General features: G+C 50.1%; 1 protein-coding gene across 1 annotated transcript; it reads right to left on the bottom strand.

Moving 5' to 3' along the window:
• Positions 1–40172: 40172 nt before the first annotated feature.
• Positions 40173–47157, bottom strand: CD248 (CD248 molecule). The gene has a single exon (XM_073658428.1). It carries the CDS (start codon positions 46655–46657, stop codon positions 44555–44557), a length of 2103 nt encoding a protein of 700 aa, XP_073514529.1. The 5' UTR covers positions 46658–47157; the 3' UTR covers positions 40173–44554.
• Between the last annotated feature and the right edge of the window lie 24932 nt (positions 47158–72089).

Here is a 72089-nt window from a genome sequence, read left to right as displayed (position 1 = left end):
GACCTCTGTGAGTTCTAGTCTGGACTCACTCTACAGACTGTACGGAACTCTTTCTGCAGGAACTGCTAGGCTCTGGCTCGACTGCACTGACTCCTTCTGTGTCTGAGCAGGAACTCCCTAGCTGCTCTGTACTCTTGCAGGCTAGGAACTGAACTGCCTAACTCCACCCTCCCTATATATGTCCCTATCTGGGCTCCCTCTGGTGGTCTGAGGTGGTAGGGTGGAGGTGTGTGAATGCTGTGAGGGGCCTCTTGTGGAGAAATCCTTCTATGCACCCCTCTAGGATCTGTGTCACTCATGCACAGCAGGGGCGCCACACATGCAGTGAGTGCAATGCCTACCAAAAATTTTGAGGCACTCCAATGCCCCTTGGAAGTGACATGGAGGTCAGAGGGCCTTAACTAAACCATTTTTTTCCATTTATAGCAACTGGGTCTCCTGTGCACTGTTGGCCTAAGCAGTGAATGGAAGGCTTTCCAAAAATTATGAGGAACTGCAATGCCCCTTGAAACAGACGTGGATTACAGCATACTAAAAACCTTCTACCCATTATTGGGGAGTGGGTCTCCCTTAGTGTTCGCCTATGCATTGAAAAGCAAAAGCTGACTAAAATTAGGAGGAAATGCAATGCCCGTTGGAAGAATGGTGGAGGTCGCAGTGGAATAAAAAGACAATATCAATGCCCCTTGGAAAAGTGGTGGAGGTCGCAGTAGCTTAACAAGACGGTTTTAATGCCCCTTGGAAGAGACGTGGAGGTCGCAGTAGCTTAACAAGACGGTTTTAATGCCCCTTGGAAGAGTGGTGGAGGTCGCAGTGGAATAAAAAGACAATATCAATGCCCCTTGGAAAAGTGGTGGAGGTCGCAGTAGCTTAACAAGACGGTTTTAACGCCCCTTGGAAGAATGGTGGAGGTCGCAGTGGAATAAAAGACAATATCAATGCCCCTTGGAAAAGTGGTGGAGGTCGCAGTAGCTTAACAAGACGGTTTTAATGCCCCTTGGAAAAGTGGTGGAGGTCGCAGTAGCTTAACAAGATGGTTTTAATTCCCCTTGGAAAAGTGGTGGAGGTTGCAGTAGCTTAACAAGACAGTTTTAATGCCCCTTGGAAGAGATGTGGAGGTCTCAGTAGCTTAACAGGACTGTTTTAATGCCCCTTGGAAGAGACGTGGAGGTCGCAGTAGCTTAACAACACCGTTTTAATGCCCCTTGGAAGAATGGTGGAGGTCGCAGTGGAATAAAAAGACAATATCAATACCTCTTGGAAAAGTGGTAGAGGTCGCAGTAGCTTAACAAGACGATTTTCATGCCCCTTACAAGAGCCATGCAGTACAGCATATTACAAACATTATTCCCATTATTGGGGAGTGGGTCTCCCATAGTCTTTGCCTATGCCTTCCAAGCAAAAGCTGCCAAAAATTAGGACGGAGGAACTTGCAATGCTGGCAAAAAAGAGCCATGCAGTACAGCATATTAAAAACATTATTCCCATTATTGGGGAGTGGGTCTCCCATAGTCTTTGCCTATGCCTTCCAAGCAAAAGCAGCCAAAAATTAGGACGGAGGAACTTGCAATGCTGGCAACACGGACCACGGTCACCCTGGTGGTATAGTGGTGGTGGAGGCTGAGGATAAGGAGAAGAGCAAAATGCAGCCGAAATGAGGAAGCGTATACCCATGTGTGGGTGTGAAGCGGTGCATGGGAATACACCTCCCGAAATAACACAGTGGATTTGACTTTATGTTACTCTGCTGTCATTTGGTGGTGATGAGAAGTCTGGCCCAATCCAGCCCTTGTTCATTTTGATAAGGGTCAGCTTGTCAGCATTGTCAGTTGACAGGCGAGTGCGCTTATCAGTTATAATTCCCCCAGCGGCACTAAAAACACGCTCCGATAACACGCTAGCGGCAGGGCAGGCCAGGACCTCTAAGGCGTACAGAGCGAGTTCATTCCAAGTGTCCAGCTTGGATACCCAATAATTAAAAGGCACAGAGGAATCACGGAGGATGCTGGTACGGTCGGCAAGGTACTCCCTCACCATCTTTTGAAACTTTCCACTCCTTGTGAGAGTAAACCGCGCCTCTCAGCCTGTAAGCTGGGCGGGTCTCAGAAAACTGTCCCAGAATATTGACAGTGTTCCCCTGCCTCTGCTGGATTGGAGTTGCGTCTCTCTCACCTGTACGCCTTGGTTGGTCAACGAACTGTGACCTCTGCCGCTAGCGTGTTCAGATGGGAATTTTTTTAACAGTTCTGCAGCAAGGGCCTTCTGGTACTGCCACATTTTTGTAGACCTCTCCACCTCAGGAATAAGAGAGTGAAAGTTCTCCTTGTAGCGGGGGTCTAAAAGTGTCACCAACCAGTAATGACTGTCACCTAACATTTTGACAACGCGAGGGTCACGGTTAAGGCAGCGTAACATAAAGACAGCCATGCGTGCCAGACTGGTAACGGGCAAGACTTCCATGTCCTCACCAAGATGACGACTGACCATGCTCTCCTCCTCCTCCTCCCCCCTGTCCTCAGGCCACCCACGCTGAACCGACTGTATGACAGTTGTACAGGTACTACCGTCTACAGCGCATGATACCAGCTCCTGTTCTTCTTCCTCCTCCTCCTCCTCTCCCTCATTGTCCCCCAATGCACGTTGGGATGAGATGAGGCTGGGTTGTGTGTAATCGCCCATTACGGCTTCTTGATCCATCTCATCATACTCTGGCTGCAATGCCTCCTCTTTAATTCTCTGCAGAGAGCGTTGCAAAAGACAGACAAGTGGGATGCTGACGCTAATGATGACGTCATCGTCATTCACCATCTTGGTGGACTCCTCAAAGTTTGTCAGGATGGTACATATGTCAGACATCCAGGTCCACTCCTGAGGTCTTATGTGTGGAGTCTGACCTGAATATCGACTGCCTTGTTGCAGCTGGTACTCCACAACTGCTCTCTTCTGCTCACAAATCCTTTGCAACATGTGGAGGGTAGAGTTCCAACGTGTGGGGACATCACACACCAGTCGGTGTGCCGGAAGCTGCAAACGCTGCTGCAACACAGCAAGGGCGGCGGAAGCTGTAGCCGACTTTCGAAAATGAGCTGACAGGCGGCGTACTTTGATGAGCAGATCTGGCAACTCGGGGTACGATTTATGAAACCGCTGAACCACGAGGTTAAACACATGAGCCAGGCATGGTACGTGTGTGATCTCGCCTCAGAGCCGCCACCAGGATACGGCCATTGTCACACACGACCATGCCTGGATGTAGGTTCAGCGGTCTCAGCCACAGATCTGCCTGCTCTTTCACAGCTGTCCACAACTCACAAGCAGTGTGAGGTTTATCACCTAAGCTTATGAGTTTCAGCACAGCCTGTTGCCGCTTGGCTGAGGCAGTACTGCAGTGCTTCCAGCTTGTAACTGATGTGGTGATATCTGAGATGGAGGCTGAACATGAGGAGGAGGAGGAGGATGATGCGCTCGAGCTGTACACTGTGGGGGCAACTCTGACTGACATAGGGCCCGCAATCCTTGGTGTGGGGAGGATGTGTTCCGTTGCAAGGTCCGACTGGGTCCCGGCTTCCACTATGTTTACCCAGTGTGCCGTCAGGGAGATGTACCGTCCCTGGCCACAAGCACTTGTCCACGTGTCCGTTGTCAGGTGGACTCTCCCAGTAACTGCGTTGTTGAGGGCACGGCAGATGTTTTGGGACACGTGCTTGTGTAGTGCGGGGATGGCACACTGGGCAAAATAGTGTCGGCTGGGGACCGAGTACCGAGGGACGGCCACCGCGATAAGGTTGCGGAAGGATTCCGTCTCCACTAGCCTAAAAGGCATCATTTCCAATGCAAGCAGTCGTGAAATGTGCGAATTTAGGACTGTGGCCTGTGGGGTGTTGGCTGCGAATTTGCGCTTTCGTTCAAAGCTCTGGGATATGGACAATTGAACGCTGCGGTGGGACGTGGATGTGGACGTTGATGCTGTTTCTTGAGAAACTGCCATAACAAGTGAAGACTGAGAGGAGGGGGCATCTTTGCCTGCAGTATGGACAGGAGATTGCCTTGCACGCACAACAGGGGGTTCTATTACACGCACAACAGCGGAAGAAGCAGTGGTGACACCCGCTGACACTGGTCGTGGAGCCTGGGGTTCGCGCCACAAAGTCGGGTGCTTTGCTGCCATGTGCCTGATCATGCTGGTGGTGGTCAGGCTGGTAGTTTTGTCACCCCTGCTGATGCTGGCATGGCAGGTGGTACAAATGGCCTTTTTGGGGTTATCAGCAGAGTCTTTAAAAAAATTCTAGACTCTGGAAGACCTACCGGTTGTACTGGCAACGTCCCTCGTGTTGGTGTTACGGGGAACTGTTGCCCGCCTTCTGTGAGCGGCCACCACACTGCTTCTTCCTGCCTGTTGGGTACTTTGCCTCCCTCCCCCTGTGTGCTGCTGGCCTTGCTCTGCGTGTCCTCCTGCCACATTGGGTCAGTTACTAGATCATCCACCACCTCCTCCTCTTCCACTTGCGCACCACGATCCTCCTCCTCACTTCGTGGCAATTGTGTCTCGTCATCGTCCACCTCTTGTGACAAATTGCCAGCGTCGACTTCCTGTGGCCGTGGCTGTTCAAATATTTGGGCATCGCTACATGGGATCTCCTCTTCCACCACTTCAAGCGGAGCAGGCGAGGGGCACAAATATGGAAATGGACCAGTGAACAGCTCTTCAGAGTGTCCAAGTGTGGGATCAGTTGCTGTCTGACGACACTCGGCATGGTGGGAGGAAGGAGCATCAGGGTGAGGAGGAGTATGCGGTCGAGACTCACGGCTACTAAAACTTGACCGTGTGGAAGACAGACCGGAGGTGGTGGTGCCCAGGTAACTGGAAGTATTATCTGCTAACCAATTAATAACCTGTTCACACTGATCAGTTCGCAATACTGGTGTTGTAGTGTGTTTCCCTAGTAATTCGGTCAAGAAGTGGGAGTGAGAAGATGTGGCTGTTGGTTGTGGCACATTTTCACCTTGGCCACGGCCCCGTCCTCTACACGCACCATCACCCGAACGTCCAGTTCCACGTCCCTTGCCACGCGCCTTGCCCATTGTAAATGAAGTAAAATAGCTTACACTCGCACTATCAATGGAAAAAGGGTAATGAAAAGGAGATTAGAACCGTGGAAGAGGAAAACCACAGTTCTATTTCTCTGGCCTACACCAGACTCTTTTAAACAGATATATTGGTGTCTGACCAGTCAGGAAGACACTATTACAGTTTTTTTTACGGCAAAAAATGCCAAAAGCAGGATAATACAGAGATTTGACCCGTGGAACTGCAAAACCACAGTTCTATTTCTCTGGCCTACACCAGACTCTTTTAAACAGATATATTGGTGTCTGAACAGTCACAGACACACTCAGACACACGCAATTTGACCAACAGGAGCACACAGTACTGTAATGCAGCTATGCTGGTATAACCACTGCGTCTCCTATACAGCCTGCCTGCCTGCCTGATATCTGGGATGGATATTAGTCCTGAGAAGGACTGTTTGTTTGATTTGGCAGGCTTTAGAGACCCTACACTACCTATTTCGCACTATATATCTCTCCCTAACTCAGCAGCACTCTCCCTACACTGTCTGATCCCGGGCGACTGTGTCCAAGATGGCGGCGCCCGGTTTTAAATACTCGAGGTGACGCTGTGCGGCCAGCCAATCACTGTAATGCCCACAAACAACATGGCTGCAGCATTACAGTGACTGGCTGGCAATCCCTGCATGTTCATTGGCTCTGTAAAGAGCGCCAAACGTGCAGGGCGGAGACCCGAGCTCCCGCCCGAGTAACCCGGAAATGCTCGGTGCTCGCCGAACATCCCGAGTAGTGAGATGCTCGGGCGAGTACCGAGCAGTGTCGAGCATACTCGCTCAACACTAGTAACTATTTTATTAATTTAGCCCTAAACCTAATCCTAGTCCTAAGCCTAGCGCTAGTCCTGACCCTAACCCTACTTAGTGTGAAAAAAGTGTATAAAAACTTAAAGATTATTATATTGTTAGTGTTTATTATTGTGTTTTTTTTCAGGGAACACTTTATTAAATTTGGTACAGCTGCCCCTGCTGGTCTCTGTCTCTACTCTCACAAAAAGTCAGAGGAAAGTTAGGGAACTGTAGGATACTTTTGTGCTTTTTTCTTCTTTATTACCCTAGACATAATGTGACATGCAGACGTAGTGCTGTTGCAGAGTGTGACATGCAGAAGTTGTGTTGTTGCTGTAAAAGCATTCAGCAACTATTAGAAGTAACACAAGTACATGAGACAGGAAGTGTTGTGCTCCAGAAGCATCCAGCAATTAGAGGAGTTAACACAGTCACAGGAGAAGGGGAGTGTTTTAGCAGAGCCCCAGGGGGATTGTGTGGAAGTTGCTTACTGTCTGGCTGGAGCCAAAGAGAAAGGTGGTGTGTATGTTCTGTATCTCACAGAAGCGCCCCTGCAAATGAAAAGGATTCAAGTCGGGAGTGAAGCTAAGGACAGGTCAGGTAGAGTTCCTGAACTAGCAGTGCAGAGTATTGTCAGGCAGAAAGATAAGGATTGGAAGAAATGGTGTCACAGGGATCATCTCCCTCAGCAAATCCCCCCTCCTCCGTCTTACTGTGCTGTAAAGAATGCTGTGTTCATTAATGTGCCTTTGCATTAGAACTGTGCTGTCCTGTACTACTGGAAAGACTGTGAACTGCTGTGCTGCTAAAGAAACTGTACTGTTTGTCGCTGGAGCCTGTTGCTCATAAGACTTAACTTGCACTGGCTGTGCGGCTTCTTATTAAATGCTACTGTTCTACCGTTTATGAGGACTCTTGACAAGTGTGTCTGGTCAGCAAGTGAAACAATGAAACAACCTATGTGTCTGTGCCTGAGGGTCAATACCCCTGTGTGCCTGAGAGAAGCTGCAGCACATAGTCTATGGTCGCCCTGAGTAACGGTTCCCCCAGGATTCCAAAGAATTCATGTAACCTGTCTCGCCCCTATCTGAACCTAGCGGCATGCGTGTAACATTGGTGGCCCGTAGGGGGAATCCTGAGCGGGAATTAGCGCGTAGAGGGAGAAGAGGAAAAGTGTCTGGAAAAACACAGCAGCACAGCACCTCAACTCAACTCTGCTACACCAGTTAAAGGGGACCAGCCCTAAAGAAAAACTCACTAGCAGCAATGGATGTGGAAATACAAATGGACAGAATTAGTGAGCTGCTTCTTCAGTTAACCTGTGAAGAATTGAGAACAGTAGCAGAACATATAAAGATGTCAGTAGAACAGATTTTCAAAGCACACAACCGCAGGCAACTGTTAGTTGCCATTAATGCAAAAATGGATGAGCTGGGGGAGAAAGAAGCTGAAGACGTCATGGGGACATTCATCCAGGAACTTACACAGTTTCTAACCAGGTTGAAGTTGGGGGATGGAGGGACGGCACCAATTACCAAAAGCGGGAATCTCAGTCCACAGACTGAACTACAGGAATTGAAAGAACAATTCAAAGCCCTAACAACAGCCCTGCAGGAATCGACGAAAATCTCTGAACGGGTGATAGACTCAGACAGGACCTTTAACCTGCTCGGGTTAGATAAATCAGGGAGACAGTCCTTTCTAACACCACAAATCACCATAAGGAAAGAATTCAAGATCCTGGGACAGACTGGAGAGTGCAAACAGAAAGACAGACTGTCTTATAGGAACTTGTTGCACCAGATCAATGCAGGCTTACAGAAAGGCTACCAGCCAGATGAGATCGTTGAAGGGGTGGTGAAAGCGATCCAGGACTGAACCTCCGTAGTATGCTAGAAATGAAAGTCAATTGACCTTGCAACAGTTGAAGATGATTTTAAAAGGGCACTATAAAGAAGAGAGTACTTCAGAATTGTTCCACCGACTCATTAACCTCTCACAGAAAAATAATGAATCACCCCAAAATTTCTTGTTCAGAGCAATTGAACTGAGAGATAGACTGTTTGCATCCAGAGATGGAGAAGCGAAAGAGAAGTGTAGCGTCGGCGTCCCTGCCCTCTGCTAGGCAGGGACGCTGTTCCCCTCACCTCTCCGCTCCAAGCCCGGCGTCCTCCTCCCGCTCTGCTGGCACCGCGCGCTCCTTCCCGGCCACGGTCCTTAGGGCGCGCGCGCGCGCGCTCCCCCCCTCTTAAAGGGGCCGCGCGCGCCGTCCTAAGGAGTCCCCGGCCAATGGCCAGAGGACTTCACCATATATAAGGCACCTCCTCCAAAATGGAGGTGCCCGAGCAATGTTGTTGCACTGTTCACTACTCTGCTTCAGCCCTCAGGTCCCGTTTCCAGTTACCTGCCAGTTACCTGCCAGTTTCCTGCCAGATTGCTGTCTGATTCCTGCCTGTTATCCGCTTACCTGCTTGCTAGCCTGAGGTCCGACGGTCTGCCTTCCGACACCTGTCAGTCTGTCTATGGACCAGCTTGCCCGCTCACCTGGGAGCGCCCACCTGCTACCCGCCTGCTAGCCTACCTGGAGGTTCCGCCGTCACGTGCTGTGACCACCTGCCAGTCCAGAGACTCTTGCCCGCTCACCTGGGAGCGCTCATCTGCTACCTGTCTGCTAGCCCACCTGGAGGCTCCGCCGTCACGTGCTGTGACCACCTGCTTATCCAGAGACTCTTGCCTGCTCACCTGGGAGCACACATCTGCCATCTGCCTGCTAGCCTACCTGGAGGCTCAGCCGTCACAGGTCGTACCTACCCTTTACCCAGAGACTGTCCCGGTCACTTGCCGTGACCTCCTGCCCGTTCACCCAGAGACTGCCCCGGTCACTTGCTGTGACCTCCTGCCCGTTTACCCAGAGACTGTCCCGGTCACCTGCTGTGACTACCTGCCTGTCTTCCCTGGTCGCCACCCGCTTCCTTACAAGGACCGCCCCCTTGTATAAGTTGCTCAGAGGTTCCGCCTCCCAGACCCGTTACAGTTTGCTCGGGCCATGGAACCCGGTGGCACCCAAGCTCCCTCGCTCTCGGACCTTTGTCATGAACTGTCCCGTCAGAGGTCCCAACAGGAGTCCATCCTGAGTCACCTGCGGAATATCAATTCTCGCCTGGACACTCTGACTGCTCCACCAGCAACCACCGCTAGTGTCTTGACTCGCAACCCGGCAGCTCCGCTGCCCACCAATACCATGGTATCCTGCTCCGGACCCCGGCTTTCTGCACCTCCTCGCTTCGGAGGCGACTCTGCTCTGGCTCGGGGCTTCATAAACCAGTGCACCCTGCACTTTGAACTCCTGTCCCACCAGTTTAACTCCGACCGGGCCAAAGTAGCCTTCATCATGTCCCATCTCACGGGGGAGGCACTGGCTTGGCTAAATCCTCTATGGGAGAGAGGAGACCCCCTGGTGTCCGACTTGCCTGCCTTTCTCACGGCTTTCCGGAAAGTCTTCGACGAACCCGGACGGAAGACCTCATCCGCATCGTCTCTGCTACGCCTCCGTCAGGGAAGTCTCACCGTGGGCCAATATGCCATACGGTTCAGTACCCTTGCCTCGGAGCTGGCCTGGGATAACGACGCTCTGGTGTCTGTCTTCTGGGAGGGTCTGTCCGGCCGTATTAAAGATGAACTCGCCGGTCGGGACATTCCTACCACTCTCGATGACTTAATAACTCTTGCCACCCGGATTGACCTACGGTTCCAGGAGCGTGCCAAAGAGGTCACCCGTGAGAGGAGGTTTCCACGTCTAGCTCCTACCTTCCAGAAACCCGTCACTCCCTCCGTTTCTCCCCAGGTACACTCTCCTGAGCCTATGCAGGTCGACCAGACCAAGATGGTCAAAACCCGTCAGGACTTACGCCGTGCCGAGGGGAGCTGCTTCTACTGTGGCAGCAAGGAGCACCGGATCCGTACCTGCCCGGAGAGGTCGGGAAACGCCTGTGTCTAGGTTCGCTCAGAGAGGTCGACCTAGACAAGAATAAATCCTCTCCATCTCTGCTGCTGTCAGTCTCAATTATCTGCGGGGAGAACCGTTTTTTCGAACTAGCCCAACTTGACTCTGGAGCAGCCGGGAATCTTATTTCACAGTCCCTGGTAGAAAAACACCGCATTCCCACCAAACCTCTGTCTGTACCCTTATCTGTCGCTGCCGTGGATGGGGGTCTCTTACCACGTCCCATCCAACTCATCAACGAATCCTTTACTCTGCAGGTGGGAATGCTGCATTCTGAGAGCATCTCTTTTCATGTTCTGCCTGGACTCTCTCACGCCCTCTTACTAGGCCTACCTTGGCTCCAGAGACATGCACCCGTGCTTGACTGGAGGACCGGAGAAGTCCTTCGTTGGGGACAGGACTGCCATAAGACTTGTTTGGTTCCCGTTCATCCCGTCCGTCCTTCTCCTACCCCAACTAATCTACCTGGACTTCCGATTCCTTATTGGTCATTTGCTGATGTCTTTAATAAAAAGGAGGCAGAGACATTACCCCCTCATAGACCATACGACTGTCCTATCGACCTGTTACCCGGTACTACGCCTCCCCGTGGGCGTATTTACCCATTGTCCGCTGCTGAGACCCGGTCGATGTCTGAATATATTGAGGAGAATCTGGCCCGGGCATTCATCCGGAAATCTACCTCCCCGGCGGGAGCAGGCTTCTTTTTCGTTAAAAAGAAGGACGGCTCTCTCCGTCCCTGTATAGACTATAGAGGCCTTAACCAGATCACGGTGAAGAATAAGTACCCCCTTCCGCTCATTCCGGAGTTATTTGATCGTCTGAGGGGGGCTAGAATCTTCACCAAACTGGACCTCCGTGGGGCGTACAACCTGGTCCGTATCCGTCAGGGGTATGAATGGAAGACTGCATTCAACACCCGGGACGGCCACTATGAATATCTGGTAATGCCCTTTGGTCTCTGTAATGCTCCTGCCGTCTTTCAAGAGTTGGTCAATGACATCTTCCGGGACCTTCTCTACTCCTGCGTAGTGGTGTACCTGGACGACATCTTGGGCTTCTCTCCGGATCTCCAGACTCACCGGAGGGATGTTCGTCAGGTCCTGCTCAGGCTCAGGCAGAATCACCTCTTCACTAAATATGAGAAGTGCCTCTTTGAGCAGACCTCGCTTCCGTTTTTGGGCTACATTATTTCTCAGACCGGCCTCCGAATGGATCCAGAGAAACTGTCTGCCATCGAGAAATGGCCTCGACCGGAGGGGTTGAAGGCTATTCAGCGGTTCCTGGGCTTCGCCAACTACTACCGCCTCTTCATACCGCACTTCTCTTCCCGGACTGCCCCAATTTCCGCGCTCACCCGTAAGGGCACTAATCCCAGAGAGTGGCCGCCCGAAGCAGAGGAGGCCTTTCTTTCCTTAAAACAGGCCTTCTCTTCCGCCCCGGTGCTGCATCGCCCGGACGGCAACAAGCAGTTCTTCCTGGAAGTTGACGCCTCCTCCTCTGGAGCCGGAGCGGTACTTACCCAAAAATCGTCTTCCGGGAGAATGGTAACTTGTGGCTTCTTCTCCAAACTCTTCTCCTCTTCTGAGCGCAACTATTCCATAGGAGACTGAGAGTTATTGGCCATCAAGCTGGCATTGGAGGAGTGGCGTTACCTACTCGAGGGGGCTCTTCACCCGGTAATAATCTAAACTGACCACAAGAACTTGGCTTACCTCCAGCATGCCCAGAGACTTAACCCGCGCCAAGCCCGGTGGTCCTTGTTTTTTGCTCGCTTTGATTTTGTTCTTCATTTTCGCCCGGCTGACAAAAACATCAAAGCAGACGCCTTGTCCCGATCCTTTCTGGTGTCCGATCTCGAGGAAGAACCCAAACATATCATCGATCCCGCCAGAGTAATGCAAGTGGCTCCCGTGAGTCTAAATCGTCTCCCTCCCGGTAAGACGTTCGTTTCAGTACCTGATCGGGAGAAGATCCTACACTGGGGCCATTCGTCTAAACTAGCTGGCCACGCCGGTCAGAAAAAGACCCTCCAGTTTATTACCCGGCACTACTGGTGGCCTACCCTGCACAAGGACGTAATAGACTTTGTTTCTGCCTGTGTGTCCTGCGCCCGCAACAAAGTCCCGAGACACCTGCCAGCCGGTCGCCTCCTTCCGCTTCCTGTGCCTGCTGCCCCCTGGCAGCATATTGCTATGGACTTCATAACTGATCTCCCCATCTCTGCCGGTTGTACGGTCATTTGGGTGGTCGCTGATCGCTTTTCCAAGATGGCTCACTTTATTCCCCTGCCAGGCCTCCCGTCTGCACCCGAGCTGGCTAAAGACTTTATCCGCCACATCTTCCGTCTTCATGGCCTGCCCCTCCACATCGTGTCGGATCGTGGGGTACAGTTCACCTCACGTTTCTGGAGAGCCACTTGTAAATTGCTAGACGTCACCCTGGACTTCTCCTCCGCTTACCACCCACAGTCTAATGGTCAAGTGGAGCGGATCAATCAGATCCTGACCAGTTACCTCCGGCACTTCGTTAATGCCCACCATTCTGACTGGGTGGATCTCCTGCCATGGGCCGAATTCTCTTACAACAATCACGAGAGCGAATCTTCCTCCAAATCCCCGTTTTTTGTAGTCTTCGGTCAGCATCCTCGGATCCCATTTCCCGTCTCCACCTCGGTGGATAATCCGGCTGCGGAATCTCTTGTTAACAAATTTTCCTCCTTGTGGGAGAGTACCCGGTCCGCACTTCTTCAGTCGTCCGAGCGTATGAAAAGACATGCTGACAAAAAACGTCTGGATCCTCCTCAATTCCGTCCAGGGGATAAGGTCTGGCTCTCGTCCAAATATGTCCGGCTCAAGATTCCTTCCTATAAGTTAGGGCCTCGGTTCATCGGTCCTCTGGAGGTCATCAGTCAGATCAACCCGGTGGCCTATAAATTGAAACTCCCGGCCAACTTGCGGATCCCTAACTCCTTCCATGTATCTCTCCTCAAACCCGTGGTACTTAACTCTTTTTCCAAGTCTACAGGTACGCCTCCTGCTCCGGTTTCCGCTGAAAACGAGTTTGAGGTAGAGAACATTCTGGCCACAAAAAGGGTAAGAGGAAAGACCTTTTTTCTAGTAGATTGGAAGGGGTTTGGTCCTGAAGAGAGAACGTGGGAGCCCCGGGAGAACATCCATGCCCCTCTCATCCTTGCTAAATTTCTGTCTGGCCTAAAAAAGGGGGGGCCTAAAGGGGGGGGTACTGTAGCGTCGGCGTCCCTGCCCTCTGCTAGGCAGGGACGCTGTTCCCCTCACCTCTCCGCTCCGAGCCCGGCGTCCTCCTCCCGCTCTGCTGGCAGCGCGCGCTCTTTCCCGGCCACGGTGCTTAGGGCGCGCGCTCCCCCCCCTTTTAAAGGGGCCGCGCGCGCCGTCCTAAGGAGTCCCCGGCCAATGGCCGGAGGACTTCACCATATATAAGGCACCTCTTCCAAAATGGAGGTGCCCGAGCAATGTTGTTGCACTGTTCACTACTCTGCTTCAGCCCTCAGGTCCCATTTCCAGTTACCTGCCAGTTTCCTGCCAGATTGCTGTCTGATTCCTGCCTGTTATCCGCTTACCTGCTTGCTAGCCTGAGGTCCGACGGTCTGCCTTCCGACACCTGTCAGTCTGTCTATGGACCAGCTTGCCCGCTCATCTGGGAGCGCCCACCTGCTACCCGCCTGCTAGCCTACCTGGAGGTTCCGCCGTCACGTGCTGTGACCACCTGCCAGTCCAGAGACTCTTGCCCGCTCACCTGGGAGCGCTCATCTGCTACCTGTCTGCTAGCCTACCTGGAGGCTCCGCCGTCACGTGCTGTGACCACCTGCCATTCCAGAGACTCTTGCCCGCTCACCTGGGAGCGCTCATCTGCTACCTGTCTGCTAGCCTACCTGGAGGCTCCGCCGTCACGTGCTGTGACCACCTGCTTATCCAGAGACTCTCGCCTGCTCACCTGGGAGCACACATCTGCCATCTGCCTGCTAGCCTACCTGGAGGCTCAGCCGTCACAGGTCGTACCTACCCTTTACCCAGAGACTGTCCCGGTCACTTGCCGTGACCTCCTGCCCGTTCACCCAGAGACTGCCCCGGTCACTTGCTGTGACCTCCTGCCCGTTTACCCAGAGACTGTCCCGGTCACCTGCTATGACTACCTGCCTGTCTTCCCTGGTCGCCACCCGCTTCCTTACAAGGACCGCCCCCTTGTATAAGTTGCTCAGAGGTTCCGCCTCCCAGACCCGTTACAAGAAGTTTGATGCTGGACTAGTCCAGAAAAAGTTCTTGAGATCATTGGGAACGGGGTTAATCAACAACAACATCAAGTTGCAGCTGAAATAGTACCTAGAAGATCCTGGCATTCTGGACGAAGTCCTAATTGAAAAAATGAATGAGGCAGCTAGTTTGGAGTCAAAGAGCGAACAGAAGTTAAAGAAAGCTTCTGCTCCTAAAATCACCAAAATGAGTCAGCTGAAGTTGGAGACCCCCGGTGGCCAGTCCAAAGATCATCATAGAGACCCTCCAGTGCCACCTCCGAGAGGGAACCTTAAATCACCAACAAAAGACAGGACCACCAGCGCTGACTGGGAGGAAGTAATAGGAGAACTGCGAGCCGAGTTGATGGAGGTGAAAAAGTTGATTTGTTCCAGGCCAGAACCGGTATCCCTCAGACCCAGGAGTGGGTTCCAAAACAGAAGATACCCGGCTTGTGAAGCGAGCCGTTCATCAAATCAGAGTACGGTGTGTGTCCACTGTCTAGAATATGGTGAGGAAGGACATTATGCCAAGGAATTCCAATGGTCACAGTCGTTGGGTTAAAAGACAGGAGGTTACCAGCACAGGGCCACTGGTAACCACGACGCGGAGGAGGCCCCAGAAGTAAATACAAATCTCAACAAACACCAGAACAGCGCATGAGGTAAAACGGCTGAGTCATTACTATCCCCAAGTGTGTTCCCGTCTACAACAGCTGCAAGGGAGACAGGGGCATCAGTTACTTAATGCCCAGTGCGGAGGTCAAACGATGTACTCCTGGGAGGAGAATTTCTCGGTCAGTAAAGATAGTCTCATCAGCATAATCGGTGAAAGGTGCTTTATATAGTGCCAGCTAGATGGACTTCTAGTTAAAGCACTGTGGGACACAGGAGCCCAAGCGAGCCTTTTAAATGAAGAATGGAAAAGGCGCTACCTGCCACACACTTGCCTTCAGTCACTAAAAGAACTCTTGGCACCAGTGGAACTCCACAGCAAAGCCATCAACCAAACCAAAATCCCTTTCATAGGCTGGGTGGAAGTGACTTTCCCACTCAGTGCCACGAAGAACAGCAAAACCATCGAGCTAATGGTACCTTTTCTCGTGACCAGTGATCAGAACGTGGCAGAGGATCCTATCCTGGGTTATAATGTAATCAGTGAGGTCATCACGAAACACAAGACAGGGGCGCTGGTGGTGGATGCAATCTCCACATCGCTAGCCATACCCAACGCCATGGCGGAAAATGTGATTCATAGGGTAAGGAAAGCACAGAATACAATGGACCTAAAAGAAGTCAAGGTAGGCTTGTGCCCAACCATCATCCCTGTAAACCAAATGGTGGAGGTGAGGTGTGGAGTCCAGGTAGAACCGGGAAGAAAAGTCCAGAAAAGACTGTTCGTGCCAAAAGACTCCTCAGAACTTCCGGAAGCCCTAGTTCAAGGTGAGACTGTGCTTACGATTCCTACTGGTGGGTTTGCTCGAGTGACAGTACCGGTGATGAATACTACGAAACACGAATTAGACTGGATCCAAAGACTGTGTTAGGTCACATCGAAACCGTTAAAATGGTAAATCCAGCCAGTGTTAGACCAGCCCAGGGGTCTCCAGTGAATTCAGTCTCCCCACCAAGGAACAGGAGTTGCCCAGGGGAGGAAATTGCGCAACCCACCTCGGGGTCCTGGGATCCCCCAGTACCCCAGGAACACTTGTAGCGGTAGCAAAACAGATGCTGAGAGAAGAGTGTCATGCATTCTCCAAAGATGACTCTGATATAGGCTGTATCCCGTCGTTGCATTTGAAAATCAATTTGAAAGACACGACCCCAGTAACTAGAAGTTACATGTCTGTGCCAAAACCATTTCATCGTGAAATGAAATAATATTTACAAGATCTCACCAACAGAGGTTGGGTCCAAAAGTCGAAGTCGTCTTATTCCTCTCCTATTGTCTGGGTTATGAACAAGGACGGTACGTTGAGACTCTGTTGTGATTACCGGGAACTAAACCGAAAGTCAGTACCTGATCGACACCCGATACCAAATATCCAAGATATGCTGAATAGCCTATCAGGAAGCACATGGTTCTCTGTCCTCGATCAGGGTAAGGCATACCACCAAGGGTTTGTCGAAGAGTCCAGTAGACCCTTGACAGCATTCATCACACCATGGGGATTATATGAGTGGATCTGCATACCGTTTGGGCTCAGTTCAGCTCCAGCAGAATTCCAGAGGAGCATGGAGACATGTTTATAAGGATTGAGGGACAGCATCTGCCAGTCGTACTTGGATGACAATGTGGTATACAGCAAAACTTTCCGGGAACATGTTGAACATGTGAGGACCGTATTACAACGGTATCAACAACACAGAGTTAAGTTGACCCCAAAGAAGTGTGAACTGTTCAAAAGACAAGTCCGACTTCTAGGGAAAATTGTGTCCAGAGAAGGATATACCATGGACCCAGCAGAAATCGCTTCGGTACTCGCCTTAAAAGATAAGCGGCCCTCTACCGTCGGGAAGTTGAGGCAGATATTAGGATTCCTCTCCTACTATCGTACTTACGTTCGGAACTTCTCCAGGATTGCTGCCCCACTATACCTCCTCTTGGGGAGGGGGGGGGGACAGAGACAACAAAACCCACAGAGAAAAAGAAGAATGCAGGTAGGACTAGGCTTAAAAGAAACAACGCTGTTTCGTCCCAACAGCCCATTCTCTGGACAGCAGACCACCAGGAGGTATTGGAAGAACTAGTAGACTACCTGGTAAAACCACCCATCTTGGGATATCCTGATTTCAATTTACCATTTGTTCTTCATTGTGACGCTTCTCAAGTTGGACTGGGAGCTGCCCTGTATCAGCATCAAGATGGAAAATTGAGGATCATCGGTTATGGTTCTAGAACGTTGACAGACGCCGAGAAGAATTACCATCTACATTCAGGAAAATTGGAGTTCCTGGCATTGAAATGGGCTATCTGTGAACGATTTAGAGATTATCTCTACTACAGCAAAGAGTTTGAGGTGTACACTGACAACAACCCTTTGACCTATGTCCTTACTACAGCCAAACTGAATGCAATGGGTCAGAGATGGGTCGCTGAACTAGCTGACTTTAATTTCAGCATCAAGTACAGGCCAGGAAAATGCAATGCAGATGCTGACGGATTGTCAAGAATGCCACTAGAGCCTCAGGAGTTCATGCAAGAATGCTCAGTGGAAGTCAGTCTGCAAGCAATTGAGAGCACTACCCAAGCAGTACAAGCTTATCAGGAGGAAGTCACACTATTGTGGTGTCCGTTGACGGTGGAAACCACCATAAAAGCGAGAGAACAAGATCACCCCCAGTTTATTCAACAACTACCAAAAGGGAAAATCCGTAGAGCACAATGGGAAGATCAGATAATTAGTAGAATACTACTTTATGTGGACAAAATCGTTTCCAAGTAAACGAGAGAGAGACAATGAGTCACCAGCAGTATCTGTTTTAATTAAAGAATGGACGAAGCTCTACCTCAGTGAAGACAGTATCCTGTATCGTAAAGGAGGACAAAAACTGGCAGTTTGTACTACCCAGAGTATTCCATAGGTTGGTCTTCAAAGAACTCCATGAAAACATGGGACACCTGGGAGTGGGAAGGACAACCAACTTGATCCGTGAACATTTCTTCTGGCCATACATGCAGAGAGATATTGAGAGGTACGTGACCAGCGAGTGTGGGTGTCTGAAAGATAAACGTCCCAACACATCAACCTGGGCTCCTATGGGCAACATCCAAACTACGTATCCGTTTGAGATGGTCTCAATAGACTTTCTACATCTCGAGACGTGCAAGGGTGGTTATGAATACATCTTGGTGGTGATGGACCGTTTCACTCGATTTGCTCAAGCATATGCCACCACCAATAAATCAGGTCGAACAGCGGCAGAGAAGATCTTCAATGATTTTTCTTTGAGGTTTGGTTTTTTCCTATTGTATGGTCTGATACGGGTCCGGGTGGTGGAACCTCTGTGCTTCAGTGCAAGGAGGGACCAGATGGGCATGACTAAGTGCCTACTCGGCCTGACCCAGGTCACACGGCGGCTTAGTCGACTTCGTGAACCAGGGAGGGACCGGGCAGGTGAACCAGGTGCCACTCTGGGACCGACCTTGTGTGAGAGCAGGCGACTCCCACGGGTCAGGTGACAGGAGCTGACCGGTACAGCGGATGAGCACGGCAGGCAGGCTGGCGGGTGGTCCAGGTAGATAAGCAGGCAGGTACGGCTGATAGCCAGACAGGCGCTCCGGGTAGGCAAGTAGGCGTACACAACAGGTTACTTGGCAGGTGCTCCAGGTTGGCGGGCTGGCGGACACGGCAGGTAACTGGCAGGTGCTCCGGGTAGGCAGGCTGGTGGGCACGGCAGGTAACTGGCAGGTGCTCCAGGTAGGCAGGCTGGCGGGCACGGCAGGTAACTGGCAGACTGGCGGGCAGAACTATAGACAGACTGGCGGGCTGGACTGTAGACAGACTGGCGGGCTGGACAGTTAGACAGACTGGCGGGCAAGACTGACAGGCAGCGGGACCTGAGGGCTGAAGCAAGTGTTAGCACACGGAACAACAATCTTGCACAGGCACCTCCATTTTGGAGGAGGCACCTTATATAGGAGAAGTGCTCCGGCCATTGGCCGGGGACTTTTTAGGACGGCGTGCGCGGCCTCTTTAAGAGGGAGGGAGCGCGCACGCCCTAAGCACAGTGCCCGGGAAGCTGCGCGCGGTGCGCCACAGCAGCAGGGGAGCAGGAAGACGCCGGACCAGGACCGTGGCAGTGAGGGGAACGGCGTCTCTGCCCGGCAGTACCCCCCCTTTACGCCCTCTCTTCTTTAGGCCCGTGGGAAATTTTTTAAGAAGATGAGGGGCATGAATGTTCTCCCTGGGTTCCCTAGACCTCTCCTCCGGGCCAAACCCATTCTAATCCACAAGAAAGAAAGTCTTTCCTCTTACCCTCTTGGTGGCCAAAATGTTTTCTACCTCAAAGACGTCCTCAGGGGAGACCGGAGCTGGGGTTGTACCTGGATCGTCAGAGAAGGAATTAAGGACAACTGGTTTGAGGAGGGATACATGAAAGGAGTTGGGGATCCGTAAGGTGACCGGGAGTTTCAGCTTGTAAGCCACGGGATTGATTTGGTTCAGAACCTCTAACGGACTGATGAACCGCGGACCCAACTTATAAGAAGGTATCTTGAGACGGACATATTTGGAGTAAAGCCAGACCTTGTCTCCCGGACGGAATTGAGGCGGATCCAGACGTCTCTTATCAGCATGTCTCTTCATCGCTGACAAGAGACTCCGCGGCAGGATTGTCCACTAAAGAGGAGACGGGAAACGGAATCCAGGGGTGTCGACCGTAGACCACAAGAAACGGGGATTTAGAAGAAGACTCGATCTCATGGTTGTTATAGGAGAACTCGGCCCAGGGTAGGAGCTCAACCCAATCGTTATGGTGAGCGTTGACAAAGTGCCGAAGAAAGCTGGTAAGGATCTGGTTAATACGTTCCACTTGACCATTGAACTGAGGATGATAAGCAGAAGAGAAACCCAAAGAGACATCCAGCAGCTATCACGTAGCTCTCCAGAAGCGCGAAGTGAACTAAACCCCGCAATCAGACACAATGTGGAGGGGTAGGCAATGAAGACGGAAGATGTGATGGATGAAGTCCTTAGCCAGCACAGATGCAGATGGAAGACCAGGCAGAGGGATGAAGTGTGCCATTTTAGAAAAGCGGTCTGCGACCACCCAAATGACAGTACAACCGGCAGAAACAGGGAGATCCGTGAAGAAGTCCATTGCAATGTGTTGCCACGGAGCGGAAGGCACGGGAAGAGGAAGGAGACGGCCGGCTGGAAGGTGCCTGGGAACCTTGTTATGGGCACAAGAGGAACAAGCCGCGTCAAAGTCCGCAACATCCTTGCGCAGGGAAGGCCACCAGTAATGTCGGGCGATGAGCAGAAAGGTCTTCATCTAGCCAGCATGACCGGCTAGTTTGGATAAATGGCCCCAGAGTAGAACCTTCTTTCGATCCGGAACCACTACAAAGGTCTTACCAGGTGGAAGATGAGACAGGTCCAATGGAGCAACAGTCATCACTTTGGAGGGGTCAATGATATGTAGAGGCTCCTCCTCTTGGTCGGAAGACAGGAATGAGCGGGATAGAGCATCAGCTTTAATGTTCTTGTTCGCCGGGCGGTAATGCAGAATGAAGCAGAATCGGGCAAAGAACAGAGACCACCGGGCCTGACGTGGATTTAGTCTTTGGGCGTTCTGCAAATAAGCAAGGTTTTTGTGGTCAGTATAGATGACCGCCGGGTGCAGAGCCCCCTCTAGCAAGTAGCGCCATTCCTCCAGTGCTAATTTGATGGCCAGCAGCACACAATCTCCTATAGAGTAGTTGCGCTCGGACGAGGAGAAGAGCTTGGAGAAGAAGCCGCATGTTACCATTCTCCCGGACGAGGATTTCTGGGTGAGCACCGCTCCGGCTCCGGAGGAGGATGCATCAACCTCCAGGAAGAACGGCTTGTTGCAATCCGGACGGTGCAGCACAGGAGCGGAAGAGAAGGCTTGTTTAAGGGAAACAAAGGCCTTCTCCGCTTTTGAAGTCCATTCCCTGGGATTTGCTCCTATATGGGTGAGAGCAGAGATGGGAGCAGTCCGGGAGGAGAAATGAGGAATGAAGAGGCGGTAATAGTTTGCGAAGCCCAGGAATCGCTGAATCGCCTTCAACCCCTCCGGTCGGGGCCACTTTAAGACGGCAGACACCTTCTCGGGATCCATCCGCAGACCAGTCTCGGAGATAATATAGCCCAGGAATGGTAGGGAGGTCTGCTCCAAGTGGCATTTCTCGAATTTAGCGTAGAGGCGATTCTTCCGGAGTCTTAGCAGAACCTGACGAACATCCCTCCGGTGTGAGGGCAGATCCAGAGAGAGAACCAAGATATCGTTCAGGTATACCACCACGCAAGAATACAGGAATCACGGAAGATGTCGTTAACCAGCTCCTGGAAGACATCTGGAGCATTACAGAGACCAAAGGGCATCACGCGGTATTCGTAGTGACCGTCCCGGGTGTTGAATGCCGTCTTCCACTCGTCTCTTCTATGTACTCAGACATGGCCCGGGTCTCAGCCAGCGACAAGGGGTAGATTCGCCTGCGGGGAGGAGAAGCACCAGGTACCAGGTCGATGGGGCAATCATACGGCCTATGAGGTGGTAGTGTCTCCGCTTCCTTTTGTCAAAGATGTCCGCATAGGACCAGTAGGGTGCTGGCAGACCAGGTAGATTAGCCGGAGTAGGCGGAGGTCGAGCAGGACGAACCGGAACCAGACAATACTCATGGCATTCCTGACCCCAATGGAACACTTCACCAGATCTCCAATTCAGGACAGGCTCATGTCTTTGTAACCAGGGTAGACCAAGCAAGATGGGGTGAGAGAGACCGGACAGCACATGAAAGGAGAACTTCTCCGAGTGCAGCATTCCCACCTGAAGGGTTACAGGCTCTGTGACGAGCAAGATGATCTCCGGAAGAAGCCTCCCATCCATGGAGGCAACCGCCAATGGTTCAGCCAGACATACGGTGGGAATCTGGTACCGCTCCACAACAGCCTGTTGAATGAGATTCCCAGCGGCTCCGGAATCAAGATGGGAAGTCTCGAAGAAGCGGGTCTCACCACTGGAAATAGAAACAGACAGAGTCAAGGACGGAGAGGATTTACTCTTGCCTAGGACGACTTCTCCGAGCGGTCCTAGAAACTGGAGTTTCCCGGCCTCACCGGGCAGGAAAAAATTGGATGCTCTATACTGCCACAGTAGAAGCAACTCCCCTCGGCTCGGCGCGTCTCCAGGCGAGACTTGACCATCTTGGTTTGGTCAATTTGCATAGGCTCAGGTGAACACGCCCGGGGAATTGCTAGTTGTGAGGCTGGCATTTGGAATGTCGGAGCGAGACACGGAAATTTTCTCTCCCGGGTAGTCTCCTTAGCACGTTACAGAAAACGGATGTCAATCCGGGTAGCTAATGACACCAGGTCGTCCAGGGTGGAAGGGATGTCACGGCCGGCTAGCTCATCCTTGATCCGTCCGGAAAGACCCTCCCAAAAGGTGGACACTAGAGCCTCGCTGTTCCAGGCAAGTTCAGATGCGAGGGTTCGGAAACGTATGGCATACTGACCCACAGTGAGACTCCCTTGGCGGAGACGGAGAAGTGAGGAGGCAGTAGAAGATTATCGTCCGGGCTCATCGAAGACCTTCCAGAAGGCAGCGAGGAAAGCCAGAAGATCGGACACCAGGGGATCCCCTCTTTCCCACAGAGGGTTTAGCCATGCCAATGCCTCCCGGGTGAGGTGCGACATGATGAATGCCACCTTGGCCCGGTCGGAGGTGAGCTGGTGTGCCAGGAGTTCAAAGTGCAGCGTGCCCTGATTTATGAAGTCCCGACATAAGACGGGGTCACCACCAAAACGTGGAGGTGCAGAGAGCTGGGGTACAAAGCCGGGTGCCACAGCGCCACTGGGTTGAGATGCCGCCAGAGCGGGTGCCGCTCGGCTAGAGTTGGACACAGATGGGGTGGACAGCGTGTCCAGGTGGGAGTTGACAGTCCGCAGATAGGACAGGATAGTTTCCTGTTGGGATCTCTGACTTGAGACCTCCTGGTACAGGTCAGAGAGCGAAGGAGCCTGGGAGTTCCATGGCCTGTGCAAACTGTTACGGGTCCGGGTGGTGGAACCTCTGTGCTTCGGTGCAAGGAGGGCCAGAGGGGGTTGACTAAGTGCCTACTCGGCCTGACCCAGGTCACACGGCGGCTTAGTCGACTCCGTGAACCAGGGAGGGACTGGGCAGGTGAACCAGGTGCCACTCTGGGACCGACCTTGTGTGAGAGCAGGCGACAGGAGCTGACCGGTACAGCGGATGAGCAGGGCAGGCAGGCTGGTGGGTGGTCCAGGTAGATAAGCAGGTAGGTACGGCTGATTGCCAGACAGGCGCTCCGGGTAGGCAAGCAGGCAGGCACGACAGGTTACTTGGCAGGTGCTCCGGGTTGGTGGGCTGGCGGGCACGGCAGGTAACTGGCAGGTGCTCCGGGTAGGCAGGCTGGTGGGCACGGCAGGTAACTGGCAGGTGCTCCAGGTAAGCAGGCTTGCGGGCACGGCAGGTAACTGGCAGACTGGCGGGCAGAACTATAGACAGACTGGCGGGCTGGACTGTAGACAGACTGGTGGGCTGGACTGTTAGACAGACTGGCTGGCAGGACTGACAGGCAGCGGGACCTGAGGGCTGAAGCAAGTGTTAGCACATGGAACAACAACCTTGCACAGGTACCTCCATTTTGGAGGAGGTACCTTATATAGGAGAAGTCCTCCGGCCATTGGCCGGGGACTTTTTAGGAGAGCGCGCGGCCCCTTTAAAAGGGAGGCAGCGCGCGCACGCGCCCTAAGCACGGTGCCCGGGAAGCTGCGCGCGGTGCTCGCCACAGCAGCAGGGGAGCAGGAAGACGCCGAACCAGGACCACGGCGGTGAGGGGAACAGTGTCTCTGCCCGGCAGAAGGCAGAGATGCCGATGCTACATGAACGATCTCCAAGACCGCCAATCGACATCATGTTCGATACTCCGGTGTCAGAGACTTACAGAACGTATCCAGAGTACATTTTGAAATGGAAGGAATGGATGGCAGAGGCATACAACATAGCGTCCAAAGTGGTTACACAAGGGCAGAGCAAGAGTAAGGAGTACTATGATCGAAAATGTTATGGAGCAGAATTGGCACCGGGAAGCCGGGTGCTAGTCAATAATGTATGTGAGAAAGGTGGTCCAGGAAAACTTTGTTCATACTGGGAAGACAAGGTATATGTGGTCGTAAGGGGGAAAACTGATGACAGCCTAGTGTACGAAATCCGATTGAAAACGGGAGACAAGAAAACCAGAATAGTCCATCGGAATTTACTGCTACCCTGTGATTATCTCCCACCACAACAAGACTTCCCGGAAGTAGACCGACATCGTCCGAGATCGACTGAGGGACCACCATAGATTGAAGCTCCGGAGGTGGATAGTGACCTTGAAAGTTCCGATGGAGAAGAACACACCGTTGTATTTCTCGGACCGCAAGGAGAGGGATGTAGCATCTTTAGAAGAGTGAACTAAGTCTTGAGGCTCCAGAGTTCGTACCAAGGAGTACAAATGAAGTCCAATTCAGATCTGATGATCGAACACCGGCCCCTGAAGAGACCGATCGACACTCAGGAGGAGCGGAATTACCAGACCGTGCGGAAACAAGTGACGCGCCCCCTGGGCCGTGGGGTACCTGGAGCCGGGCCTGTAGATGCTGGAGGTTGTAGTCACCGTGGCGGTGACCCGGTCCGTGACCCAGGTGGCCAATCTAAGGGTAGTTTATGTATAGGTTTATAATGTCTGACTACGCCACCTGTGGAATGCGGTCAATAGGAACCGCCTCTGCGGAACAGTCCTCTGAAGCTGGTGGTATAGCAGCTAAGGTAGTGTAACTCCCCACAGGAAGAGTGTAGCTCCAGGGCAGCGTGTATAGATGATGGTGGTTATGGTGCAGGTAGTCAGTAATGACACGGAGTCAGATAGTGCAGTCCCAGGGTCTTTACTCACAGTTATTGCAGTTCAAGTTACAGACGTCCAAGCAACTTCCCACGTCGTGCTGCGCGTACTCAGTGAGGGGCTCAGTCCACCCTCAGGTATCTCTGGAGTATTTAGCAGGACCCCCTTCTGTGTGTCCTCTCTCTGGCCTGCTCCCTGCACCTCACACACAGTGGCACTTCTATCCGATACCCTCGGGCCTTGGCGGGCGACGTGTGTTCTGTCCCCTGGGTCCTATGTGGCTACCTTCTTAGTGGGACTGGTGTGGACTTCGGCTTACAGCACATGAAATACTGCAGCCTCCAATTTCTAGTTGAGCCTTAGTAATTTTCTCCACTAGTTGAGGGACCGGTTCCCCTTATCTGGCCTGACCCCTCTACCTCCTAGTAGCAGCAGGCGTACTGGTGGCTTGCTGCACGGCCCGTACCCCTAGGATCCTTTCACTCCTCATTCCTGGAGCCGTCCTGCTCCCTTCTCCTCTCAGACTTGGGCCTCACTGTCCAGGCCCGCCTCTGGAGCAGAGCTCATACAGAGCCTCTGCTCCTGTCACTTCTCCTCCTCTGACTGTCCTGACTGTCTCTCTGACTGAACTAAGATGGTGTCTAGTTTTTATATCTCCGTGTCATGTGCTCCCAGGATCTACGTCCTCCACCCCATCCACTACATGGTTCCCCCTCTCTAGGTGGTTCCCCCCACTCCAGCCAGGGATCAGGGACTGTGCTCTCCCGTAGGAGCAATCTCACCCTGTCCCCCGGAAATGTGGTGTAGTGAATGCAGGTGTTAGGGTCCCGAGCCATGCTCCTTCCTTACCTGAGAGTGAGATATCACACCTCTGGGTGAGATGCAGTACCTCTGTGGCGACTGAACCCTCAGGGGCGCCACACACCCCCCTGGTAAAACACAGCACGTCCGCGGGCTGGAACAGAGTAAAAGACGAAACATTTTAGAGGACATGCAAAATTTTTTTTTTGAATGCGTCCGCATAGACAATTATAAACACAACATATTTTTCCCTTTATGGAAGGCATTTTTCTTTTTAAACGTCACTGGCACATTTTCTTTTTCAGCAATATTATACGACTTTCTTCACATATATAAAACATTATAAAACTCTTTTCACTTTTATAAACACATTTCTCACATATAAAACATTTTTCTTTATAAACATTCTTCATATAACACTTTTGTTAACTGGTCACAGTGCACTTTGCAACCAGGTGTCCATCTTTCTATAAAGTGCAAACTGGTAAACACGAACATGAGGGACCCGTCCCAAACCCTCAATGACGGCCCTGGGGTGGCTGCAGAGCATAGACGATCCAGATGTTGGACCACGTCTTCGGCCACCTCCAACGGGTTTTTGTTCTGAGGTCACTCGTTGTAGTTCTTATAAAACCAATAGGGGGCACTTTAAGAAGTGCCAAACTATTTACAATATCAGTTCTCAGGAAGATCACTGTCCTCTTTCCTAATGTCCATTCACACCCTTTTTGGGTAACTAATACACACATGTAAAACTTTTGATTGTACCCTTCCGGGCAACTGGGTAAACATAAACTCGCAGTGTCTCTGCATACCCTGACGGGTAACTTTATTTACATTAGCAGCTCTGTTCCACTTACTATACTTCAGTAAGAGTACTCCCTCCGGGCAGGCTCTGGTCCACCGCAGGCTGACCCAGCCTGGTCTTCAGCACTGTAGGATGTTGTCTCCACCCGGTGGACATTGAGGGCATACCAGCCCCTTACTCCTCGGTGACGAGTGTAGGACACGGTGTCCCCGGGATACAGGTCCCGATCTGGGTGTCCCTCTGGCAGGCGGGACTCCACGTCTCTTCTGTTTACGAAGAGGTCCGTGTTTGACAGCGGGTCCCGGATGAACCCCCATCCTGTGTCCAGATTGAACTTTACTACGGTCCCGGTGGTTCGGGGACCGCTGGTGGTCTGCTTATTTCTGCGGGTCCGGGCCTTCTCCTCCATGTTCTTGGCCTCGAGCTGCTCCCACCGCATACGCCGTAAGCTGCGCTCCTTTTCAGACTGGACCAGCTGCTGGCAGCAGAACTTTTTGCGGCGGGCTGCGGCTGCCTTGGTCTCCTGGGAGAACCCCATCAGGTCCTCCCCAGAGTAATCTCACTCGAACTGGGCCTCATCTTCCGGCAACTGGGAGACGGCGGCGGGCTGCGGAGCGGGTAGGAGCGAGGGCTGCGGGTCCTCTATTTCCGCGGACAAGTCCCATTGGTGACGCCCGTACACCCATGCGGGTGTCGGAGGGGGCGGTTCTTGGAGAGGGCCTAGGAGCGGGCCGGCATCGCGGGTGCCCGGAGATGACGGTTCCGGGGCCTGGAGGGCGCTTCGGACGGGCGCGCTTTGGTATGAGTGAGGTGAGCTTGCAGCGGCGTCACCCAGGGTTAAAGGGCCAGGCTCGGGCGTTAGGAACGTGGTGACTTCAGTGACGCCTAGGATTAGCAGTTCCAACAAGGGGCCCAGGAACAGGTCGACGCTTGCAGCGCCCGGGACAGGGAGACTCCCCCTACCTGCTCCTGCGGCCACTTCTGCGTCACACGCTGCCTCCTGACTCTGCTCTCAGTCCTCGGAGGCTGGGGCACTGCCGGTGCCTGGCAGCGTTGCTGGCTGTCGTGCCGCCATCCGTTGCTCCATCTCCCGTTTCCACTCCTCTATGGCGTCCCGTTGGGCCCTTGCCATCCTCCAGCCCAGGTCTTCCATACCGGCGCAGAGGAATTCGGTATCTTCCCGGGGGAGCTTGGCCACCAGCTCCTCCAGGGTATAAGGCACTTCGGCCTGCAGCATGCCGCTGGCAGGGTCTCCGGTGCTGCTGCTGTCCATGTCCTTTCCTTTCCTGAACCAGTCCTGCCTGGACTGGTTCAGACCACACCCTGTCTCCCAGTCTTCCTGCCTCCCCTCCCCTTTTGGGGGCGGTTCCAGGGCAGTCTGCTGTCAGTCACTTCCAAGGGCAGCCCCCCCACGTCGATGGACACATCCACATACATAATCACTGCTGCTTGGGGTGGGCCCCTCTTTTGGCGCCATTCTGGGACCTGGCCCACGATGGGAGGTGACCTTTGGTTGTTGTTTGGCTGGCACATAATGGCGCCCGTTCTTCAGGGGTGGGCGCCACATTCAGTAGAAAACACAGTCTTTTAGGCACACAATACCCGATGGTAACGGGTGGGTTACGTATCCTGCCGACTACGCCAAAGTTGACGCGCCCCCTGGACCGTGGGGTACCCAGAGCCGGGCCTGTAGATGCTGGAGGTTGTAGTCACCGTGGCGGTGACCCGGTCCGTGACCCAGATGGTCAATCTAAGGGTAGTTTATGTATAGGTTTATAATGTCCGACTACGCCACCTGTGGAATGTGGTCAACCGCCGCTGTGGAGCAGTCCTCTGAAGCTGGTGGTATAGCAGCTAAGGTAGTGTAACTCCCCACAGGAAGAGTGTAGCTCCAGGGCAGCGTGTATAGATGATGGTGGTTATGGTGCAGGTAGTCAGTAATGACACGGAGTCTGATAGTGCAGTCCCAGGGTCTTTACTCACAGTTATTGCAGTTCAAGTTACAGACGTCCAAGCAACTTCCCACGTCGTGCTGCGCGTACTCAGTGAGGGGCTCAGTCCACCCTCAGGTATCTCTGGAGTATTTAGCAGGACCCCCTTCTGTGTGTCCTCTCTCTGGCCTGCTCCCTGCACCTCACACCCAGTGGCACTTCTATCCGGTACCTTCGGGCCTTGGCGGGCGACGTGTGTTCCATCCCCTGGGTCCTATGTGGTTACCTTCTTAGTGGGACTGGTGTGGACTTCGGCTTACAGCACATGAAATACTGCAGCCTCCGGTTTCTAGTTGAGCCTTAGTAATTTTCTCCACTAGTTGAGGGACCGGTTCCCCTTATCTGGCCTGACCCCTCTACCTCCTGGTAGCAGCGGGCGTACTGGTGGCTTGCTGCACGGCCCCAACCCCTAGGGTCCCTTCACTCCTCATTCCTGGAGCCGTCCTGCTCCCTTCTCCTCTCAGACTTGGGCCTCACTGTCCAGGCCCGCCTCTGGAGCAGAGCTCATACAGAGCCTCTGCTCCTGTCACTTCTCCTCCTCTGACTGTCCTGACTGTCTCTCTGACTGAACTAAGATGGTGTCTAGTTTTTATATCTCCTTGTCATGTGCTCCCAGGATCTACGTCCTCCACCCAATCCACTACATGGTTCCCCCTCTCTAGGTGGTTCCCCCCACTCCAGCCAGGGCTCAGGGACTGTGCTCTCCCGTAGGAGCAATCTCGCCCTGTCCCCCGGAAATGTGGTGTAGTGAATGCAGGTGTTAGGGTCCCGAGCCATACTCCTTCCTTACCTGAGAGTGAGATACCACACCTCTGGGTGAGATGCAGTACCTCTGTGGCGACTGAACCCTCAGGGGCGCCACACAAGCGACTCAGGAGAAGTACAGGAACTTATAGAGGCAGCTCCAAGAGCATCTGAGGAAGCACGGGAAATGAGTGCGGCGGAAGAAACTTCTGTGACCGAAGAGCCCGTGGTCTCTGAGGAACAACCCACCAGGAGGATGTCGACTCGAGAAGTAAGGAAGCCCGTGATGCTGACGTATGAGACACTTGGTGAACCGAGTCAAGTGCAAAGGACTGTTGACTGGAAACAGGTATCTCTGCATGCGGTCCAGGTAAGCCCACTTGAGTGGCAGTATGGAAGATGTTATTATGCAATACCTCCTTACAGTATAGTAATCAATTTAAACAAAATAGTCATCTGTTATTTCATAGCAATATTTTATTACAATTATTGAACACAGCAAACAGAGTAAGATTAAAAAACAGCCCCTAAAAAATTCCCATAAAACCACAGGGGTGGTGCGGTCCACCACTATCTTATTGGCAAAAGGTAGTATATTATATAGTTTGGTTCAATATACATCAATATCAACAGTATATTTACTGCATGACATAAATTAGTGCATTTAGTCAAATACAGGGAGGTCTATATCAAATTCTATCCCTTATGGTACATTGTACAGGGTAACTCGATATACAGCATTATTGCCAGTATATAATAATTGATATTAAGTAATTAATTGGCTAAGTTGTAAGCAAGATATATTGTACAATCCCATCAAGTATATAATCACACAATGTGATGCAAAATATAAGTCAATTAGTTGGCTAAGTTACCATCAAAGAGTATATTACACAATTACATCAAATATAGTTGTTATATATATTACCTAGCGTCAACCATTAATAACACATGTATATTCCTCCACATGAGCCAAATATATAATGGTTAAAAATACAAACCAGATGCCATGGCAGTATCTCCACACCACCCAAGCACCCCTTGGGAGGTATGGAAGATATTGCCTGGTGGAAAGACTTGTTTTCCTACTTTGATTTTCCTTAAAAGACTTTGTAGAAACAAAGAACTGTTAAAGCAAAGAGAGAGAGAGCTGGTTGAAGACATACGAAAAGCTCCAGCTGAAGGGATGCTGATTGTTTTAATTGTGTTAATTGTTTATTTCTTACAGGCATCCTACAAGAGAAAGGTTGTAAAATTAGGTTATCAATGTTTATGAACGTTATACCAATTTCACAATGCCAATTTGTATATAAAGTTATCCAACTTTCACCACTGTCTGAGAATTGGTCAGATTGACCAATTAAGATGAATGTCGAGGACGACATTCAAAAAGGAGGGAAGAGTGTGACATGCAGAAGTAGTGCTGTTGCAGAGTGTGACATGCAGAAGTAGTACTGTTGCTTTAAAAGCATTCATCAACTATTAGAGGTAACACAAGTGTGGCGCCCCTGAGGGTTCGACCGCCACAGGGATGCTGCACTTCTCTAATGGAGTGTGGTGTTCCTCCTCTGAGGTAAGGACAGTGGGATAGTCGGGACCTAACCTTTTGCATCCAACACCACATTTCTCCACCAGAGGGAGCTGGAGTGCACTAGGTACTGCTCCCCTGGTTACAGGGAGACTGGGGAACCAAGAGTGAGGGGAACCAGTTAGTGGGTGAGGGTGGAGGACTTACAAGTTAGTTACACTTTAGATTTGATATTTAATTCAAAGCTATCTTTGATCTTGGTCTGTCGGTCTGTCTCTTTTTTAGTGGTCGTACTGTGCTGTCAGACTACTGTGTGTAATGTGACCTCCCTCCGGGAGTGCAGATCCTGTGTGGGCCTGCGCCGGCAAGGGACACAGCCCTCGTACCCTGGCCTTGGGACGAGAAGTAGGTTGCAGACAAGGAATGTCTCAACCCGGCCAAGGACCAGGATCAAGAAGGCCCGGAGCTTAAGAGTGTGGCTCCACAGCAAATGGATCCCAGGCAGGATGCAGACGGAGCGGTGTACGCCACCTGTCCTCGCCATGCTGATATATTCAGAGGGACTCCGGCTGCAAGAGGGGTACCAACACCCGACCTTGCTACTCTACGTCCTGGACGGGAAAGCCCGGTAGGCCCAGAGGATCCCACCGGGTATCAGACGGAGCGGAGCTGCCACCCGTACCCTTGTTCTGAGAGGAGCTCACAGGGAGACCCGGCCTATTTGCACACACATGGACAAGAAATGATTCGGTCTGTAGTTCAGGAACACTCTGGTGTAGGGTCCCGACTGAATGCTGGACTTACTTGGAGGTTGTCGGACCCCCGTCCCTGGTGACCGCAGGACTCCGCGGGGAGCAGAGAGTCGCCTTCCTTTGCCAGCTATGTGAGTAAAGCCTTGGAAGTTCACCCCTATGGCCTCCGGACTATTATTCCTGCGCCACACCGCGCGACGAGGCGTCCGTTCTTCCTCTACTACTGCCCCCCTTCCTCCTGTCCCTCTGCCCCGAGGCCTTGCTCCGCCTGTGGGGAGCAGTGAGAACTTAGGCCGCCATGACACCAGGCCTCGGCAGACTACAGCGGCGCTGGTGACCCTTCACCAGGCACCACAGGTGGCGTAGTCGTTAAATAAGCCACTCAACACGGATGAGCCCACAACATCTTCCTTTTCATGTGACGGCCCTGAGCACGGGTCGGGTCCGGGCCACGGCTGCACTCCATCTCTTCACCTCAGGACCCGACACCGAGTCCCCCCATCACCCAGGGTAAACTCAAAAGGGGCTCTTTCAAGAATGAGGACGTCACAACCTAGAGTAGTCGGCAGGATAGCATGCCCGCAGCAAAGGAAGAGACTGTCTGCGGGGTAATGCCCGTCAAACGGGATGGGCTGAACGAAGGCGGGCCTGTCAGTATTCCACCCAGGAACCGCCCCGAAAGAGGAGGAAGAAGAAAAGCAGCAAGGTGCGGCCATTGCAGTCGGAGCTTGGCAATCAACAGAGGCAGACATGGACGCCTCTGGGGAGCAAGTCCACACATCTACTGAACCCGGTTCAGGCCCTTCACCCGGCAGAGAGCAAGGCGGCAGCGTGTTGACCTCGGGGGATTTTGCATTTCTCCGGCAGGAAGCTCCGGGACTCTTAAGAAGGCAAAGAGAGGCCCAGGAGGCGGCGACGGCTGCATGGCGGGAGGAGATACTGCTGCGTATCCGGGACCGCCGCCAAGGAGTTGAGGTTCCAGGACAAGGCGACGCGGTGACAGAGGTCGAGGGCGGCCCAGCGGCGGGTGAGTGTGCAACCCCTGCCCCAGCTGCAGAGCCTACCGTGACTATCCTGGACCTCATGACAGAGTATCTAATTCCCCACACGGTCACCTGGGAGCAAGCGTTGGCTCCAGAGCTGCAATCGGCAGCCATGAGTGGGGACCTCCGATGCCGCCCAAACCCTGACTCGGAGGTGCCTGAAGCTGCGGAGGAATCTACCGGCTCCAACCCGGACTGGTCCCTGCCTGCAGAGGACCCGCAGCAACTTGTTTTGACCCCGCTACCCGCACCAGCAGTAACCTGGCCCAAGGCTGAGGAGTGGGCCTGGGAAAACCAGGGGGCGACCTAATGGGCTTCCCCCGGGAGACCCGGGCTGAAGTGCGGAGGAGGAGCCAGTGGTGCAGCGATCAAATCTTCCAGCTCGCTCGGGAGCAGCGTCAGCGGGAGCAGCGCTGCGAGCGCCTTGAGGTACGGGCCAAAGCTGCTAAATCCCAGGCGCGTCAGGAGGAGGCCACCCGTCCCAGTCCCCGAGTGGAAGGCCATGTCGTCCGCTTCCACCATGAGGCGGGGTGGGGGTTCATAAGAAGTCCCCAGTACCAGGACGATGTCTTCATCAGCCGGCGGGACGTCGAGCCGCGTTTAAAGAAGGGACACCCTGGTCGGAACCTCTTCCCGGGTGATACGGTGACTTTCTCTCGCCACCAGGGAGTGCGAGGGTGGTACGCCCTGGACGTGCACAAAGTGTCCGGGAGCGACGCCACCCCGCGCTCAGCCTCAGGGGACCGGCTAGCCTCCGTCGGGAGGAATGAGCCCTTTCCAAGGAGGGAGCCCGAGTTCTAAAGCAGCCCCCGGCTGTTGCAATCCGTTTACAAGTTTTAGTGTGTGTTGACTTTTCTATTTTTGATTTTCTTCTAACCCCCCGGTTTCTAGAGACACGTGTCCCTGCAGACTGGCAGCAGAAAGACTCTTTCCCTTGTATATAGTTTGCCTCTCTTTAGGTGCTCCATATTGGTTTTATACAAAACCGCGGATATTTTCTACCTCAAGACCTCAGAAGAAAAACCTGTCAGGGTGGCTCTCCGAGAGGTCCAACTCAGGATCTTCATGTCCTGCTACCACCCCAGGGCCCACGTTGAGGGTTTAGGACAGGTCCCTTGCACTTTTGAACTGACTCTGCGTCTTTGCACCTTAACCCGTCTGTTTGCACTAATGTCTCTGGAAAAATGCTAGCACTTTTATAATTTTATACTTTTGTACTTTTATACTGTATACCCTGTTATGCAACGTTTAAGGATATGTGCCTCCCATAAAGGGATGATAGTTTTTCTTGTTATATATAAAAAAGAAATTTCCTGGGTGTTACCTCTTTTGCAGCCCGCGGACGTGCTGTGTTTTACCAGGGGGAAATGTGGCGCCCCTGAGGGTTCAACCGCCACAGGGATGCTGCACTTCTCTAATGGAGTAGGTGTTCCTCCTCTGAGGTAAGGACAGTGTGATAGTCGGGACCTAACCTTTTGCATCCAACACCACATTTCTCCACCAGAGGGAGCTGGAGTGCACTAGGTGCTGCTCCCATGGTTACAGGGAGACTGGTGAACCAAGAGTGATATATTCAGAGGGACTCCGGCTGCAAGAGGGGTACCGGCCCCCGACACCCGACCTTGCTACTCTACGTCCTGGACGGGAAAGCCCGGTAGGCCCAGAGGATCCCACCGGGTATCGGACGGAGCGGAGCTGCTACCCGTACCCTTGTTCTGAGAGGAGCTCAGAGGGAGACCCGGCCTATTTGCACACACACGGACAAGAAATTATTTGGTCTGTAGTTCAGGAACACTCTGGTGTAGGGTCCCGACTGAATGCTGGACTTACTTGGAGGTTGTCGGACCCCCGTCCCTGGTGACCGCAGGACTCCGCGGGGACCAGGGAGTCGCCTTCCTTTGCCAGCTATGTGAGTAAAGCCTTGGAAGTTCACCCCTATGGCCTCCGGACTGTTATTCCTGCGCCACAACGCGCGACGCGGCGTCCGTTCTTCCTCTACTACTGCCCCCCTTCCTCCTGTCCCTCTGCCCCGAGGCCTTGCTCCGCCTGTGGGGAGCAGTGAGAACTCAGGCCACCATGACACCATGCCTCGGCGGACTGTGCAGCGGTGCTGGTGACCCTTCACCAGGCACCACAGGTGGCATAGTCGTTAAATAAGTCACTCAACCCGGATGAGCCCACAACATCTTCCTTTTCATGTGACGGCCCTGAGCAAGGGTCGGGTCCGGGCCACAGCTGCACTCCATCTCTTCACCTCAGGACCCGACACCGAGTCCCCCCATCACCCAGGGTAAACTCAAAAGGGGCTCTTTCGAGAATGAGGACGTCACACAAGCACATGAGACAGGAAGTGTTGTGCTCCAGAAGCATCCAGCAACTAGAGGGGTTAACACAGTTACAGGAGAAGGGGAATGTTTTAGCAGAGCCCCAGGGGTATTGTGGGGAAGTTGTTTACTGTCTGGCTGGAGCTGAAGAGAAAAGTGGTGTGTGTGTTCTGTATCTCACAGAAGCGCCACTGCAAGTGAAAAGGATTCAAGTCAGGAGTGAAGCTAAGGACAGGTCAGGTAGAGTTCCTGAACTAGCAGTGCAGAGTATTATCAGGCAGAAAGATAAGGATTGGAAGAAATGGTGTCACAGGGATCATCTCCCCCAGTAACCCCCCCCCTCCATCTTACTGTGCTGTAAAGAATGCTGTGTTCATTAATGTGCCTTTGCATTAGAACTGTGCTGTCCTGTACTACTGGGAAGACTATGAACTGCTGTGCTGCTAAGGGAACTGTACTGTTTGTCACTGGAGTCTGTTGCTCATAAGACTTAACTTGCACTGACTGTGCGGCTTCTTATTAAATGCTACTGTTCTACCATTTGAGGACTCTTGCCAAGTGTGCCTGATCAGCAAGTGAAACAACCTACGTGTCTGTACCTGAGAGTCAATACCCCTGTGTGCCTGAGAGAAGCTGCAGCACATGGTCTATGGTTGCCCTGAGTAACGGTTCCCCCAGGATTCCAAAGAATTCATGTAACCTGTGTCGCCCCTATCTGAACCTAGCGGCGTGCGTGTAACAATAACCCAACTGTCACATCACTGTTGTAGGATATCCTGGGGCTAGAGGCTCCTTCCCTATCCCTAAAGCTAGGGGCGTCCCAGCTATCCCTGCTCCCCGAATTACTTCTGATGGTGAAGATGCCGGGGCCACGTGCCTTGCTGAGCTCCTAAATCAGCCCTTATCTGTCCCCTCCTCCATCCAAAAAAGTGGGGAGTAGTTCAGACTAACAAGGGAAGATGTACAGGGATAAATGAAAATGCCAATCATACTAATATGCACTCGCAAACAACAGAGTGGAACACCTGGAAGTAAAGGGAAGGAAAAACAAAATAAGTGAGGATGAGGATATGCACACAGACAAATCACCAAGTAACAGTCTTTAGAACAACACTCCAAACACCTCCTCCAACTCCAGAACCAGGCAGTATGAAACTAACACGGGCAATCCCTGATTGCCACAGGCGAGTATATATATAGGAGAGGGGAGTGGCCAACACTGAACAGCTGAGACCATCAAAGCAGGAAAGCTCAGAAGCTCTCAACTAAACAGATTAACCCTTGCACTGCTAGAAGAAACCTGCACTGTTTAATATGATGGTTAAGTGCTTCTAATCTGTGCAAAAGTACGTGAAATCAGACACCACGGTCTTCTGGCTCCTCTCTGTCACGGTAAACCATAACCCTAGCACTATCTATAACCCTAGTCCTATTCCTTACCCTAGTCTTACCCCGGGTCCTAACCTTATCCCTAACACTTGTTAGGGTGAGAAAAAGTTTGTAAAAGTTTAAAGATTATCGTTACTGTTTTTGTTTTTTGTTTTTTACAGGGGATACTTTATTAAATTTGGAAATGCTGCCCCTACAGGTCCCTGTCTCTACTCTTCCAAAATTACAAGTCAAAGCACAGATGGGGAGCTGAAGGGTACGTTTGTGCCTTTTATCCATTTTATTACCCTATACGTAACCCAACCATATGCATAACCCTAGTACTATCCCTAAACCTAGCATGATCTATAACCCTAGTCCTGTTCCTTACCCTAGTCTAAACCCAAGTCCTAACCATAGTCAGGGTGAGAAAAAGTGTGTAAAAACTTAGATTATTATATTATTACATATATTAGTGTTTTAGACACATTCTAGATACATGTTAGACATGCTAGACAAGGGGCGTATGTAAGTGACCCATCGGAAAGTGGGAAAGAATTAAATCTTGATCCTGTGCGCCAAAATCGCCCTGAAATTGAGCAACAATTTAGTTGACTTAAGTAAGCCAACTAATAGACAGTGTAAACTTAAACTCTATGATGCACCAAATTTATCAATGAAATGATAAAAAATAAAGCAACTTTGCAGATTTAATAATATACTGATAGTGTATCTATTTTTTTGTATTTACTACTATGCATATTTATTATTACAAACCATATGCAAATCTTTGTACCGTCCTTGTAGATGAGGAAGAAGAAAGGAAGTGGCACATAACTGATTTATCTAAGAACTCTCATAAACAAACTTTAAATTGCCAGTAATTATTTAGTCCATTACTTTTAAGTTCATTTTTATTTGACAACCTTTAACACTAAGAGAAAACATATAACATGTATACAAGAGCAATAAATAGAAATCCCTGATCTGCTGGGGCGATGGTTGGCAATGTATTGCAGGGTGTAACAGTGATATATTGTTCATTGTATCACATAGTCTCTACCATGGAATCATCCAACATCGCATTTCGTAGTCATGTACTAAGACCCATAGAAATCAGAGTTGCCGTCATTGTTGCATGTCTTCTCAATGTTGCATGTCCTCTTCTTCTCTATGGTACATAGACTTCTGTATCGACCATCTCTGTGAACTGGACTTATAAACTTTGCTCGCAATGTACTTTTGGAGATGAAAAAAAAAGCTCAGAAAGAAATAAATCAAAGACTTTTTCCCTTACTGAAGCCATTGTTTGTAGCTCTGCTGATTCACTGACAAATTACGATTGCATGCGAGGAGGGCATTAATTTAGGAATAGTTGCGTGTTCATTTATAGAAGTGGCTGTCACGTTGTTCACTCTGTAATGAATGTCCTTCTTTCTAAATTTGCAATTGCAATGTTTAATCAATTAGACTGTTTTATGCACTGTAACTGTGGAAAGGGAAAGTTTCAGAAAATCACTTCTACAAGAGCTTAAATGGGTTGTTCAGACTCGGGGCTCAAGTCTGCACTCACTCTATGTGACTGCAGACGTGTAAACCTACTTTTGGACACATTCCAACTAGACGTGTCCAGCCTCGCTCAATTCATTTGTATTGAGCAAGGCCGTGCACGTCTAGTCGGCATGTGCCCACCTGCTTTACAGGAGAATCCTGACAGCGTGCCCACTGCGCACTGTGAGGATTCACAAGTCTGCAGTCACATAGAGTGAATGTAGACTTGAGCCCCAAGCCTCGACAACCCCTTTAACTAGGGCTACACTTCCTGCACTTTTAGTGCTAATGCACAAGACCATATTACAGCTCCGTACAGCCTTTGAATAGCTTAGAGCTGCAATATGGCATCCATGGTTGTATGGGGTCCTACTGTACCTCTGTATGGACATGTAAGTTTTTATTATAAGATTATACATGGGATGCTCTATCAGGCTTTTTTAGATTCTAACTTCCTGTAAGCGGAATTTAAGAATTAATAATGGTCTACAAAGCAGAATAATGTGGGTCGGCGTGTGCCCCGAGTCTAGGTTTTGTGACTTTTTTTTTTCCCGGCTGACCTTAGTATGGCACAAAATGCCAACACAGCCAGGTGTAATGTAGTTAGCCCCCACGGTAACTGAAGAATAGACTACAAGCTTGTGCCGTTTACTATTAAAGGTATTTTCCAAGACTTCCTATTCTTCATCGGGATGTGACAGTTTGAAGATGCCTCGAAGCTAAACTTATAACTAAGCTATCAATAATATAAGGCACTGGATAATAAAAATGTATAATTTATAATGTTCTGTTTTGGAAGATATGTTGACCGAGCCATTTAAACAAGCCTCATAGTCCAGAGTCTTTAGGTGGCGCGTCGGTCATGCATCACAACATTTTCCAAACTTTTCTTACATTGGGTTAACTTTTGCGCATGAAGGTGGCCATACATGTCAGACGAATTTCAGTCAAATCCTCTGATTTTTGTGGGACGGACTGACCGTCAGAGGTGTATGAAGGAGTCCCAGCTTTCACTGATGCCAGATTTTAGTGGAAACAAGGATGGGAAAGATGTATTTCAACATGCCCCATCTGGCTGCCAGAGGTGTTTGCCAATGGCTTATTCCATCCTTCTAAGTACAGATGTACGCTGGTTGGAGCATGCATGTATATAGACAGGTTGGAAGGAGCATTTGGCCTCCTTTAGGATTGGGCTAAAGACACAAGTCAAGCGGCCAAAGATTTCTAAGTTGCATTGTGACATTGAGGGCAGTGCAACCTCGACAAGTGAGTCACAAAACAATTCAACCTATATTTTGTGCTGTACTTGTGGTGGTCGCAGTACCCTTGGGGTCGCAATGAGACCCCATTTATTGGTATTGCGGTGATACTTAGCGATATTTGGCCGAGCTGTGTCGCGGTCAAGGTGGCCTTGTAGCCCCAGGTGCAGACAATTGTATTTCCGCTCCGACAAAACATTGGATGCACTTGGCCCAATGTTTTTCTAAGGGGCCATGCATGTGTCCAATTTTTTGTTAAATATTCGAGGGAAAAATTTTGGCATGGCCGAGTTTGATCCAATGTATGGATGTCACGCAAGGTGTGGGAAAGAATAAGTGCAACAAGAAGGGAAGAGGGAGAGGAAGCCCAAACACTAGGGAAAGTGGGAGTGGGCACCCCTAGGCAGATCTAATAATCACCGTGCCTACCCTACCGTCCCTATATACATTTCACACCTATAGCTGAGCAGGAACCTAAGCCCTGGAAGTCTCTAGAGCTTGGCCCTGGATAGGGAGGGGGAGGGGTGAGCACTGGTCAGGCCCCACTACAAACTAAAGACAACAAGGTAGACAAACAAAGGGGATAAACTTAGCTTGAGTAGACACAAGAGGAGTAAAGCCAACTCTCCTCCAAGGGCACCAGAGAAGAAGCTAGTGCTTCAAGCCTGCACAAAAGTACATAGAAGTATCATCGGCGATTCCCTGGAGCAAACTGAGCATTTTTAACTCCCAGGCAAGGGTGTGTCAATCAGCAGCAGGAGGGAGGTCACCGCTGGGTCCAAAAGGAAGAAGGATTAAGAAGGTTTCTGTAATGCCAAGCGCAGTGACCTTCTACAGCCAGATCCAGGGCGACTGTCTATTACACCTGACACTCCCGTGACAGTGGATCGCACTCGACAATGCAAGTCAATGACTCCTTAGAAACCATCGGACTGCACTCGGATGACATCTAAGTGCAGTCCGAATTCCACCTACTGAAAGAATGGAGAAGATGGTGTAATTTTTTGTTTCTCCATCTTCTCCTCATCCGATAGAATCTGATCAGAGTGTGATTTGCATAATCGGCCCAATTATCTTGGATGAGAGAGTCTACGGTCGTCTGCACCTGCCCTCACTTGTATCCTTCACAGTATATATAAAATGCATTGCACACAATTACCCCATTGCAATAAAGAGATTTAAAATCACAAATGAGCAAATTCTGTTTTTAACAGTAAAAAAAAATCACATCAGTTTTTTTTTATTAACCATGTCTGTTCCAGTAAAAAACACACAAAAAAACAGCACGAAAGGAAACATTTTACCATTATTGCAGTGTTTACAGGTCTGTCGCTCTTCACCGTGAATCAGATCCATTATGGATCCACTTAACCATGATCAAATAAAAAAATGCCAATGTTGTATATATACAATGAACGCAGGATGCAGAAAGTTGTAACATTATCACATAACTCACACATTAGAAACAGAATTAGAAATGGCAACATCAAAACAAAGATTACACATATATTCAATATAATACAAAATTAAATCACTACGAGGTCCCCAAAGACTTTACCGCCCCCTGAGTATCCGATTCCTATAGTGGCAGTCCTATAAATGCAAACTCACAGATAACCTAACCCATCGCCTGTTATGTAGCAATTCACTGATAATTTCATTGGCACAATGATGTAATATTCAGAAACATCATGGCAATAAATTGTACACCGCTGCAACTATTTTTTATTAAACTATATTAAAAATTAAACAAATAGTTTTGATCCAAAATCTTTCCATTTTTACCCAACAGTTTCCAATTTCTTGCTACAATATTTTCGGTACGTCAGTCTAAAATAGGGTTAAGAAAGTTGGAAGTTTAACTGCAAAATCCGACTACGTGGGGTTTGTTTGTAGTCTGTAACCATGGAAACATAATTAAGACTTTTAACATTTTATTACTTTTTTTTTTAAATAATGAAACAATGGTTACAATACTGTACAAACCCTTTAAAGATAGGTTTTCTGGTTTCAGGAAAATACCCTTTAAAAAAAAGTGGCGACATTTATTTTAACATGCAGTTTAGCTGCTATGTGTTGAACTATTTAAAGGGGTTTTACAGTTTTTAAATCCCCCTGTCCCCTGGGTGTAGTTTATTTTAAAAAAATGAAAAAAATTCAACTGTACATTACCAGCTCTCCCTGGGTCCAGAGCTGAGTCTCCACTACTGCTCCTGCCATCTGTTATTGTCTGTAGCCAGTGCTGATATCACAACGACAGCGCTGCAGCCAATCAGTGAGCTAAGCGGTTTGTGTCATCGGGCGGAGTTGTTGAGCTCAGTTTTGACTGCAGCACTGTCAAAAATTACATAATACCAAACACTGGGAGCATTATGGAGGGTCGGCGCTGGACCGGGGGCGGATGAGAAAAGCAGGTTTTTTTTTTAGTTTTTTTTTAAACTGCAGCCAGGGGACAGGAGATTTCAAAAACCTGAAAAGTCCTTTATGGTTTTCAACACATAGCAGCTAAACTGCATGTTAAAATACAAGATTTTTTTTTTAAGGGGTTTTCTTTTTTCATTTTGTAAAGTAATGCTGTATCGTTAGGAAATACAATTATTTTCTGATGCCTTGAGGTCTGAATTCTGTGACCCCCAACAAATCTGTCAATGAAGGGGACACACTGATTTAGTAGTTAGTAAGTAGTTTTTTTTTTGTTAGTGGTTTTTTTTTTCTCAACATATATCCTCCATGGTAAAATACTTTTAAATCAAAACACAGAAAAAAAAACCTTTTGTGTAACTCTTCCCTTAAAAGGAGTCTGTTAGTACAAAATGACTGTCCAAACTAAGCACAGCTGCTTGGTGCACCCTTGGCGTGATGAAACAGTTCCCACCTACTTGTTTTCCAGCTATCTCCCCTCCCCCATTTCCTTGATTGACAGCTTTGGCTTTACAGTAATCAGAGAAGGAAGGAGATAGATGGAAAAAAAAGTAGCTTGGAAGGTGCACTGAACTGTTTGGCCACACCAAGGGTGCACTGAGCACATGTGCTTGGCTCGAACACTTATATTGTACTGAAAAACTCCTTTTAAATTATTCCTCTGTCCAAAACTGCTAAATTACGTTTTTGATCATATGTGGCTTTATTACCCAAATATCCATTACCCTTGTAATGGATTTCCACCCAGAATATATACAAGGTTTTCCTTCTTTGCTGCCTTTAGTGAGCTGACTCACAGTATTCAATGACTCCTTGTAGATGCATGAGAGTCATCTATTTAAGACAGCAGAAAAGTGAAACCTGAACATTAAAGGGAATATGTCAGCAGGTTTTTCTATGTAATCTGACAGCAGCATGATGTAGGGACAGAGACCCTGATTCCAGTGATGTGTCACTTAGTTTACTGGGTGCAGCAGTTGTGATACAATCATCGTTTTCTCTGCTGCACATCTAGCAGAGCTCGGACTGCTGAGCTCTGTATAACCCTGCCCACACCACTGATTGGCAGCTTTGTGTACATTGTATATTGACAGAAAGCTGCTAATTAGTGCTGGGGGTGTGGTTGGACTAGGAGGCACGAGACATCTAGTCCTGTAGTGATAATTTTATTAATTAAAACAGCAAAGCACAGCCCAGTAAGTGACACATCACTGGAATCAGGATCTCTGCCCCTATATCATGCTTCTCTCAGATTACATAGCAACCTACTGATGGATTTTCTTTAAAAGCAAGAACCCAGGAGTTGCTTTTCTATAAATTACAACACAAAAATAGTCCAATAATCTGCACCCAAAGGGCTTGCTGTGTCCGTGGTCCCTTTGTGTCTTATATTAACACTCTGGATAAAACTGTTATATTGTGCTATGCCTTGTACATACAGGGGCTCTCTCTTTTTGGGGTTCTTTGAATTCCTGGGTCATGTACTGTCCTATCAGACCCTGTACTAAACATAACACAATGTATTCATTTATAATGTATAACACACATTTATGTTTGACTATTATTGAGCCTTTGCACGAAGTGATACTTTTGATTTCCATTGTAATCATTGTTTTAATATTTATTTCATACATCAATAGCACACATGAAAATAAGCAACTTTGTAATATATCTTATCAGAAAAATCTGCTTTTTTCAATTCTTGTGTTGATCTTTCACTCTCAATTCATGGGTAAAATCTGTGTTCAGTGAAGACAGATTTTCCCATTAATGATAGATGACAGTTGGTGCTTCTAAAATTCTATGGAGGGAGGAGGAGCTAGAGATAGACACAGATATTCTGCTAAAACGACAGTTGCAGTTCTCCATAGAACTTTATGAGCACCAACTGTCACCTCCTATCTCAGTAATGAGAAAACCTGTGTTTTTACCCCTTATTTGAGGATTTTGAGACTGAATAATCTAGTCTAGGAGAAGAAAGAAGCCGATAGCTCTAATAAGATATATTACAATGTTGCTTATTTTCACATGTACTACTGGTTTATGGAAAAAAAAATTAAAACAACGGTTATACTTTCAGTAACTCAGTAATTGTAAGGCTTGACTAATAGCCATTAAAGGGGTTGTCTGGCATTAGGGTACAAGTCTGCAGTCACTCTATGTGACTGCAAACTTGTGAATCCTCACAGCTTGTGCACTACACGCTGTGAGGATTCTCCAGTGTTGGCGCCGGGAGTGGGAGGTCATATGACCGCAAGTGTGTTATTTGCATACGTCCGGCCACATTCCGACTAGACGTGTCCGACCTGGCTCAATACATTTGCAATAAGCGAGGCTGCACACGTCTAGTCGGCATGTGACCGCATGTATGTAAATCGCGTATTTATGGTCACTCGCCCGCTGCTCCTGGTGCCAGCACCAGAGAATCCTGAAAGCGCGCAGTGTTCATGCTATGAAGATTCACATAAGTGACTGCGGACTTTTACCCTAAGGCCAAACAACCCTTTTAATACATGAAGTTATCATTGTTAGACTCTGCGTTCCCTTAACACCATGGCTTATGATTAATTTGATACAATAAGCTCTGAACACATTAAACCTTTTAAGTACACAAGCTAAATTCAGATGGAATACAAAGAATTGTATCTATTATCATTAACAGGATACATCACAGATACAAAAGTCTGGACATAACATAACTTCTGAGCCAGTATCTCTACCAATGTGGCATCTGTACTCACCTGGTTTCATTTGACATTTCTTCCAGAACCCTCTGCCAGGAAGTGAAACTTTTTTTTTTAATCAGAAAAAGGTCATTTACATTATTGTTAAACTGGTGCAAAAGGCATGACACATGAGCTATAAAAAAAAAGCTACTTTATATGCAAAATACAGTTGGCAAGAAAAAACATACAATAAAGGTAGACATAAAAACATTTAACAAGGGCAGACCAAAATGTAATGGGAGGTACGGACACGAGAAATGGAAACATGAAATAATGAAACATATGAAGTCAATGTAAATACTAGAAAGTGCATGGACAGAACAAAGATATAGTGAATAAAAAGCAAAATAAAAAATGGAAAAATAGAGTGATTACTCCAATTGCACCAATGCCAACACAGGCAGTCCCACACAAACTGGTATTTTATCCGATTTACAATCCTCTACCCATCATGTTTATTCAAACAACACCTCGGCTGTTTAGACTGTCCACACCGGAGGGAGGAATACCTTTCTCTGGTCCACTACCTGTTACCCAGTGATAGCAGTCAGTGACACTACGGGGTTTTGCTTCTCCTCCGCATCTGGTACAGTATACAATGCCCAGTGCCAACATAATCACAAGAAATACACTCAAGGGTACAAGCAAAGCTACAATTAGCCATCGAGTATCCCTTTTTCCCTTGGACTCTTTGGATGGATGATGTGAGTTAGCATGTAATTCAGGAGACCCAGCATGTGAATTATTATGAGACAATGGAAGTCCTGATGTGACCAAAGTGGTTAAAGTTGGAACTTTTTTGTTTTTTAGTGTCGTTTGAGGCTTTTCATCAACCCTAGACCTGCTAGGGACCACTGTTGATTTATCCCAAGAACTTTTACGAGTTGCAGGATTTTTGGTTGTGGAAATATCATAGATTAAGTTCCATCCTCCTGACCAAACGTTAACTTTTGTTTCTTTTTTGGGTTTTATTGTTGAGAAGAATCCATTACTTGGTACAGTTGTCTCCAGTGAAGGAACATTAGGCGTTGTAGTCTGCAAAGTAGTTGTTTTAATCGTATTCTCTTTAGCTTTTGATGTTGTAGTATCGTCTGGCATTAAAGTGGGTTTGGTCGTGATTTCCTCATGGGTTTCCCAGCCCATTAGAGCAGTCGTTGTCTCAAGAACCTCTTCTGTAGTTTTCCCAATAATAGTCATTTCTTCGTTGGAATTAGATATGTATTCTTCAGTCTCTGAATTGATTTCCGTATCTACCAGATCTTCCCATCCTGTTGTATCAGGTTCTGGCTCAAAAACACTTTCAAAACTGGTTGCATGGGGATTTGGCTCATTTTTAGGTTCTTCATAATGTAGTCGATTGCAGCTGACACGATCAGCGGCTAGTTCATAGCCCTCATTGCAAAAGCATTCAAATCCCCCAACATGGTTTACACACATTTGCTGGCACATACGGGCAAAACGACATTCATCTATATCCACACAGCGCTCAGCATCATCCTCTGAGATGGCGAATCCCAGATCACAAGAGCATTTATAGGAACCTAGGGTATTTTCACAAGAGTGTTCACATGTTTCTTCATCTTCACATTCATCTATATCTTCACAACTGAGTTCATCTGTAGCTAGCTCATAGCCTTCTGGGCATATGCACTGGTAACCCTTACCACCAATTCCAAGCTCTATACACCGATATTGGCATGGACATCTTTGCTCCTCAAAGTCCTCTGGCTCACAGGAGTGTCCATCAGGCTGGAGTATATATCCTTCTTCACAAGCACACAATCCATCTTCACACAACTGTTGGCAATCCTGACACACGTCATCAGGGTCTTGACACAATGGCTCCTCTTTATCCCAACCAACAGTGCGATCCTCTCTAAATGTGCAGAGTACAGATATGGCCTGTTGTTGACTTTCACAAGACACCACTGCGACAGTGCCAAATGGTAGTAGATCAAGCCAAGTGCCCTGGTAGCCAAACGGTACAGAATAACGAACATTTTCTCCAGTCAAGGTTGGACACATTCCTTGATAGCGAAACTTGCATATAAAGCCATCAACTGGCAATGTACAAGACCCTTCTGACCATTTAAAATCATCTTCTGGTTTACCATAGCCCAGACCGATAGCCACACACCTAGGAGCCGAACAGGGACTTTGGGGTCCTGATGAAACAGGCTGTGATACCCAGTTGGTGAATGCAGTGTCTTGGTCCCCAGTTGTCCAAGTAAAACCACGCAATGGCTTCTGTGGAGCACACTGTCTAGGTTGACGTTGTAGGCCTATCCAAAGCCGTAGCTGAACATCTCCATCACTTTGGGAACCTGTTGATGAGGTAAGGAGTTGCTCAACCAAAGCAGCTTCCTGAACATTTTTTACAGTTGCTAAATTGCCACCTTTTTCTCGACAGGCTCTCCAAGATTCAAGGAAAGTCCGTCTCTGGTAAAAGACAGCGTAGCATGAGTCACCTGGCCCACAGAGGGCATCATGTTCTTTGAGGTCACCAGAAAGTGAAACGGACAGTAGAAGTAGAAGCTGCAATGTGAAGAATAACAGATCCATGAGTTTCTTTTTATTTTTTGCACTTTTCCGTTGCTGCTTGAGGACAATGTCAATCTTACTCCAGAGGTTTCAGTTGGATCCAGTTCAATCTGAATGATCTCTTGGTCAGGTTAATGTTTGTTGGTTGTCCTAGTCAGAAGGACTATAGCTGGTTCAACTTGTCTCCAAAAGTCCTTGTGAGCAGGAGAGTCAGTTTCATTCTCCCAAACTTCATGGGCATTTGATCTTAGTCCGTAGAGTTTTGCAGATTTGTCTTCGTTGATCTTTTTTTCTGCAGATTATAATTCCAGGGTTATAGAATGGTCCTCTTCAATGATCTCATTGCCAACCAGTTATCTCATATTATAGCCTCTATGGTTGGCAGTCGTCATCTCTGTGCTCTCCCAGCTGTCCCAGCCTCCAGCCGATGCCTTTCACAGACAGAGTAGTAAAAGAAGTTCTACTTCTATCTATCTGCTTGTAGACTTGAGAGGGAGGGTCTCTCGTCCGCTCTCCCACATATTCTGCTTTCCCTCCCCCTCTCCATCCTTGTATGGACAAAGTTTGTTTCTATCTTTTTTTTTTCCTTTTCCTCTCCCCTGTTTTACTCCTGGTCTCAGACCCCCTGAGATTTTGCAAATATTTCTGTCTTGGCAAAAAAAAAAAAAATAAGAGAAAAAGCAAGTAAGAAAGGCTGGGGGAAGACTGAATAGGGAAACTAATGATTCATAAAAGCAGAGTTGGAAAATAAAGGAGGTCAGACAGGAATAAAAGAGAATTGGAAGGAAAAAAAAAGACAAAGGGAAACAGAATAAGGAAATGAAAGGTTTACAGATCATCAGACAATAGCAACTCCGGCATGGAGACAAAACATATATTTTTATGACTGTACAAATTAGAAAACAGTAAATGGGGCACGCTGATAAAAAATAAAATGAATAAAAAAATGATTGATGTTTTTCGGACCAGTGGGGATGCAGGATGCCAATATGGTTCCCATGAAAGATGTGGCTACAATAGAATATGTTACCAGCTGGGTGCTGGTTGGCGCTGAGCTCCACTCGGCTCCTTACCATGGCGCACAGCAACTTTCCAGTGAGACGGCAAAGTGGTGAAGTCATCATACCGCTTGCATTGATCTGCAGACATGTGGTGGGAAAAAAGTGAGATGGCGGCCACTTTTACCATATGTTAACATAGAAAGGGCACTAATGGCATATGTGGGCACAAAGGATTCACTTTTACCGTTTGTGGGATCATAGGGGGTACTTTTACCATGTGTAGTCACAGGGTGGACACTATTACCACGTGTGAGCGCAGAGAAGGTGGTACTATTACTATGTGAGGGTACTTATGTCATGGTGGAGCATAGAGGGGGTCCTATTACTATGGAGCACAGAGGGGGTACTATTACCATGTATAAGCACTATAACTATGCGGGAGCTCAAAAGAGGCACTATTACAGAAGGAGGGAACTATTGCCAGGTATTAGCAAAAGGAAGTGTGGCACCCTGCTGTTCACAGGTACCACAGGACCCAGGGTGCATGGATGGACTTCCCCACAAGAGGCCCTCACTACATATAAACACCTCCACCCTTCCACCTCATACCACCAGAGGGAGCCCCGTTAGGGATATATATATGGAGGGTGGAGCCAGGCAGTTCAGTCATTCAGACAGCGTCAGAGTCTGAGAGCGTGCTGACGCTGAGAGCAGCGAAGATGCAGCGCATCTGCTGCTGAGTTCTGAGGGCCCCAAGTGTGGCCGACGGCAAGGAGGAGAAATGAGAGAGGAGTTGAGGGGTAGAGGAGCATCATAGGCTCACCCCGATATACAAACCGGACACCGGGTCCATGCCTATAGGGTCCTTTATACCCAGTAGGGACCACTGGCATTTCAGGAGGACTACAAGTCCCTGGCAGACCTGAAGCTAGACCCATTACAGGACCCGGAACCACGAAGGCCCCGACGACCAGGGATAGTGGTTGCCAGCAGAAGGTCCCATTACCGAGCGACAGGTGAATGAACAGCACGACACATAAGCTAGGCCCAGTTGCAGGCTGGCCAGGAGCATACAGAGAGGCAGACACGGACCAGGAGGCCTTATACCCGCTCACTGGGGAGAAGTCCTGAAGTGCACCCATCCTACTGAGTACCCTGCACCGTACCTGACATCCGCACCAGTAAAGGTATAGAAGCGAATCCCCTGTCTCTGTCAGTTACTCCTGCTGCGCCATCCCGCCTGCACTACAAGCCCCAGCATCACCACCCATCACCAAACTCCACACTGCCCCGGGAGCCCGCTCCGCCTGTGGGGAGCAGAAACATCCCAGCTGCCATCCCACCACCCCCCGGAGGTCTGTAGCAACGCTGGTAATCCTTACCAGGTACCACAGGTGGCGTCACAAACTATTTACTTTATTTTTATTTCTACCAAGTTCCAATCCCCTTTTTCAAGAGTGACCCCAGGGTACGGGCCCGGGAGCCGACCACCGCGACATCCCCAAACCAGGCAAAGGCCCGGGTACCGAGTCGTCCCCATCCCCTGGGCGCGTCAGAAGTACCAGTATTTTGTGGGGACACTATTACTATGGGGGGGGCACAGAGGGGGTACTGTGGATGTGCATCCTCGGACACACATTCAGCTGATATATTTTGCGGCGCAGAGACCCTCCAGCTCTCTGCACTGCAATACACACTGCCAGCCAATCAGAGACCGGCAGCTGACATCGACATGCCCGTCACGAGTGGCTCTTGGCATTGATATCATGCACTGCCCATCTCGGCACTCCGAAGTATGCTGCCGGCTTTTTCGTCAGCTATAGAGGAGGATGCCACATGTCGTGGGAGCTGGAGAAGGAAAGAATAATCATTTGTTTTATACTAAAATGTGCTGGAGAAGAAGGGAAAGGGGCGCTGGATGGAGGACATTATACCAGGAAGGGGCGCAGGATGGAGGACATTATACCAGGAAGGGGCGCAGGATGGAGGACATTATATTAGGAAGGGGCGCAGGATGGAGAACATCGTTATAGGATGGGGCCTGGATGGGGGGCATTATTGCTGGAAGGGCCCAGGACAGGTGACATTATTACAGAAAGTTGCCCAAGATGGTGGACAATATTATAGTAAGGGGCCTAGGATGGGGGACATTAATAAATAATGGGCCCTGGATGGGGGACATTATTACATGTCGGGGTGGGGAACATTATACCTGGAAGGGGCCCAGGATGGGGATATTGTTATAGCATGGGGCCCAGAATGAAGAAGAAAAAATGGAGGGAAAGGGGAGGGAAAAGCTCAGCTCACCAAGTGTGGAAGGAATGCTTCCATCAAAAACTGTGTTGCATGGACTCCAGACTGGCTTCTGGGCAGAGAGCAACATAGAGAAGAAAACTTCCAGCATCCGCCATGGTATAAATTGTTAAAATATTACTTTTAATTGCGCTATTTAAAATGTGTAACAAAAAAACATTTTAATAAAATCAGGGAGACAAAAAAAGTAGATGAGTTGGGGTGGAAAGACGGGGGGTGAGACAGGTCTACACGTTTCGAGCTGAACACTCCTAATCCTGGATTAAAAGCGTTCAGCTTGAAATGCGTAGACCTGTGTCCCCGCCCCCCATTTTTTTTCTCTCAACTCCTTTCCCTTTTTTGTCTCCCTGACGTTTTTTAAATGTTTTGTTCTTACATATTTTAAATAGCGCAATTAAAAGTAATGATTTAACAATTTATACCATGGCGGATGCTGGAATTTTTCTTCTCTACATTCTCACCCAGGATGAGGGACATAATTACTGGAAGGGCCCAGGATGGGGGAGATTATTACAGAAAGGGGCCAGTACGGGGGAAATTATTACATGTGAGTGAATACGCATGTCTTCAGAGGATCTAGAACACTACAGAGGCCCATAATTTGACCAACATGCTGATAGGGGCCAAGGTCTATATTTTGCACTGGGGCCCATCGGACTCTAGTTATGCCACTGCCTTCAGATATGGAGTACTGATCTGTGCACTTGATAAAGCATGCACCTATTTTCTGCATGAAAACAGCAAAATAGGGTAATTAAGCCTATGCATTAAAAATACATTCATAATTTGAAAAAAATAATAAAGAAATAAAAGTTTAGTTACTCTTTAAAAATTGAATCCCACCCATGCGGAAAGATCTAGGGTAAAATCAGTAACAAGTTCTACCTAAGGGCTCGCTCTCACTTGCGATTAAATTGGACGAATGCAATCCGATAAAAAATCGGATTGCATTCGGACCAATTTAATTCTATGTTTCTGTGCTCAGTTGCGATCGGACTGGAAAAAAATCGCAGCATGCTGCATTTGGATCACGCACACCCATATAATCTATGGGTGTGTGTGAAACATCGCACTGCACTCGGATAACACCCGAGTGCAGTGCGATTCCCGCTGATGCCAGCAACAGAGGAGATGGAGAAATTGATTTCTCCGTCCCCTCTGCAGCTGTGCTGCGATCATCTCTGTGCGAGAGGACCAGAGCACAGTGCACTGACACTCGGCTCCCGCTCGCAGCAGAGCAGGAGCCGAGTGTCATTAGCATATCGCCTCCGATGCTCTCACATCGGATGTGATTCGCTAGTGGGACCCCGGCCTAAATATGATAATCTAGTGATAGTGCCGGTGTCTTCATAGGAAGTAGAGGGTCCGGGCGCAACATCAACCTCTGTTTTTTTTTTACTCCATATACAAGTGAGTAATAATGATGTTGATATTTTCTTAAAGGGGTCATCCGATGCAAAAAAATTTTTTTTATAAGAGCTCCATTTCCGAGAGGGTTACTTAATGTGCACTAATCTGTATTTCAAGGGCCCATCTGGTCAATCACTGACCCCAGCAGTGATCAGCCAATAAATGGGTATTTTTGACCATTTCCATTGAAAAAAAGATAAGTGTATTGAGAGCTGCAGGGGCTCAGTAAGGCAATTACATATTTTATTATTATTATTATTATTTATTTTTATATTTATTATTTTTGTCATCAGTTGAGGCCTGTTTATTTCTTTTCATCTTTGGGACAACCCCTTTAATCTTCAAGATCGGTCTGTTCTTCATTGACCTCCATGCCACGTACATACATAAAATATCTAGAGGTTGTGAATGAGCTGTAGTTGCTGGATTTTATTGGGCTGTCTATTACACATTTCCAGTATATGCTGATCCTGGAAGACAAAAGTCCTTGGATAATTTACCATCGAGCATGAGAAGTTTTAATATATTTAAACAATAGCAATATATTGAGAATCATGGAATTCATACCTAGAGGCATAGAGGAGGTTAACTATGATCCCTCACAAATCTCCGCTTCACTATCCTATACATTTTTCAGGATCCTGAAATAATTTGTTCCATAGGTTCTTTTTTTCTGTTTCCCCCCCGGGGGGAATTGTACGTAGCTTTACCTATAATTTTTTGCAGATGGCGGAGCCAGCGACTGTCATATAGAGCAAGCCTTAATGACAAGAACCATAGAAAATTAGTGAGGCTGCTAATGTGCTCATGAAATATTCATGTGTGATGAGATAATAGGGGTTTTACACGTTTCGTTGTGGAATTTTTGTTGGCTTTTTTGCGGGGACAAAAATTCTTTAGACAGATGTTACTTTACAGTATATAGTAAAATATATTCAAACCTATATAAATCGAGTCTGGTTTGTGATGTTTTTACTGTCAATAATGGGAGGGTTTTTTTTTGTCACGTAAAGCAGCATTCTATAGTTTTCTGGAGTTTTCTAAGAGTTAGGTGTGTTCACACTGAGTTTTCTGAGCAATTTTTGGAGTGGAATCCCTCTTAAATGCTTTTGAAACACTCAAAAATTCTCAAAAACTTGAAGTTTCTGCTCCAAAAACTCAGCAAAAAGTCTCAGTGGAAACATACCCTAAGACTTACAAGACGGCAATAAAAATAAGTGATTCCTTAAAGCCAAACACTAGAGATGAGTGAACTCGAACTATAAAGAAAGAGAGAGACTAAAGTTGGACTAAAGTTCGGTAGAACCCAACCCGTACTTCCATGGGTCCGCTCATCCTTCCCAAACACCATACATTCACGGTGCCAACAGTATGTAGTTAGTGCCAAATGTATCCCCCAAATGGGGTGTTTTATTCTGGCATACATCATGAAGCTTTGATGACAATTAAAAAAAAATGTTATGACAAATATGGCGACACAAAAGAAAAAAATATTATTTTTTTTCAAGAAGTCTTTTTATTATGGAATAGAAGTAAAACATTAACAGAACTATATAAATTCTGCATAGTCGTGAACTTGTTATTTAGATTACAAAGTGAACATTGAAGAAATGAAGCCTAAAAGACAAATGGTGGTTTTTTTCTTTTTATTAACGCTACGAAAATAATACTAAAAGTTGTTTCAATACAATATTTATACTCCAATATGTTGGCAATAAAAATACAATACAAAAAAGAAGTCTGTATACAGCTACATCGACTGAAAAATTCAAAAGTTATGGTACTCAGAAAGCATTTTTCCAAATATCAGCATCCATAAGGTGCTAAAGAGTTACAAAATTAAAATAATGGGAAAAAAATTGGATAAAAAAATAAAGTAAACTATTTTTTTTTAAAAGATGCTGAGAAATATAGAAAAATAGTGATAATCTTTTTGTAGTAGTGGAGTTGGGAAAAAATACAGTTGTGATGAGCACTCTGCAGCACATAATGCAGCCAGCAACAGGCAACTGCAGGACACTGAGCATTATGGGGGCTGGAGGAGTCACGAGTATGAGGATAATGATAACATTTGTAGCACCTAGTCACTGATTACGAGGACAAGAGTCCATTGTCTCAGTACCTCCATTACTTGAATGGAGATACTGAGCCCCCCAGTATGTATTGGTGGTCACTATCATTTCTGTCTAATGGAGATATCCAACTACTGCACAGGAGTATCTTCCTCTGTCCCATAGACATGGGATGGAGTGGTAGTGTGCATGTGTGAGCACTGCAGAATTCAAATGGGTGACAATGGACAGACCTAGGGAATATCATCTAAACCAGAGACCCCCATTAGAAAATAGCATTATTTTGAAGATTTTGTAAGGAGATGGACAAGTGAGAAGATTCACACAGTTAATGCCTAACCTAGTGTCTGCAAGCGACCACCGCCATCTGCTGATCAAAGATGATAGATAAAGAGCAAGCAGAGAGAATTACATTAGTAGGAACTGAAGAGTAAAGTGAATGTTCCCTGAGGGAAGAGATTGGAGGAGACACATGGTCTGGTGATAGCTGTGGCGCATTTAATAATTAAAAAAGGCCCAGGAGAGCAGTGAAGGGGTGGAGTCGGCGCTTGGACCACTGTCAGGTTCGAAATGTGGTGCAGCGGAGTTGGCTTATAGCCGCCATTATGAGTAACCAGATCCAAGTGAAGAGTCAAGTGACCTGACCCGAGTGAAGAGCCAAGTCACCTGACCTGAGTATGGAGTCAAGTTATCAGACTTGAGTGAAGAGTTGAGTAACCAGAATCACGGGCCAGGGACCAGAGCTGGGAAGCCGGAACCGGAGACGAGAGACCAGAGCTAAGAGATCCGAGCCGGGGGAGCAGAGCCAGAGCCGAGAGAGACAACAAGGCCGTTGAAGAGGGACGATCGTGTTAGCTGTGACTTCCGGAGTAGATGTACGGTACACAGGGGATCGGGGGCTGTGCTTCAGGGGACGAAGGCGGCCAGCAGAATGGGTGTGCAAAGTGACTCTTCGATACGAGACTTACGGCCTAAAGGTGGAGTATTGTAGACTCCCGTTAGGTCATGTACTAAGGTTTGTATTGCTATGAGAGTGACAGAGACACCACGGTGACGGGTCCGATCGTACTGTGACACACTTCAGGTGGAGAAGGTAGGTTCAAGACAACACTAACGGTAACAATTGTTTACTTGTAATAGCAGAACAATAGTGTGTTAATAAAATTGTGTTAATACCCAGTATACCCAAATTGTTGTATTCACACTGTATAATAATTTACTGAAATTCAACTGTTTGCTTTACTCTTTGACATTGTGCCATCAGCATCACATACAGTATATCTGTGTTAATTGAATAAATATCTGTTGGTTAAGTTACCACTTAGCCATCCTTCTCTGCGCTGTTACATCCACGTACCTGTTTACAGTTTCGCACCGATGTTTCGAGGCGTTTTTGGACATTAATTACATGGTTGCTATCTATAAGCATCACTAAGGGCACATTCAGACATCCGTGCAAATTGGTCCGATCTCAGACTGCAATGCACGGACTGGCGGCGGCTCTCCCGACCCGAGCGTCACAGCCTCAAAGAAATATATGAAGTTGTCACGTTCTAGTGGGCAGAGCCAACGGCCAGTAATTGCATTATGGTCCGGCATCGGACCCATTTGCACGGATGTCTGAATGAGTCCTAAATTACATTTTTCCTTCTGTAAGAGAACTATTCTGCAATCTTATCCCTAAGAGCATTGACTATGAGACTACTTATACCAGCTGAATCTCCGCAAGGAGAAAAAGCACCGGTCAAGAGCTTAAAAAAATCAACTATTTTTCTAACCCCATAAATTCCCTTCAATACTCTTTCTGCAATGAAGCTATAGGAAGGACTGTGCATATAACAGACATTACTGTATAGTATTGTATTCGTAGGCTAGCAGAACTTCGTCTGCTCCGCACCTGTGCTTTGCGGCATCAGATTTCATGAGATCAATGTGGACACTTTATGATTTTAATGACGAAGTAACACAATAACTGCAATTGAGGTGGTACGTTATTGACGTAATGCAGGAAATATAACCACTAGAGATCTCAAGGTAAACTAAGGTTATACACATAGCTACAATCTACATAGCGACACCAAACTACGAAATCCAAGAAAGACAAGAAGAATACTTTACCTTCATTCTATTGAGGAAACTTAATTTGCCCACTTGGTATTCTGTATGAATAAAGAAATCACAGGGCCTAATTAAAGGGATTATATAGTACTTTTATATATTGATGACCTATTATAAGTATGGGTCGTCAATACAAGATCGGTGGGGGTCCAACACTGGGCACCAATACTGATCATGGAGTTCCGGGGTAAGCCCATTGGAGAGTGTAGCGTCGGCGTCCCTGCCCTCTGCTAGGCAGGGACGCTGTTCCCCTCACCTCTCCGCTCCGAGCCCAGCGTCCTCCTCCCGCTCTGCTGGCAGCGCGCGCTCCTTCCCGGCCACGGTGCTTAGGGCGCGCGCGCTCCCCCCCCTCTTAAAGGGGCCACGCGCGCCGTCCTAAGGAGTCCCCGGCCAATGGCGGAGGACTTCACCATATATAAGGCACCTCCTCCAAAATGGAGGTGCCCGAGCAATGTTGTTGCACTGTTCACTACTCTGCTTCAGCCCTCAGGTCCCGTTTCCAGTTACCTGCCAGTTACCTGCCAGTTTCCTGCCAGATTGCTGTCTGATTCCTGCCTGTTATCCGCTTACCTGCTTGCTAGCCTGAGGTCCGACGGTCTGCCTTCCGACACCTGTCAGTCTGTCTATGGACCAGCTTGCCCGCTCACCTGGGAGCGCCCACCTGCTACCCGCCTGCTAGCCTACCTGGAGGTTCCGCCGTCACGTGCTGTGACCACCTGCCAGTCCAGAGACTCTTGCCCGCTCACCTGGGAGCGCTCATCTGCTACCTGTCTGCTAGCCTACCTGGAGGCTCCACCGTCACGTGCTGTGACCACCTGCCAGTCCAGAGACTCTTGCCCGCTCACCTGGGAGCGCTCATCTGCTACCTGTCTGCTAGCCTACCTGGAGGCTCCGCCGTCACGTGCTGTGACCACCTGCCAGTCCAGAGACTCTTGCCCGCTCACCTGGGAGCGCTCATCTGCTACCTGCCTGTTAGCCTACCTGGAGGCTCCGCCGTCACATGCTGTGACCACCTGCTTATCCAGAGACTCTCGCCTGCTCACCTGGGAGCACACATCTGCCATCTGCCTGCTAGCCTACCTGGAGGCTCAGCCGTCACAGGTCGTACCTACCCTTTACCCAGAGACTGTCCCGGTCACTTGCCGTGACCTTCTGCCCGTTCACCCAGAGACTGCCCCGGTCACTTGCCGTGACCTCCTGCCCGTTCACCCAGAGACTGTCCCGGTCACTTGCCGTGACCTCCTGCCCGTTCACCCAGAGACTGCCTCGGTCACTTGCTGTGACCTCCTGCCCGTTTACCCAGAGACTGTCCCGGTCACCTGCTGTGACTACCTGCCTGTCTTCCGTGGTCGCCACCCGCTTCTTTACAAGGACCGCCCCCTTGTATAAGTTGCTCAGAGGTTCCGCCTCCCAGACCCGTTACAGTTTGCTCGGGCCTTTGTTGCGGGCGCAGGACACACAGGCAGAAACAAAGTCTATTACGTCCTTGTGCAGGGTAGGCCACCAGTAGTGCCGGGTAATAAGCTGGAGGGTCTTTTTCTGACCGGCGTGGCCAGCTAGTTTAGACGAATGGCCCCAGTGTAGGATCTTCTCCCGATCAGGTACTGAAACGAACGTCTTACCGGGAGTGAGACGATTTAGACTCACGGGAGCCACTTGCATTACTCTGGCGGGATCGATGATATGTTTGGGTTCTTCCTCGAGATCGGACACCAGAAAGGATCGGGACAAGGCGTCTGCTTTGATGTTTTTGTCAGCCGGGCGAAAATGAAGAACAAAATCAAAGCGAGCAAAAAACAAGGACCACCGGGCTTGGCGCGGGTTAAGTCTCTGGGCATGCTGGAGGTAAGCCAAGTTCTTGTGGTCAGTGTAGATTATTACCGGGTGAAGAGCCCCCTCGAGTAGGTAACGCCACTCCTCCAATGCCAGCTTGATGGCCAATAACTCTCGGTCTCCTATGGAATAGTTGCGCTCAGAAGAGGAGAAGAGTTTGGAGAAGAAGCCACAAGTTACCATTCTCCCGGAAGACGATTTTTGGGTAAGTACCGCTCCGGCTCCAGAGGAGGAGGCGTCAACTTCCAGGAAGAACTGCTTGTTGCCGTCGGGGCGATGCAGCACCGGGGCGGAAGAGAAGGCCTGTTTTAAGGAAAGAAAGGCCTCCTCTGCTTCGGGCGGCCACTCTCTGGGATTAGTGCCCTTACGGGTGAGCGCGGAAATTGGGGCAGTCCGGGAAGAGAAGTGCGGTATGAAGAGGCGGTAGTAGTTGGCGAAGCCCAGGAACCGCTGAATAGCCTTCAACCCCTCCGGTCGAGGCCATTTCTCGATGGCAGACAGTTTCTCTGGATCCATTCGGAGGCCGGTCTGAGAAATAATGTAGCCCAAAAACGGAAGCGAGGTCTGCTCAAAGAGGCACTTCTCATATTTAGCGAAGAGGTGATTCTGCCTGAGCCTGAGCAGGACCTGACGAACATCCCTCCGGTGAGTCTGGAGATCCGGAGAGAAGACTAAGATGTCGTCCAGGTACACCACTACGCAGGAGTAGAGAAGGTCCCGGAAGATGTCATTGACCAACTCTTGAAAGACGGCAGGAGCATTACAGAGACCAAAGGGCATTACCAGATATTCATAGTGGCCGTCCCGGGTGTTGAATGCAGTCTTCCATTCATCCCCCTGACGGATACGGACCAGGTTGTACGCCCCACGGAGGTCCAGTTTGGTGAAGATTCTAGCCCCCCTCAGACGATCAAATAACTCCGGAATGAGCGGAAGGGGGCACTTATTCTTCACCGTGATCTGGTTAAGGCCTCTATAGTCTATACAGGGACGGAGAGAGCCGTCCTTCTTTTTAACGAAAAAGAAGCCTGCTCCCGCCGGGGAGGTATATTTCCGGATGAATCCCCGGGCCAGATTCTCCTCAATATATTCGGACATCGACCGGGTCTCAGTAGCGGACAATGGGTAAATACGCCCACGGGGAGGCGTAGTACCGGGTAACAGGTCGATAGGACAGTCGTATGGTCTATGAGGGGGTAATGTCTCTGCCTCCTTTTTATTAAAGACATCAGCAAATGACCAATAAGGAATCGGAAGTCCAGGTAGATTAGTTGGGGTAGGAGAAGGACGGACGGGATGAACGGGAACCAAACAAGTCTTATGGCAGTCCTGTCCCCAACGAAGGAGTTCTCCGGTCTTCCAGTCAAGCACGGGTGCATGTCTCTGGAGCCAAGGTAGGCCTAGTAAGAGGGCGTGAGAGAGTCCAGGCAGAACATGAAAAGAGATGCTCTCAGAATGCAGCATTCCCACCTGCAGAGTAATGGATTCGGTGATGAGTTGGATGGGATGTGGTAAGAGGCCCCCATCCACGGCAGCGACAGATAAGGGTACAGCCAGAGGTTTGGTGGGAATGCGGTGTTTTTCTACCAGGGACTGTGAAATATGATTCCCGGCTGCTCTAGAGTCAAGTTGTGCTAGTTCGAAAACACGGTTCTTCCCACAGATAATTGAGACTGACAGCAGCAGAGATGGAGAGGATTTATTCTTGTCTAGGTCGACCTCTCTGAGCGAACCTAGACACAGGCGTTTCCGGACCTCTCCGGGCAGGTACGGATCCGGTGCTTCTTGCTGCCACAGTAGAAGCAGCTCCCCTCGGCACGGCGTAAGTCCTGACGGGTTTTGACCATCTTGGTCTGGTCGACCTGCATAGGCTCAGGAGAGTGTACCTGGGGAGAAACGGAGGGAGTGACGGGTTTCTGGAAGGTAGGCAATAGACGTGGAAACCTCCTCTCACGGGTGACCTCTTTGGCACGCTCCTGGAACCGTAGGTCAATCCGGGTGGCAAGAGTTATTAAGTCATCGAGAGTGGTAGGAATGTCCCGACCGGCGAGTTCATCTTTAATACGGCTGGACAGACCCACCCAGAAGACAGACACCAGAGCGTCGTTATCCCAGGCCAGCTCCGAGGCAAGGGTACGGAACCGTATGGCATATTGGCCCACGATGAGACTTCCCTGACGGAGGCGTAGCAGAGACGATGCGGATGAGGTCTTCCGTCCGGGTTCGTCGAAGACTTTCCGGAAAGCCGTGAGAAAGGCAGGCAAGTCGAACACCAGGGGGTCTCCTCTCTCCCATAGAGGATTTAGCCAAGCCAGTGCCTCCCCCGTGAGATGGGACATGATGAAGGCTACTTTGGCCCGGTCGGAGTTAAACTGGTGGGACAGGAGTTCAAAGTGCAGGGTGCACTGGTTTATGAAGCCCCGAGCCAGAGCAGAGTCGCCTCCGAAGCGAGGAGGTGCAGAAAGCCGGGTTCCGGAGCAGGATACCATGGTATTGGTGGGCAGCGGAGCTGCCGGGTTGCGAGTCAAGACACTAGCGGTGGTTGCTGGTGGAGCAGTCAGAGTGTCCAGGCGAGAATTGACATTCCGCAGGTGACTCAGGATGGACTCCTGTTGGGACCTCTGACGGGACAGTTCATGACAAAGGTCCGAGAGCGAGGGAGCTTGGGTGCCACCGGGTTCCGTGGCCCGAGCAAACTGTAACGGGTCTGGGAGGCGGAACCTCTGAGCAACTTATACAAGGGGGCGGTCCTTGTAAAGAAGCGGGTGGCGACCAGGGAAGACAGGCAGGTAGTCACAGCAGGTGACCGGGACAGTCTCTGGGTAAACGGGCAGGAGGTCACAGCAAGTGACCGGGGCAGTCTCTGGGTGAACGGGCTGGAGGTCACGGCAAGTGACCGGGGCAGTCTCTGGATGAACGGGCAGGGGGTCACGGCAAGTGATCGGGGCAGTCTCTGGATGAACGGGCAGGGAGTTACGGCAAGTGACCGGGGCAGTCTCTGGGTAAAGGGTAGGTACGACCTGTGACGGCTGAGCCTCCAGGTAGGCTAGCAGGCAGATGGCAGATGTGTGCTCCCAGGTGAGCAGGCGAGAGTCTCTGGATAAGCAGGTGGTCACAGCATGTGACGGCGGAGCCTCCAGGTAGGCTAACAGGCAGGTAGCAGATGAGCGCTCCCAGGTGAGCGGGCAAGAGTCTCTGGACTGGCAGGTGGTCACAGCACGTGACGGCGGAACCTCCAGGTAGACTAGCAGGCGGGTAGCAGGTGGGCGGGCAAGCTGGTCCATAGACAGACTGACAGGTGTCGGAAGGCAGACCGTCGGACCTCAGGCTAGCAAGCAGGTAAGCCGATAACAGGCAGGAATCAGACAGCAATCTGGCAGGAAACTGGAAACGGGACCTGAGGGCTGAAGCAGAGTAGTGAACAGTGCAACAACATTGCTCGGGCACCTCCATTTTGGAGGAGGTGCCTTATATATGGTGAAGTCCTCCGGCCATTGGCCGGGGACTCCTTAGGACGGCGCGCGTGGCCCCTTTAAAAGGGGGGGAGCGCACGCGCGCCCTAAGCACCGTGGCCGGGAAGGAGCACACGCTGCCAGCAGACCGGGAGGAGGACGCTGGGCTCGGAGCGGAGAGGTGAGGGGAACAGCGTCCCTGCCTAGCAGAGGGCAGGGACGCCGACGCTACAGAGAGAGAGAGAGAGAGAGAGAGAGAGAGAGAGAGAGAGAGAGAGAGAGAGAGAGATTTTTGTTTTCTTCCAGTTCGGGTCTTTATTGTTTTCGATGGAGTTCTGTACCCAAGCCAAACTTTTGACTAAAGTTCGGGTCAGGTACCAGAACCTGAACTTCCACCGGTCCGCTCATCCCTACTCCTATTCTCTTCTACATGTACTGATCTGCCACTGAACAATGTACAGAGTTTATTTATTTTGCTCACTTATATAGCACCATTAGTTCCACAGCGCTTTACAGGCACTGTCCCCATTGGGGCTCACAATCTAAATTCTCTATCAGTATGTCTTTGGAAACTGGAGGAAACCCACGCAGACACAGGGAGAACATACAAACTTCTTGCAGATGTTGTCCTCGGTGGGATTTGAACCCAGGACCCCAGCACTGCAAGACTGCAGTGCTAACCACTGAGCCACCGTGCTTTGTGCTATTCCACTCCTTAATATACTTACGGTACATCCTGGCGCCACAAGAGGTGATCATGACTGATATCAGTAACATTGAAATTGCAACACCAAAAAGAAATGGCTGTAGAATTATCGAAATCACAGGATGGAGACAAGTTACTGAGATACAAATGATGAAAAAATGGAAACAAAATTTTCGTAACATTTGTAGACTTCATTCCAGGTAAACTAACTGCTCGGAGTTACATTGATTTGGTGGTGGAATCAATGGTGCGGCCATTTCTCCAAAATGTCCCAAGAGCCGTTTTTCAACACAACAACACCAGGCTGTATGTTACTTGTACTATTGTGAAAAGCTTGCATGGCCTAAATGTGCTACCATGGCTGCAGTGTCTCCTGATTTGTCTCCTATCAAGCACATCTGGAATGTCATTGGCCGGCAATTGCAAGGGGAGCTGCCAGCAGCGCATCTTGATGATTTTCCATTGTACATTCAGCGCATCAGAACTAGTGCATACAAAGTGGCTCTTATACTCGATACTGAATAAATCAAGATGTCTTGAAAATGTTGTTTCCATTTTTTCATCATTTGACTGTCATTAAAGGGAACCTATCAACTTGAAAAACACTATCTACCTGCAGATATAGGTTTAATACTGAAGGTAAGGCTACCAGGAGAAAATGAAAATATTTACTCCAGGGAGCCGCCGGCTTTCAGTCATAGGGGCGTGCATGGAGCAATTACAGTCATCAATCACTATAAGGTGAGTGGTGGCTGTAAGCACGCCTGACACTTTGATTGACAGCTTGCTTTGTACAGACCCAGCTGTCAATCAAAGTACCAAAGTGTTCTTACTGTGAGCAGTGACTGTAGTCGCTCCGTGCACTGAAAGCCGGCGGTTCCCAGGAGGAAATTGTTACGGATCCGGGTGGTGGAACCTGTGTGCTGTGGTGCAAGGAGGGACCAGAGGGGCGTAACTAGGTATCAACTCGGACTGACCAAGGTCGCACGGCGGCTCAATCGACTCCGTGAACCAGGGAAGGACCGAGCAGAGGGACCAGGTGCTATTCTGGGCCTGTCCTTGTATGAGAGCAGTTGACTCCCACGGGTAACTGGCAGGAGCCTCCGGGTAGGCACGGCAGGTAACTGACAGGAGCCTCCAGGTAGGCTGACTGATAGGCACGGCAGGCAAATGGTACGTTCTCCGGGTAGGCAGGCAAGCCAGGCCCATAGACAGACTGGCGGGTTTGGATCGTAGGCAGACCGTCGGGCTGGAGAGTACACTTGGCTGGCGGAGACAGGTAGTCAGGCTGGCGGACAGGACTGGTAGTCAGGCTGGCGGATTGGACTGGTAGTCAGGCTGGCGGACTGGTAGTCAGGCTGGCGGACTGGACTGGTAGTCAGACTAGCAGCGGGACCTGAGGGCTGAAGCAGAGTTTAGGACATAAAGCTACAACCTTGCACGAGCACCTCTATTTTGGAGGAGGTGCCTTTTATATGAGAGGTCCTCCGGCCATTGGCCGGGGACTCCTTAGGACGGCGCGTGCTGCCCCTTTAAGAGGGAGGGAGCGGCGCCCTAAGCACAGTGCCTGGGAAGCTGCACGCGCCGGCAGCAGCAGCAGGAGAGCCGGAAGACGCCGGGCAAGGAGCGTGGCGGTAAGGGGGACGGCATCTCAGCCTGTCAGGGGGCAGAGACGCCGATACTACAGTACCCCCCCCCCTTACGTCCCCACTTCTTTAGGCTGGAAAGAAATTTTTTAAGGAGAAGCGGGGCGTGGATGTTCTCCCTGGGTTCCCAAGTTCTCTCCTCAGGGCCAAACCCCTTCCAATCCACCAGAAAAAAGGTCTTTCCTCTTACCCTCTTGGTGGCCAGAATGTTCTCTACCTCATAGACGTCCTCAGCGGAGACCGGAGCTGGATTGTCGGAAAAAGAATTAAGCACAACTGAATTGAGGAGAGATACGTGGAAGGAGTTGGGAATCCGTAAGGTGGCCGGGAGTTTTACGTTTTGTAGGCTACTGGGTTGATTTGCTTGAGGACTTCAAATGGACCGATGAACCGTGGACCCAACTTATAGGAGGGTATTTTGAGACGAACATGTTTGGAGGAGAGCCAAACCTTGTCTCCCGGCCGGAATTGAGGTGGGTCCAGGCGTCTCTTATCAGCATGTCTCTTCATCCGCTCGGAGGATTGAAGAAGTACGGATCTAGTGTCCTCCCAAATGGTGGAAAATTCGCTGACCAGAGACTTTGCGGTAGGGTTGTCCACTGAATCGGATATAGGGAACGGAATCTGGGGATGTTGACCGCAGACCACAAAGAACGGGGACTTGGAAGAAGATTCGCTCTCATGGTTGTTATAGGAGAACTCGGCCCATGGTAGGAGCTCTACCCAATCGGTATGGTGAGCGTTGACGAAGTGCCGGAGGTAGCTGGTAAGGATCTGGTTGATACGTTCCACTGGGCCATTGGACTGCGGATGGTAAGGAGAGGAGAAATCCAGGGTGACATCCAGCAGCTTACACGTAGCTCTCCAGAAACGCAAAGAAAACTGGACCCCGCGATCAGACACAATGTGGAGGGGTAGGCCGTGGAGACGAAAGAAGTGATGGATGAAGTCCTTAGCCAGCACAGATGCAGACGGGAGACCAGGCAGAGGGATGAAGTGGGCCATTTTAGAAAAGCGGTCAGCGACCAGCCAAATGACAGTACAACCAGCAGAGACAGGGAGATCAGTAATAAAGTCCATAGCAACGTGTTGCCACGGGGCAGCAGGTATGGGAAGAGGCAGGAGACGGCCGGTTGGAAGATGTCTGGGAACTTTGTTGCGGGCACAGAACAAACAGGCCATGACAAAGTCTATCACATCCTGGCGCAGGGTAGGCCACCAGTAATGCCGGGTAATGAGCAGGAAGGTCTTCTTCTGGCCAGCATGGCCGGCTAGTTTAGATGAATGACCCCAGTGAAGAACCTTCTTACGATCCGGAACCGCTACAAACGTCTTACCGGTGGGAGACGAGACAGGTCCAAGGGGGCCACATTCATCACTTTGGAGGGATCGATGATATGCATAGGCTCCTCCTCTTGATCGGAAGACAGGAAGGATCGGGACAAGGCGTCGGCTTTAACGTTCTTGTCCGCAGGGCGGTAATGTAGGGTAAAGTTGAAGCGGGCGAAGAACAAAGACCACCGGGCCTGACGCGGATTGAGTCTTCAATGGGCATTCTGTAGATATGCCAGGTTTTTGTGGTCAGTGTAGATGACCACCGGGTGCAGAGCCCCCTCAAGCAGGTAACGCCACTCCTCCAGTGCCAATTTGATGGCTAGCAGTTCTTGGTCCCCTATGGAGTAGTTGCACTCGGACGAGGAGAAGAGCTTGGAGAAGAAGCCGCAGGTTACCATTCTCCCGGACGGAGATTTCTGGGTGAGCACCACTCCGGCTCCAGAAGAGGAAGCATCAACCTCCAGAAGGAACTATTTGTTGCAATCCGGACAGTGCAGTACTGGGGCAGAAGAGAAGGCTTGTTTTAAGGAGAGAAAGGCCTCCTCTGCTTCGGACGGCCAATTCTTAGGATTTGCTCCCTTACGGGTGAGCGCAGAGATGGGAGCAGTCCGGGAAGAGAAATGTGGGATAAAGAGACGGTAATAGTTGGCGAAGCCCAGGAATCGCTGAATCGCCTTCAACCCCTCCGGATGGGGCCACTTTAAGATGGCAGAGACCTTCTCGGAGGCCATCCGTAGACCTGTCTTAGAGATAATATAGCCCAGGAATGGAAGAGAGGTCTGCTCGAAGAGGCATTTCTCAAATTTTGCGTATAGGTGATTCTGCCTGAGCCTAAGCAGCACCTGACGAACATCCCTCCGGTGTGAGGGAAGATCCGGAGAGAAGACCAAGATGTCGTCCAGGTACACCACCACACAGGAATATAAGAGGTCACGGAAGATGTCGTTAACTAATTCTTGGAAGACAGCTGGAGCATTACAGAGGCCGAAGGGTATCACACGGTATTCATAGTTGCCGTCCCGGGTATTGAATGCCGTCTTCCACTCATCTCCTTATACGCCCCACGAAGATCGAATTTGGTGAAGATCTTTGCGCCTCTAAGGCGGTCGAACAGCTCAGAGATGAGCGGCAGGGGGTATTTATTTTTGATAGTAATCTGGTTGAGTCCTCTAAAATCGATACAGGGACGTAGTGAACCGTCTTTCTTTTTCACGAAGAAGAATCCGGCTCCAGCCGGGGAGGTAGATTTCTGGATGAATCCCCTAGCCAGATATTCTTCGATGTACTCCGACATGGCCCGGGTTTCGGCCAACGACAACGGGTAAATATGCCCAAGGGGTGGAGTGGCACCGGGCGCCAGGTCGATAGGGCAATCATATGGCCTATGAGGTGGTAGTGTCTCTGCTTCCTTCTTGTCGAAGACATCTGCATAGGACCAGTAAGGTGCCGGTAGACCAGGTAAATTAGCCGGAGTAGACGGAGGTCGAGCCGGGCGAACCGGGACCAGGCAGGTCTCATGGCAATCCTGCCCCCAACGGAGCACCTCACCGGATTGCCAATTCAGAACGGGTTGATGTCTCTGTAGCCAGGGTAGACCTAGCAAAAGGGAGTGAGAGAGTCCGGAAAGCACATGGAAGGAGATCCTTTCTGAGTGCAGCATTCCCACCTGAAGGGTTACGGGCTCAGTGACGAGCAAGATGGTCACCGGAAGGAGTCTTCCATCCACAGAAGCGACTGCCAATGGTTCAGCCAGAGGTTTGGTAGGAATCTGATACTTCTCTACAAGGGACTGGGAAATGAGATTCCCAGCGGCTCCGGAATCCAGATGGGCGGTTTCAAAGAAGCAGTTCTCTCCACAGGAAATAGAGACGGATAAAGTCAAGAACGGAGAGGATTTACTCTTGCCTAGGACGACCTCTCCGAGCGGTCCTAGACACTGGAGTTTCCCGGCTTCACCGGACAGGAACGGATCAGGTGCTCCTTACTACCACAGTAGACACAGCTCCCCTCGGCTCGGTGTGTTTCTTGGCGAGACTTGACCATCTTAGTCTGGTCGATCTGCATGGGTTCGGGCGAGCTTGCCCGGGGAGTTGCTGGTTGGGAGGCAGGTTTCTGGAAGACAGGAGCAAGACGAGAAAATCTTCTCTCCCGGGTAGTCTCCTTAGCACGTTCTAGGAAACGGATGTCAATCCGGGTAGCTAGTGACGCCAGGTCATCCAGGGTGGTAGGAGTGTCCCGGCCGGCTAGCTCGTCCTTAATCCGACCGGAAAGACCCTCCCAGAAGGTGGACACCAGGGCTTCGTTGTCCCAGGCAAGCTCAAAAGCGAGGGTACGGAACTGTATAGCATACTGGCCCACGGTGCGACTCCCTTGGCGGAGGCGGAGCAATGCGGAGGCAGTAGAAGTCCTTCATCCGGGCTCATCGAAGAACCTCCGGAAGGAAGTGAGGAAAGCCAGAAGATCGGACACCAGGGAATCCCCTCTCTCCCATAGAGGGTTCAGCCATGCCAATGCTTCCCCGGTGAGGTGAGACATGATGAATGCCACCTTGGCCCGGTCGGAGGGAAACTGATGTGCCAGAAGTTCAAAGTGCAGTGTGCACTGGTTCAGAAAACCCCGACATAAGACGGAGTCACCCCCAAAACGAGGAGGCGCAGAAAGCCGGGGTCCTGAGCTGGATGCCGTAGTACTGGTAGGCAGAGGCAGCGCCGGAGCGGGTGTCGCTCGGCTCGAGGCGGACACTGGTGGGACGGACAGCGTGTCCAGGTGAGAGTTGACAGACCGCAGGTAGGTCAGGATGGTTTCCTGTTGGGATCTCTGACAAGAAACCTCCTGGTACAGGTCAGGAAGCGAAGGAGCCTGGGAGGCCACCGGGTTCCATGGCCCGTGCAAACTGTTATGGATCCGGGTGGTGGAACCTCTGTGCTGCGGTGCAAGGAGGGACCAGAGGGGCGTAACTAGGTATCGACTCGGACTGACCAAGGTCACACGGCAGCTCAATCGACTCCGTGAACCAGGGAAGGACCGAGCAGAGGGACCAGGTGCTATTCTGGGCCTGTCCTTGTATGAGAGCAGGTGACTCCCACGGGTAACTGGCAGGAGGCTCTGGGTAGGTGACGCGCCCCCTGGGCCGTGGGGTACTCGTTGCTAGGGGAGATGTCACAGTGGCGGTGACCCGGTCCGTGACCCAGGGCGGTCAATCAAAAGGGGATATTTATTTACAGGGGATTTATAGTTTTTATGAAATGTTCGTGACGCCACCTGTGGTATGCGGCTATGTGGAGCCGCCGCTGCGGTGCAGATCCGCTGGAGCTGTTGTTGACGCAGCAGAGTTGGTTTAGCTCTCCACAGGTAGAGCTTAGCTCCAGGGCAGTGTAGAGATGTTGTAGTGAAGTAGATGATGCTGGGCGTTGTAGTGCAGGGGTGATGGTGCAGATAATAATCACAGAGACAGTGGGGTGCAATCTTCAGGGTCTTTACTCACGGTTATTTCAGTCCAAGTTACAGGAACCGGTGTAACTTCCCAGTCGTGCTGCGTTCACCAGGCAGGGGTTCAGCAATCCCTCAGGTAGTTCAAGAGTGCCTGACAGGAACCCTTTCTATGTACCTTCCTCAGTCGTCTTCCTGCGCTGGGTCTCGCCCTACTGCCCTGCGGCTCACAATCAGTGTCCCAATCCGGTAACCTCGGGTCTTGTCGGGCGACCTGCAGTCCCCTGGACCCTCTGTGGCCACCTTCTCGGTGATGTAATTGTGGTTGTGGCCAGTGCACCTTGCAAGTACAGCAGCCTCCGGTTCCTAGCTGAGCCTTGTAGTTCTCCACTAGTTTAGGGGCCGGTGCCCTCTGCGGCTTGATCCTTCCACACCTGTTAGATTCGGGCGTACGGGTGGCCTCCAGCACTGCCCGTACCCCTAGGATCCCCTCGTTCTTCCTGGAGCCTTCCTTCCTGCTCTTCTCTCCTTCTCCGTCCTGGGTCTCTCTGCTAGGCCCACTCTGGAGCAGAGCTCGTGCAGAGCCCCTGCTCCCTCCACTCCTCCTCTCAGACTGGCTTGTCTGACTGACTGACCTCTCTTTCCAAGATGGTTCCCTCTTTTATACACCTTCTTTCATGTGCTCCCCTGAACTACGTCCTCCACCCACACCCACTACATGGTTCCCCCTCACTTGGTTCCCCTCCACTCCAGCCAGGGACCAGGGACTGTGCTCTCCCTTAGGAGCAATCTCGCCCTGCCCTACTGAAGTGGATGTGTTGGATGCAGGTGTTAGGGTCCCGGTCAGCACTCTATCCTTACCTGAGAGTGGGATACCACACCTCTGGGTGAGATGCAGTACCTCTGTGGCGACTGAACCCGCAGGGGCGCCACATAGGCACGGCAGGTAACTGACAGGAGCCTCCAGGTAGGCTGACTGATAGGCACGGCAGGTAACTGGTACGTTCTCCGGGTAGGCAGGCAAGCCAGGCCCATAGACAGACTGGCGAGTTTGGATCGTAGGCAGACCGTCGGGCTGGAGAGTACACTTGGCTGGCGGAGACAGGTAGTCAGGCTGGCGGACAGGACTGGTAGTCAGGCTGGCGGACTGGACTGGTAGTCAGGCTAGCGGACTGGACTGGTAGTCAGGCTGGCGGACTGGACAGGTAGTCAGACTAGCAGCGGGACCTGAGGGCTGAAGCAGAGTTTAGGACACAAAGCTACAACCTTGCACGGGCACCTCCATTTTGGAGGAGGTGCTTTTTATATGAGAGGTCCTCTGGCCATTGGCCGGGGACTCCTTACCACGACGGGTGGCCCCTTCAAGAGGGAGGGAGCGCGTGCGCACCCTAAGCACAGTGCCCAGGAAGCTGCACGCGCCGGCAGCAGCAGCAGGAGAGCCGGAAGATGCCGGGCAAGGAGCGCGGCGGTAAGGGGTACGGCGTCTCTGCCTGACAGGGGGCAGAAACGCCGATACTACAGAAATAAATTCATTTTCTACCACCAGCCTCACTTTCAATACGTCATCCAGACAACATTTTAATGCTTTTCCACCTATAGATTTACCCTATATTTGCAGGTAAATAGTGTTTTCCTAGGTGACAAGTTCCCTATATGTCGATCATTCATGTGACTTCCATAATTCAGCAACTTTTCCTTCTTGTTAATGCAATTTCAGTATTGAGGAGGGTACTGAATATAGACAGCAATAAATCCATACATATTAATGGGGCTTCAATCATGGTTCTAAGTGTCTGTTTGCATCCATCAGGGAATGTTAACATGGCGGATTAAAATTGAAAATTTATTTCCCCAACTAAAATCCATGTGAATCCCTATAATTGTGAACATAACCGTCAGGATTGCCTGGCACTCCTACGCCGATATTTCCCTGGTTTCCCTCTGGCCTCTGTTAACTCCAACGATGACATGGCATGCCCATAAGTGACCACTGCAACTAATCATTGGCTGTAGCGGTGTTGATGACTCGCCCCCTGGGCCTAGTGTGGACGCGTGTGGGTTACCCGGAGCCGGGTCTCTGGGGGTTGTAGTCTCCGTGGCGGCGACCCGGTCCCGTGGCTCAGGGTGGTCAGGCCGATGGCGGTCTTTTATGGGTTTTTTAGGTTAATTGTCCGACTACGCCACCCGTGGATTGCGGTCAGTGCGGACCGCCGCTGCAAGGCAGACCGCTGGGGCTGATGGTGTATGCAGCTTAGGTAGTGTGACTCCCCACGGGAAGAGGGCAGCCCCAGGGCAGTGTAGTTGATGGTGAGGGTGATAGTGCACGGGAGTCCCAGCACTAGTAGTGCTGGTGCGGCGATGAAGCAGGAACGACTCAGAGTCTTTGCAATGCAGTTCAGGGTCTTTACTGGTGATATTAAGGCAGACCCTCCCGGGAGTACTGGCTAGCATAAGGGGCCTGGTCAGTCTGCGAGCAAACAGGAGTTCCCCTGGCCAGGTGGAGTTGTAGGCCTCCCCGTCTATCTGCACTCTTCCTGGCTACCTTGCTGTAAGCGGGTAGAAGTAGCCCACGTCCCTGAGTATACCGTGTGGTGCTCACCCGTATGGCTGGTGACTTGGGGCCTTCTGTTAGCCTCCGCTCCTGGATGGCGGTGCTGGTCCCTTCCTTGTGACTGAGCCTCCGGGCTTCTATGGCCAGAGGACCTGGAATCCCCTGCCGGCTGGTTTCTGCTGCTGGGTGAATATACGTCCCCACAGCCTCGGACTCCGGTGTCCGGTTATCAGATTCTTCTGCCAGGGCGAGCTCTGCTCAGCTCCAGCCCCTGGTCTTCTGCTCCTAGCTCCTACAGAGCTCCTGCTGCTTCTCTCCCTGTGTCTGGATCTGTCTCCAGGCTCTGACTCCCAGACTCTGACTGCACTAATCCCGCCCCAGACCCAGTTTATAAGGGCAGATTCCTCCCCTCCCAGGTCTGGGCAGGAAGTGTTGCATGCTTAAGGGCTCCTGACCAGAGAAACCTCCCACTTGCTCTCAGACGTAATATTTCTATTACTGTGGCAACCAGACCCCTGGGGTGCCACATTCCCCCCTAGTGAATTTTAGTACTCCGGGACTAAACACATTTTTAAGAAAACACAAGTACAGGGTATAACCAATAATACAATAACATATGTACAAGAAGCTTTAGCCTTTAGAGGTCACAGCGTGTCCGTAACCGGGTGTCCATGTCACCCAACAAGGTGAAGTCTTGGCGCAGAGTAGGGGACCTGTCCAAAGCAAACCCCAAGCGTTGGCCCTGGGCGTGGCTGAGGCTAGCTACTTTGGGCCACTAGGAGGCCACGCCAGACAGGTTTTCTCTTTCACGGCCATCTTCGCAAGAGTCACCAAGGTGCAACTATCTACAACGTAGTTCCGGTTACTCAGCGTCCATAACCTGTCAGTCCAAATAAACCTGAAGGGTAACTAGAGAAACATAATTAGTACCCAGGTAACAAAAACATAAACCTTTTTCAACATTGGCAATTTACAAGCAAATTCACATTATATTTTAGATTCTCCAGCGAGCGGGCATTTGTCCTCTAGTGCTCCTGGTGGACCTACGTAACCCACTATCTGGTTCTGCACTACAGGGTGTAGGAGGTGTTACGGGTAGGTCTGGCAGCTTTCTGCGTACTCTTTGGCTTACTAGGGGCACGGCAGGCTCACTACTAGCAGAGGGTTGATTCTCCTGGGCTGCTGGTATGGATTCTTCTGCCTCTTGGGCCGGCTGCTCTTCTGACACTCCCTGTTCTTCTGTAGGCTCTTGAGGGGCTGGCTGGAGAAAGGTGAGGACGGGTACCACGACTGCGTTGTTGATTTGAGTCCAGGACCGGGGAAAGTCTCCGAGTACGGTACTGATCATTTCTTCCCTTTCCTCTGCGGGTTGAGGGTTTTCTTGATCTTCTTCAGGGCTTTGCAGCTGCTCGGGACACTTCTTCAGGTGGTCTCTGGAGACAATGGCCGTGGTCTCTCCTCCATCCTTACTGATGACACATACTTTTGGGTTCTCATGACTTGAGGGCAGTACGGTGTACGGGTCCTTCTCCCACTGGTCATCCAACTTGTGGAGCCGTCTCTTTCTCTTCAAGACCTGCTCTCCAG

The sequence above is a fragment of the Phyllobates terribilis genome, unplaced genomic scaffold, assembly GCF_046119375.1.
Source record: "Phyllobates terribilis strain yellow unplaced genomic scaffold, ASM4611937v1 Scaffold_13__5_contigs__length_258822181, whole genome shotgun sequence".
Taxonomy (NCBI): Eukaryota; Metazoa; Chordata; class Amphibia; order Anura; family Dendrobatidae; genus Phyllobates; species Phyllobates terribilis.
The sequence above is the reverse complement of the archived record's forward strand: the minus strand, read 5'-3'. Positions and strand labels throughout refer to the sequence as shown.

Bases quoted from the DNA above. Each gene is read 5' to 3' on its own strand.
- CD248 (XM_073658428.1), bottom strand. From the start codon at position 46,657: ATGGATCTGTTATTCTTCACATTGCAGCTTCTACTTCTACTGTCCGTT.